At 34.9% G+C, this 66557-nt stretch overlaps 4 protein-coding genes and 1 long non-coding RNA gene across 5 annotated transcripts; 2 read left to right on the top strand and 3 right to left on the bottom strand.

Annotated features, from left to right (window-relative positions):
• The first annotated feature begins 385 nt into the window (after positions 1-385).
• LOC111918745 (probable LRR receptor-like serine/threonine-protein kinase At1g12460) lies at positions 386-3917 on the top strand. Its single transcript, XM_023914366.2, has 3 exons — positions 386-458; positions 603-2216; positions 2291-3917. Exons 2-3 carry the CDS (start codon positions 1030-1032, stop codon positions 3774-3776), a joined length of 2673 nt encoding a protein of 890 aa, XP_023770134.1. The 5' UTR covers positions 386-458; positions 603-1029; the 3' UTR covers positions 3777-3917.
• A 1437-nt stretch (positions 3918-5354) lies between these two features.
• LOC111918735 (uncharacterized) lies at positions 5355-6834 on the top strand. Its single transcript, XM_023914355.3, has 3 exons — positions 5355-5517; positions 6349-6400; positions 6514-6834. The coding sequence occupies exons 1-3, from the start codon at positions 5424-5426 to the stop codon at positions 6671-6673; spliced, it is 306 nt and encodes a 101-aa protein (XP_023770123.1). The 5' UTR covers positions 5355-5423; the 3' UTR covers positions 6674-6834.
• Positions 6835-11620: 4786 nt separating this feature from the next.
• On the bottom strand, positions 11621-13498 carry LOC111918734 (uncharacterized). Its single transcript, XR_002859336.3, has 3 exons — positions 13244-13498; positions 12636-12728; positions 11621-11997 (listed from the first exon to the last, which is right to left on the bottom strand). It is a non-coding gene; the product is annotated as an uncharacterized LOC111918734 (long non-coding RNA).
• A 23701-nt stretch (positions 13499-37199) lies between these two features.
• LOC111918744 (probable aminotransferase ACS12) lies at positions 37200-39730 on the bottom strand. The gene is made up of 4 exons (XM_023914365.3): positions 39103-39730; positions 38812-38937; positions 38471-38631; positions 37200-38269 (listed from the first exon to the last, which is right to left on the bottom strand). The coding sequence occupies exons 1-4, from the start codon at positions 39565-39567 to the stop codon at positions 37432-37434; spliced, it is 1590 nt and encodes a 529-aa protein (XP_023770133.1). The 5' UTR covers positions 39568-39730; the 3' UTR covers positions 37200-37431.
• A 12182-nt stretch (positions 39731-51912) lies between these two features.
• On the bottom strand, positions 51913-52994 carry LOC111918809 (uncharacterized). The gene is made up of 3 exons (XM_052764850.1): positions 52754-52994; positions 52204-52677; positions 51913-52094 (listed from the first exon to the last, which is right to left on the bottom strand). The coding sequence occupies exons 1-3, from the start codon at positions 52992-52994 to the stop codon at positions 51913-51915; spliced, it is 897 nt and encodes a 298-aa protein (XP_052620810.1).
• Between the last annotated feature and the right edge of the window lie 13563 nt (positions 52995-66557).

The following is a 66557-nucleotide window of genomic DNA, read 5'->3' on the forward strand; positions in this document are numbered from 1 at the left end:
AATTTAACTTTTTTGAGAGTTTTTTTTTTCAGAAAAATTGTCAAATATGAGATGTTTTTCAAAAAAATAAATAAACAATTAAAAAAATTTCGAAAAAAATGAAAGAAATACAAACTCCTTTTTAAAGAAAAAAGGTTAATATTTAACATGAAAAAAAACTCTATATATAAAAGATCTTTTATAGCATCAATCATAAAACAAAACTACATTTTGATAAAAAGTTATATGTCAAATTTATATAAAACAAAAATCATTCAACTCTAGTTGTTTCTTGGTAATTTTTATAATAATATATATATTTTTAAAAATTATGAATATATAATTCTTAAATATTGAAAATACATTTTTTGAACATTAAAGTCAAAAATAAAAATAGAAAACTATATTGGGGGGTTGATGGTAATGGCGATATTGTGGTGCTGGCTTGGGTTGGTGGAGGGAATAAATGCGCTGAACAGGTACACACCCTCACTGAAAACAACTTGTACTTGTTAATTCTCATGCCTTTAATTTTAATTAATTTCCATTTCCTTTATTTTTGTAGTAATTTACTTCAATTTAATTAATAAATCTCATTTCCATCTTCATTAATTAATCTAAAGAATCAGAAGATGACCAGAGCATGTGAAAGGCAACCATCTTTTTATAGGAAGCAAACAAGATCACCACCATTTTAGTATATGCTTTAAAGTTTTAAAGATCGTCACCATCGCCGCCACCGCATCACCACCGTGGACCACCACTATCCTTTTCCACCATTAACAACTCACACCAATCTCCCTCCACATTCCCTCTCCTTCAAGATAAAATCTAGGGTTCTTGAATACCCAATTCAATTTCTGCAAAATTGAACCACAAGCTATTAATTCATCACTTGATTCTTTGTTTTTTGACCCACCTACAACCAGAACCTAATTCTTAACGTTCGTCGGAAATGCCATTTCCCCAAATTTGAATCGGAGTCAAAAATGGTTACACAGAGTAGCAGTGTAGTAGCAGTAATCGACATTTGTTCCGGTATTTGAATCAATGAGAGGTTTATTTCAACAATGTTGCTACTTCACCGCCAGTTTTCTTTTGCTAATTGCATTCATGTCGCCGGCGGCTGTCGATCAGGTGGCTGCAGCGGCCTCGGAGAAGGAGATCCTGCTTCAGTTCAAAGGTAACATTACAATCGATCCTTACAATAGTTTGATTTCATGGGATTCTAGTACAGATCAATGTAGAGATTATAGCGGTGTGTTTTGTGATTCTTTTGGGAATGTATATAAGATTGTGTTATGGAACACTAGCTTGGTCGGTGTGTTGTCGCCGGCATTATCGGAGTTGAAATCGTTAAGGATTCTCACCCTCTTCGGAAACGGATTCACCGGAATCATACCACCGGAGTTTCAAGAGCTCACCACTTTATGGAAGATCAATGTCAGCTCCAACGCTTTGTCTGGTTCAATCCCTGAATTTTTAGGGGACTTGCCTAATATTCGGTTTCTCGATTTGTCCAAGAATGGCTTCCAAGGAGAGATTCCATCGTCTTTGTTTAAGCTCTGTGAAAAAACAAAGTTCATTTCACTCTCCCATAACAATCTCTCCGGTACAATTCCGATCATCATCAACAACTGCTTGAATCTCGAAGGATTCGATGTATCATTCAACAGCTTGACTGGCGAATTCCCTTCACGAATTTGTGAAATCCCACCTCTAGCTTACTTGTCTGTAAGAAACAACATGTTGACTGGAAAAATTGAAGATCAAATCGCAAATTGTCAAACGTTAGAGCTTCTAGATCTTGGCAGTAATCTTTTCTCCGGGAATGCCCCTTTCAGTGCTCTAGAATTCGCAAATCTGAGTTATTTCAATGTTTCAAATAACGAATTCGATGGACAGATTCAACCGATTCAAACTTGTAGTGAAAAACTAGAAGTTTTTGATGTTGCTGGAAATGGTTTTGAAGGGGAGATCCCTATGAGCATTGTTTCACAATGCAGTGGGTTGAAGGTTTTAAACATGGCGTACAACAGATTAAACGGTCAAATCCCGGTGGAGATTTCAAATCTAAAAAGAATTTCAGTCATCAAATTGGGGAATAATTCAATAACTGGTGAAATCCCAGAAGAATTCGGCTCCATTGAACTTCTACAAGTTCTCGATCTTCATAACCTCGATCTCAACGGCGGAATCCCGGATTCCTTGAGCAGTTGCAGGTTTCTTCTAGAACTGTAAGTCCACTTACACCTTACGCTTTCTTCTTCACCTCAACAATTTTCAAACCCTAATTTCGTTACATTTACAGAGACGTTTCAGGAAATTCTTTACAGGGACGAATCCCGGAATCATTTTACAACATGTCCAACCTTAGAATCCTCGATCTTCACAAAAACGATCTCAACGGATCCATACCTTCAACCCTAGGAAACCTCTCCAAAATCCAGACATTAGATCTATCCCAAAATTCATTATCCGGGTCAATTCCCTCAACTTTATCAAATCTATCAAACTTGAGTCACTTCAATGTCTCCTACAACAACCTATCGGGTCAGATCCCTGCATTTTCACTCCAAAATTTCAATTCCTCAGTGTTTTCAAACAATCCAGAGCTCTGTGGGCCCCCATTGGATCAATCTTGTACAAGAGATTCAAAAAATTCTGAATCAAAAAGACCAAAACTAAGCGTTTCCACCATTGTTGCCATTGTTGCTGCTTCATTGATCTTGATCGGAGTTATTATAATAATCATCTTGAACATGAAAGCCCGAAGAAGAAGAGGAAGAGAAGATGAAACAATGATCATAGAAAGCACACCATTAGCTTCATCAGATTCCAATTTAATAATCGGAAAATTAGTTCTTTTCAGCAAAACTTTACCATCAAAATATGAAGATTGGGAAGCAGGAACCAAAGCTTTACTCGATAAAAACTGCTTAATCGGTTCCGGAACAATCGGAACCGTTTATCGAGCTGATTTCGACGGTGGGATTTCAATCGCGGTAAAAAAGATCAAATCTTTAGGAAGAATCAAGAGCCAAGATGAATTTGAACAAGAAATCGGACGGCTAGGATCGCTTCGACACCCAAATCTCGTGTCTTTCCAAGGATACTATTGGTCATCCACCATGCAATTAATCTTATCCGATTTCGCCCCAAACGGGAACCTCTACGACAACCTCCACGGAATCGGAATCAGTCATTCCGGGAGTAGCTCCGGAATCGGAAACCCGGAATTGAATTGGCCACGGAGGTTTAACATCGCATTAGGAGTAGCAAGGGCGTTGTCGTACATTCACCACGACTGTAAACCTCAAATCCTTCACCTCAATTTGAAATCCCACAACATTTTGTTAGATCAAAATTACGACCCGAAACTTGCAGATTACGGGTTAGTCAAGTTTTTACCGTTGCTTGATAATTACGGTTTGACCGGGTTTCACAATGTGGTGGGGTATGTGGCACCGGAATTGGCTCAAAGTATGAGATTGAGTGATAAATGTGATGTTTATAGTTTTGGTGTGATTTTGTTGGAGGTGGTGACAGGGCGGAAACCGGTGGAGGGGGTGGGGGGGAATGAGGTGGTGGTTTTGTGTGAATATGTGAGGGGTTTGATTGAAAGGGGGAGAGCTTCGGATTGTTTTGATAGGAGTTTGAATGGGTTTGTGGAGAATGAGTTGATTCAAGTGATGAAATTGGGATTGATGTGTACGTCGGAATCGGCATTGAGGAGACCGAGTATGGCGGAGGTTGTTCAGGTTCTCGAGAGTGTGAGGTCGGAATCGGAGGGATAGGAGTGGAATTAGAATTTTGAAGATGGAATATTTTTAGTTTGTGATTAAGATTATTGATTGTTTGTTGTAATTTGGGTTCAATAAGATTTTATTCATTAATCAATATCAATTAGATTGGCTTGTGTAGCCATTTCTCTAAAAGCTATTTCAAAAAAAAGAAGCAAAATTAAGAGAAATCCCACAATGTGGAGTTGTGGAGTGCGAAATTGGAAATAAAATGTGAAATACTCAAACTGTGTAGTTTTGAGTTTTGACCGATTCTCAGTGAGTTGTGAAACGGGTTATATGAATCAACTCGTATAATTCTCAGTTTCCTTCGATTCAGATATGGTTAGTGGCGAAATTTTTGCCCGTTTGTGTTTGTTTTCTATTTGATGTAAGAATCTAGAATCATTTTTTCATTCAACCAATTATAGCATTGTACGATTAATATATAAAAAAACAAAAATATTTTATAACAGATGACCCTATAAAAAAAGAAAAAATAAACTTAAACTACTATTAAATTTTACCAAATATTCCTATTAAAAAAATCTTATAACTTGAAAAAATATTTTATATTTTGTTGATATTAAATTTTGTAAATAGACTCTCATCTAACTTCGTTTACTATAAATATTAATGTTACCCAATTACGCTTTCAGCTTAATCTTATGCAACTGTTAGTATAACATTATAGCATATACCAAAGCGTTATACCATATTACCATTACACCTCTTTCAATCCTTACATAGTTACATTGAACATAATGGGTTCCATGAAGCATGTATGTATAGGATCGTGTTCCACTTCCACATAAAGTTTTAATCCTTTTATTATTTGCAATATATTTACACATATATCACAGATCATAGTCAATCTTTAACGCAACCGAGCCATAATATGCATAATATGACTAATGAAAAAGAAGAGGCTTTGGTTGTCTAAATGGATTCTAATAAGTGGTATTGGAGGACTAATTTAGGCAACCCAAATGATTACATTTTAGGAAATAATAAAAGTTATCAGGATGCAAGAAAGAAAGAGTGGGAAAATGACGAAAATAGCCCCATATTAAGCTTGAAATCGAAAAAAATCCACAATGATGACATGATAAATTAGGTCATCCACAATGCATTGAATTTTATAGAGTTCAATGGATTGCCACATCATTTTTCTACATTCCATGCAACTCAATTAATTTTTTTCTACAATGCATTCAACTCTACAAAATTCAATAGAAAGTTACAAAAGCTAATTTATAGTATGTATTTAAGATTAAAAACTTTCCTTTTTCCCATTGAAGAGTTCAATGGCCATTGAGCTCCAAATCCATTGAATGCCAAAGTGGCATCTCCCTATGGTAGAGTTTCACCATTAAATGACAACTAGACTTGCCACCTCATTTAACTCTCCCATTAAACTCACCATTGTGGATGCTCTTAGGACAGATCCACATAAGTATTGATTATCAATACAACAGAAAAAAAAAAAATCAATTATAGCAATGCACTTTGAAAAATGAAAACTCTTAATTCAAAAGTCAATTTATGTAAAACACTTTTATTTGTTCAAAACTTCACTCGATCCCTATAAAAGAGGATGGGTAGATAGTCCATGCCTTACGGGTGCTCCATTTAAAACGATCGATCGTACTTTAAGCTTCAATGGCGTCTTCTTCACCGCCGGCTTCTCCCTCCGGTAATAGGCAACTTCTTCCGGTTTCCGACGGACAGTCCTCTCTATCCAACGTCGTCTACGGTAAGCACAATTGTATACTGATCATTGGTAATTACTTTCGAAATCAACGAATATTCCAAGTCGAATTCGAATTAATTTGCGTTGAATTGAAACTCAATTCGTTAGGGAATTACATGATCATTGTTTTGATTTAGTATGAATACAGCATTTTTTAGAATATATACAGCGTAATAGCCTGAGAATGTCCTGCCGTTATAAGTATGTTTTAAGAAAATAAAAAAGGATTGTATAATTTGTGAGTGCGATTTCAATTGCGATGTCAATGATATGATTGAATTGTTGTCTGAGTTAGATACGTAGAGATATTACAGTGGAGATTCTTAGAGAGTGCTTTGCTGTGCTAGGTTTTTAAGGCATTGGATTATCACAAATATGTGCATTACTCACTTGGAAAAGCAATTCCTGCAATTGGTGTCAGATCTCTATGTTTGAAACTGGGATTAAGTTGCAGACAATACAATATTTCAGTCTCAAATTCATTTGTTTTTGATTAATATGGTAGCAACGTAGATCCAGATCTGATCAATGATATCTATCTTTTTCTCCACTCTGGATGCAGTGTTTGTTTGCACACCATTAGTGTCCTGCATACTACATTTAGTAGAACTTATTGTAGTATTTTGCTGCTGATTTTTCTCTAGCCTCCTGCTTTTCATGAACTCATAACTCAACCGATTGAAATTCAGAATGTGATATGATGTCAATGCCAAATTGATTTAGTTAAACCAACCATCCTGTTATTAGAAAACTGTAGATTCTGTTGACTTTCTTGAATCTTAATTTGAATGTTACTGTTTGAATCTCATCTAATAACTTGATCATTATCTGCAGAGCTTTCACAGCAAGTACAAGCTGCAATGGAGAATATGCTTAAGATGATTACGTGAGTAAACAAACTTATAATGGTCTATAATATAGTATTCACTTCACTCAAAGATTGTGAAAAAGCTTTTTGCTTAGAATGTTGTCCTATTTCTTTTCTACTTTTGTACACAGTGAAATTGACCAAAGCTCAAGTGGAATAATAGAAGAAATAGAGAAATGCAAATACTCTGCTTTTGAGAGGAAAAAAAGTTTAGAGGAAGGCAAAGAGCGTTTCCAGAAAGCAGCTTTCTCTGTTCTAGACATGCTGAACAACAACACAGAGAGTAACTAAAAACCTAAAACTTTCACACTTGGGTTGCTAAGACTTGAAGAACCAAGTGTGTTACTAATGCATGTGATGATCTGTTTAAGATGGTTTGTTTAAGTTACAGTTGTTGCTATCTTCCTCTTATCATATTTTGAACGAGATTATAGAGTTTGTTGTTCTGTTGAGCACAAGGAACACCACAAGAGAAGAAAAAAAAAAAAAAAAAGACATATTCATCATAGGAAATCGTAACATATTACATATATATAAGTCTAAGAATTAATGATACTTTTAATCGATTATATATAAGAGATTTTTTAGAATGTTTATGTAAGAAACAAGTTTATTAAACAATTTAAATGAAAGGATTGTTCAAGTAAAAAACCTAAAAAAAACAATTTTGATATATTCTAGTTTTATGGCAAAAGGTTGAAAACTACGTTAGACAATAATAGACATGCACAAACGTGGAAATTATTACTACGTATCATATTATTTGTTTTATTAAGAGGTATAATGTGTGTTGCACTCTGCAAGAAACAAAATTATTTGTTTTTGAAAGTCGTAAGTTATTAAAAAAAATTGAAGTTTAAATAAAGTGAAACTTTTAACTTAAAAAGACTTTTCTGATAATTCTAGTTTTAAAATACTGGAATTTAATCCATACATCCATCATAACAATTTTTTTTTTTAAAAAAAAAAACATTCGTTCCATATTTTACATTAACTGATTAGCAATTCATCTCTCGTAAATAAACCATATATTCTTGGTCAATTAGTTACACTACCATGTGCTTCAACCTCGTCTTCATAATCATCACACGCATAAGGTTATTTTGAAGCAACACATCGAGTTGATCTTATTGAGTAAAGAACTCATCGTTCAAACATCAAACCCTCTTTCCTTATGAAATTATTAAGCGCATGAGATGCAATGATAATGTTTGTTTGTGTGACCAACATAAATGGAGCCATCCTCTTTGATATAATGAATCATGCTTTCAAGGCTATGGTTGTTCGTTATTTGAATAAAACCGAATTATCCAATTAGATAATTTGGATTGGACTATTTGGTTCGGGTATTCACATTTTTGGATTAGTTTTCTACAAAACCGAATTACTAATTTGAATTTCATATTGGTTTTAGTTTATAAAATAAGAACCGAATAACAATTTAATATTTATTTATTTTTAATATATATCTACAAATATTTATTATTATTTTTTATTTTTGTCAAATAGATTCAAAAAGTTTCACCTAATAAAAAACCTTAATATGTATTTTCTCTAAAAAAATATCTATAAAATATTAAACTTTAATTTTTTTTAGTAGTTGTTTATAAACATTAAACCACAACTATGCTATTTTTTTTCTTTTATAAAGTTGGATAATATTTTAATTATATGTGGTTTTAAAAATATTCTGATTTTTGAAAACCAATTTATATAAACTGATCCAATTGAATTGTAATTTGATTGGATCGGATTAGATTAGATTTGAATTTAGTTGGACTATTTGGATATATGTTTTAAAAATCAAAATCAATTTGGATTTATTTGATTGAATTTGATCGAACCGATCCATTCAAACGAACACCCCTATTCAAGACACCAAAAGCACGTTCAATGACATTTTAAAGTTTTGCATGTGTATGGTAAAAAAAATCTTTATTGTTCAATGCACGTCGATGAAAATCTCCAAAAAAAAACACCTCACATTACAATAACGACATCACAAAGTTAATATTTATATGTAAGAGTCAAATAATTAAATGTTTAAAATAACGTCATATATATATATATATATATATATATATATATATATATATATATATATATATATATATATATATATATATATATATATATATAACCATAAACATACTTGGTGGTGGAAACAAGAATGATCCATATATTAACTAATGTTTCTGATAATATTTATTTACTATATTCTTAGTTTTGCCAATGTGGGACTAGGCCATTTGGTAGAGGTGAAAACTTCTTAGATTGGAGGTCATGCATTCAAACTCATGCATAGACGTATTAATTAACTTGGTGAATTTAACTTCTAATTACTAACCAGTCGTTCAAAAAAACTAATCATGTGCAACGATTTTCCTACCGGCCACAATAAGGGTAAAAGTTATATTTAGGTCTCAAATTGCCAATACATTTTGATAACAATCACATTTTTCCTTCATTTAGGTAAATTTTGTTTGTTAGCGGGAATAATAACATGTATCAAAGTTCCATCAAGTGCACCAACTGCCCCGTCAAAAACCCATTGTAGCATCTTATTATTTCTGGAATGTTTAGATGCGGATTTAAAAGAAGTTGGTACTATCATATCTTTTGTGAAGATCATCATTCTATCCAAAACTCCATAAAAAAATTGCCCATTATTGTTTCTCACAGTCAACGATATGCAACATCAAGCGTAAATTTCAATACTCAAAGGCAAAAAATCATATTTTTTTTTTAAAGTCTTGGATAGAATGATGATTTTGCAAAAGATATGATAGTATCAATTTCTTTTAATCTAAACTCAAACATTTCGAATCATAATAAGAGGCTACAATGAGTTTTAATTGAGCGGTCGGTGCACTTGATGTAACTTTGATATATGTTATTGATAGCTAAAGGAAGGAAAAAAAGATGATTCTTATCTAAATGTGTTAGCAATTTATGATGTCAACAAGATTTTTATGTTTACTGCTACTAAGAATAAGTAGCACATGATAAATATTTTCTTTTTGAGCCGTTAACTTTTTTATAGATAGACTATTTTGGATAGCTATTTCTTTTTCTTGTGATTTTCCTTTTTAAAATTTTAAAATATTTGTAATTTCGTTTCTTATAAGTTTTTGGTCCATAAATATTTAAGTATTCTAATAAAAAATAATAATAATGCTAAATATCTTATAAGTTTTAACATAATTTTAATAGATTTTTAATTATTATAAATAATTATTGTATTCTAACTTAATAATATATAATTCAATTATAAAATATTAACTTTTAGTATTAAATACATGTATAAATCTATCGGTAACCTTTGTTGTATAAAAATAATTGTTATGTACTATAAGTTGTACTAAGATGCTTATATATTTTTACCGCCAACACAATTTTTTGGGTATATAATATATTAAAAAGCAATATACATAAAAACTAGTATATTTTTGTTCTTTTTTTTTATGGGTTTAACTGCTATATTTTATCTTGGATAATTAAAGCCGCTTCATTTTTAAAGAAAAATCAATTGCACCCTCTCTGGTTTGGTTTACGCCTTTACGGGTATAGCAGGTGTTAAAAATTGGATGGTTTGTCATTAACCTACATGACATTATATCTACTTCCTAATTTAACTTTCTGATTTGACTTCTCATTACCTAGATTGATGGGTTTGAGCCATAAGAACTTTCCTATGTACACATGCAAACCTTAATGTTTGGATCTAGGTTTTTCTAATTGAACATGCAATGTATCCAAGACTTATATTGATAGATCTAGTGTAAACTTTCAATTCATAACATATGAAATAAGATTTAAAGGAATACCTTGAGTTGCTTGCTTGAATCTTCTTGTCTTTGGAGCTTAGAGTTGCAATTGTCACTCCTCTAATGGCTTACAAACACCAACTAGCAAGAGGATGATAATGGAGAGAGAGAGGAGGGTGAGAAAATCGGCCCTAGGGTTTCTTGCTTTGCATGAATGCCGATTTCCTCCACCCTATGGGTCTATGTATACTATGAGCTACTAGGGTTACATCTTAAACCCTAATTGAATAACTTAGGCCCTAAGCAATCCAATAATCCCTATAGACTAGGCCTTGGACGATTTCTAGGTTTCTCCAAACCCTAAAATCGTCCACCCTCACATCCATAAAGATTCATAGCCCAAAATACAACTATCACACATTTGACAGTTTATGCCCCTTTATTCAATTAACCTCTTTAAGTCACCAAATTAATTCCTAATTAATTTATGACTTATATTAATCAAATAACAATATTATTATTCCTTATATTATTATTATCATAATATATTAATAATATTTCTTCTCTCGTTATAAATCATCTTGTCAAGTTGCTATGGTGAAGGCAACCCAAAAGGACCATGCTTAACCGAGTCAAATACTTGCCAAATATAGTTACAGCCTTAGACACTATTTCAACAGTCTCCCACTTGGATAAGTCCGGTAACTATATACACAAGCACAATCCGATTAGCAATCGTAGCTTTCAAAGACGCTGTCAAACTCTGATCTTATCAGTCTTGTCCTTTAGATAAGGGATCGTACAGTCCTCTGTTCAGATATCATGCAGACACAATCATAGTCCAGCATTTAGTTTCTCGATCTCAGATTTATTCGACATAGAACTTAATCGAACACATCAATTTAGTTCTGACCGGGCCCGACACATAAGTCAAATCAAATCATCGAGCGGCCGAGATATCGCTTTTACCCTCTTAGGATAAAAGTAACAGATAAACTTCGACTTATATGCATTTACTTATTCGCCAATGTACAACCAATTAACAAATAACAAACCATATATCTAGGTTTTAAGACCATATGATATTATCATCTTGCGATCACTTACAATATACATATATACCTTAAAGTGATTCCAGCAAACGCGGGTTTGTTCCAATGCTCAAAACTAGTTCATAAGCACTCATGAACGCTGCAGCAAACCTTTGCTATACCATGACAATCTTCTTTCATATCTACTTCCAACATATGAACGATTGTGGACCATTCGAATAATTTGATTATTCTTAATAACTCAATTATTCAGGAAGTCAAAACATGCAAAGTGAAACAATAGTTAAACAATTAACATAAGACAGTAACTTTACTTATAAATAATACTCATTTATTTAATCATCAAATGTCAATTATATTTATCTATTACAAGTTTCTAAAACAATATAATCTAAACTAATATCATCCTTCAGCCCAATACTCCTAGCATGCTGCAAGTGCTTAACCCTACTCAGTCCCTTCGTAAGCGGATCTGCTGGGTTATCTTTTGATGATATCCTGTGACATCCTCAAAATCACGGCCAGAAAAGACCGGTTTGTTTATGCTTTGTTTAAAAATCAGAGTAACATTTTAAATAAAAGCATTGCGGAATTTGTCCCAAAACAAAATATGATAAAGATTTATCAAAAGCATTTCCATAGAAATGTATTTCATTAAAAGACTCGGGATGTCATGTTCGTACAGATCAAAAGCATAAACAGTACAATATAAGCCTTACTACATTATTTCATATCTACAGGCCTATATCCGTAATCTCTCGTCCAAAACATCACATCTATGCTCATGCGCCACTACCTGTAATACAAGAAACTGAGTGGATCAGGATTGGGAGCCTGGTGAGCACATAGGGTTTTCAACCCACAATAAATAAGTTTATTAACTTCATTAAATTAAACAAACCCGATTACCCGTTCCTGTTATCCTCACATTAAGTCCCTAAGCATCTATCATAAGGGACCTATCATAAGGATTATCATCGGGACGGACACTACTGCTAAGGGGATTCCTCAGCAACAAATGTCCTTAAGGCAACCATGCGGGGGATGGAGTACATCTGGTGAGCACACAGTTCAAATAAACACACAGTTCAAATAAACACCTATAAGTTGCGAGCCTGCTAGTGTTCCACTGGACTATCTAGAATAGTCCGTGGTTGTCATCTATACTCCGCTAGATGACTAGATCATCAATAACATCTATAACGAGGCCTCTCATTATTTTATTTCGTCACACAGCAACTATTACATCTACCCATGTTTTACCCAACACATTTTGTAGATATAAAATACATATACAGTTTAAATCATTGAAAATATGTATAAAACGATCATCCAGCATAGATAGCAAGTATTCAGATAATATGCATACATAGTACGTAATTTATATAAAATACTTCATATCTATGTGTAAGCTGAAAGTAACTATGCACTCACTTTAACGTTCGATAGATGAATAACGTTCTGGAATGGATGCGAGAAGGTCGAGTAGTTTTCCGTGAATACGAATCTCCGAGAAAATTTAGTTTCCTAAGGAAATATTAATATAATTAATATTTGGAGGGTAGTTTGGTAATTAACCAAGGTATAGTGTCCGTTATGTTAATTAAATAATTTAGTTGGACTAAATTATAAATATAATTTCCAAATGAGAGACCAATATGGAACATATACATCCTAGTTTAGGTGTTTAGGACTAAATTTGTAAATAATTTCCATAGCAGGGGGTTTAAAATTAATTTTGTAATGAAGTTTGAATAGTGGAGGCATGATTTGTAATCCATTTAAAAAAAGAGGGGTCAATCTCATAAATTCAAAAAAGGTCATGGGTGTTATTTAAATAAAACAAATCAAAGTTTGCTCAGTACATCTCTTTCATTCATACATCGTGAGTTACAGATATTTGAATGGAAGGTAATCACTTCCTCCTGTTTCTTCTTCGATTAAGCACAACAAAGCAAAATAAATAAATAAACTAGTTCTTGGGCATTTGCTAACGAATGTAGCATACAAAAATAAATAAATTGTGATGGTGGAGTACTCACAAAGCAGCGGCAACAGGGGGTGGTGGAATGGTGGTTTATGGTGACGATCTTCAAAGTGATATAGAGGGAGATAGAGATCAAGATTGAGAGAGAGAAGCTAAAGATTGAGGTGTGATTTTTTTGGAGATGATATGAAGCTCTATTTATAGTGTAAGGGGATACACTAATGGAAGAGAAGCCCCATGCTTCAATCACCATGCTTGTACTTGATTGGGGAAGCTTGCACTCAAGATAAAAAAAGAAAGGAATGGAGAGGGTTGCTGTCACGTGGGCAAAGAATGAGCTGGAAATAGGTGCTCATAATTAGTGGGTCCCACAAGGTAGTTTAATCCTTTAACTTGTCTAAAACACTTATAAATTGATGAATCGAGATCCCGATGTTGGATTGCATTTTCAAAAATTTCTTATGAAAGAGGGTAATTCAACGATTCCAGAAACCCGAACGTATTAATTTTTGGAGTTACGGAATTCCAGGAAATCGTACTTAAAGTTTTGCGTCTAAACGGCTCGCGGTGTCCGTTTCGCGACTTTTGTAAATATTTTTGTTAAAAATATTTCGAGTGTGAAATTAAATAATAGATTATAACCAGAGTCCAAAAATGTTATCGGAAATCCCGTCGGCAAAGCGTAAGTATCTCAAAGGATCGATTCGGTTTTACGCGATTAAAGAAAATCAGTGTTTTACTGTCTGATTTTCTTAAAACGGTCGTATCTTTTGCATACAAACTCCGTTTTCGACGTTCTTTATATCCACGCGTAGGCGGGAACGTTCACTTGAGCATTAGATTAAACCCACGCTCACTTGGATCACTCCATGAATTATATCACGAGTGATTGGTGAGACGATAACATCTTATATTCTTGAAACCGAGATGTGTGAGTTGTATCTTGCAAATCGGTTGCACATTGATAATATGTAAACGCACTAGTAACTTGGTGTTATAAAACATATTGTTGTGTGTGATTCGGTGAGTGAGTGCAAGCAAACATTGTATCAAAGTTTATCCGTTCCTTTTATCCAAGGTAGGATAAAAGCGATATCTTTGGGCCCCTCGATGATTTAGTGATGACAAACGTAAATGCTCGGCCGGGCTAGGGCTAATTTGATTTGTTCAATTAGTCAGTCGTCATAAATCGGGAATCGAGAGATATTACAAAGAGAATGATTAGAAATCATATCTCATACGATATCTAGAATGGAGGAATATATGATCCCTTATCTAAGGACACGCGTATCTGATAGGATCAGAGTTGACAACGGCTTTGGAAAGCTACGATTGCAGATCAGGATCTGAAGTCATACGCAGAATAGTTGTTAGACTTATCCAAGTGGGAGACTGTTGGATTAGTGTCTAAGTCCATAACTATTTTGGTATGTACTTGACCCGATGGTGCATGGTCCTTTTGGGTTGTCTTCACCAAAGCAACTTGATTGGAGAAATAAACAGAGAGAGAGAGGTTATTATGATTTATTAATATGTTATAAGAATAATATATTAAAGGAGAAATCATATTTGTTTAATTAATATTGGTCAATAATTAATTAAGAATTAATTTTGTGATCAAATGTAATTAATTAAACTAGAGGGGCTGAATTATAATTATGTGATAGTTACAAAATAAGGTAAGGATTATCTTATTAATAGGTTTGACGAATTTAAGGTGATAAGGTCTTAGAATTCGACTAGGATAAGGGGTTTCAAGACTTATCTTATGGTTACTTGGTGGGCAAGCAACTAGATAAGGATAAGGACTAAAACCCTAATCTCTACACCTATATAAAGACCCCAAGGCTCATGAATTCGTCCATCCCTTCCCAAGAGGTCCTAGAGACGAATTCTTATACCTATCCTCTCTCTTTATACCTTCTCCATTTGCTCATGGTGTTTGTAAGCCATTAGAGGAGTGACACTTGTGACTCTAAGCCTCCAAAGTCAATTCAAGGAGGAATTGGGATTGTTATTGCTACATAACAATCAAGGTAATATCTTAAACCTAATTATATGTTAATATTGATTCCCATATGCTCGAATTAGGGTTTATAGCCTTGGATAACTTGCATGTACAATAGATAAACCTAGATCCAAGCATTAGGGTTTGTATGAGCACATAGGATGTCTTATGACCAAAACCCATCAGTGGTATCAGAGACTTGATTGGTTTCTATTGTATTGATGCTTGATATGTTTGAAAATTTTGATTTTTGGTGTTCTGCTTGAAGGACTCGGCGAGTCCCACTGTGGACTCGGCGAGTTGCCCTTACTCGGCGAGTTCCAGAGGGTGACTCGGCGAGTCGGTGCGTCAGACAGAGATATATTCGGGATTTCTTGCTGTTTTTGATTATGGATAGTTACCTTATCATATTAGATCAATATTAATCCGATTTTATGATATATTTGACTATATTCTTGATCTAATTGAATATATTTATCAATTAATAAGATAATTGTTTCCTTATGTGATAATTAATTAATTATTTTGACTTAATTGGTAAATTGTTTTGCAAGAAATCATTAAATAAATCAAATATGGATAATTATGTGAATAATTGTTAATTTAGATTATTTGTTATTTGATCCTTGTTGTTATGAAAAGTTTCATATTTTCCCCTTAGGTTTTATAGTTTAAATTTGAACCCAAAAGTTTTGTTGTTTTGAAATTTAAATAGTTAAAACCCTAATGTTTTGAAAAAGGTTTCAAAACTTGCCCTCAAGTTTTGGAATTTAAATCTTGATTAAATGGTTTAATTTTGATGTATATTTAAATCCTAAACCCTAATGTTTTGAAATGTTTCAAAACTTGCCCTCAAGTTTTGGAATTTAAAAGTTGATTAAAAGTTTAATTAGGAATGTTGAATTCTAAAACTCTAGTATAGTTTTGAAAAAGTTCATATCACACCCTTATGGTTTTATTAAGGTGTATAATTTAAAGAGGTTTAATAAATCCATAAAAGCTTAGGTTAACAATTTAATTGAATTAAAAGTATAATTGTTAAATTAAACCACCTAGTATTTTGAAAGTATAACATACACCCTATACTATATATAACATTAAAAGTCTAACACTATATATATATATGTATGAGTAAAAGTCAGTCTTACCGTTAGTAGGCCTCATTCACGAAGCTGGTCTATAAGGGGTGTTTAAGGAAATTGCCTATAAAATGGCGATTGAATGGGTATCCATTCTTACCCACCGCACGCTTGACTAGTGGAGGGTCGTTAGCCGAACGGGTAGGATAGGACGAAACCTTCCATTATAAGTATAATGAATTATTAAAGTAACTAACTGTTTTCATAAAATTCCCAATCTTAGTTACTTAGGCAAAAGTGAATTGATGCAATTCCATGAAATTACACTTTGTGCCCTTGCGAAGACGTTAGTGGAGCGTGTGTGGTTAACCGGCACACTAAATGGTTCTAAGCAAAGGTAGCAAAGGGTGACTCAATGTTTGTCATAGTTCGGTGGAGCGTGTGTGGTTTACCGGCATATCGAATAGGTGACTGTAACATGTGAGGGCACCATGTAAGTTTGCATGGTTATTCACACCCGCTTTGTGATCCTCGGCATCCCAGTCACAAACAAGAGGGGAATATCGAGATTTAAACATGCCATTGAAAGTTCAATGAATCTCAAAGGATTTAGGTGTTTTCATAGATTTAAAACTTAAATTTCTTTTTCGTTTTTCGTGGTGGAAATTAGTGAATCGTCATTCACTTACATTCAAATATTCTTCAATTAGGGTTACGGCATCCCTCTCCCGAGTTGTAGAATATTGTGTTGGGTCCTAGCCTTAGTATCTCATTTGGGTGATTTACTAAGGACTCAATCAATCAATTAACTTGAATTTGTTTTTCTCCCGTTTTGTATATGTCAAAGTTCGACAACTATGGTCTTCCCAAATCCCGTGGAACAAGCATTCCACATGAAGATGGTATTCCACAATTCAATCGAGGAACGAGAAATCATGCTTCACTTCCTCCTCCTCCTCCTATTGTTCTCCCCAACCCACAAGATCGAAGAATTGAAAGGTTCAATATCACTAAGACCCTATTGGAAATGAAACATGAAGATGGTAAACCCGTGTGTGCCCACGTTCTAGGAATGAAATCACACATTGATAGGTTGATAATGTTGGGTGTGTCATTCCCAGATGAGTTGGTTGTAAATTGGGTTTTGCAGTCACTTCCTAAATCATATAATGAGTTCAAAAGAAAGTATTATATGATGGATCATGACGACAACCTCATTGACCTAACTTACATGCTCATTGCTGCTGAATCAGAAATGATTTGGCGAAACAATGAAGCGTATTTGTTGGAAAAATCAACCGACCATGCTTCCGAGGACGTTCTAGGAGAACCGACCTGCGTTTGCTGCCAAAAGAAAGGGCGTTGGATACAAGTCTGCCCAAAGAGCCTGAAGAGTCCAGAAGATGGGAAAGTCAAAGAGTATGGCTGCGCTTCAGGTAAAATCGACTATCTAACTCCATTAAGTTCCTATTCATTAATTCTTAATACATAATGTAATAAGATTGCATTTGAATGTTTTACAGGATCGGTGAAAAGAAAGGAAGCTTGGTGAAAGAGCAAGATGAATCTAATCACAAGGAATGGATCTTGATCGCATGGACTTGAAGATTAGATTTTGAGCTTAGATAGTTATGATAGAGTTGTTAGAAATTTATTTCTTTTGAAATACATAGTTTTCAATGGATTTTGCATTGTAAGGACAAATGTTTTCCGCTGCTTTTATAAATAAAATAAATTTTCGTTTGACTTATTTATTTATTTGTTTATTTCCTTACAATGAAATCATTATGAAAATTGGTGTTTGCATATTTCTACAACAAATGGATATGATTCTTATTTATGATCTTTATGGAAAAGTCGATAAATTTACCAAATAGGGAGAGTTTCTCATCGCCCAAGTTTCAATTGGACAGAAATTTGGAATCATGGAACTTGGTTACACGATGAATGAGAAATTTCATATTTGGAAATTAGACTAATTCATTGACAAAGTGTCAAGTGACGGACTTGGAGATCGAATACACAAAGTTGCGTGTTGATCAAGTCCACCATAAGAGTAACAAAGATATTCGTCATGATTTACTAAAGGTTTAGTAAATATGATTATACTTACAAGATTAAGTGTAATTTTGAATTGATTAAAGGGTTTAGATCAATAGCAGAACGAATAAGAAGAATCAAGTAGGAAGAAAGATAAAGGTTTCTCCATTCTAAGAAGATGGGAGAGTACCTTTTATGCTTTATGATAGGTCTTAATGATTAAGAACTATATCTCAATTGATCAGTGAGTCTTAGTACAATTGTATGTCTAAGAAGAGGAATCAAGAATTGAAGAAATGGTTAAATCAAGAAGTCAATCATACTTCGTTCCATAACAAGTCTTAAAGTTAAGATTGTGACAATGAGTGAAAAGTATTAAAGGTTTATAACATTCATCAAATGTGGAAAGTTGTGATGTCTTGGATAAGACAAAGACCAACTAGGACCAATTTATGAAGTATTTTGATATGAGCTACACTAACTCTTGGATAATTGTTTGTCAAGAAATGGTTATTGACAAGAGAATCTTATATGTCAAGGAGTAAGTGGGAGTCTTAATGGTCTTAAAAGGTTTCAAGAACAAATCAAATAAACCTTATCGATCAACACTAGCACACGAGTTGAGGTTTACAACCTATCGCGTTGACATTATTTTGTTTCTGTGCCAATCCAATCGAGTTAATTATGCATGTGAGTTCTATGAGTTCTCATTTTGAACGCATAAAAGGCAAAGCACCTTAATCAATGAAAGGTACATTGATAGGAAAAGGTGAGCTGCTTAACTACTTGGAAGACGTGGTGGGCAGCTGTGCTACCATAAGGCAATAAATCAAGATTAAGAAAGTTCGGTCCATATGAGTTTGAATTTGTCGTAAACTTTGGTTTTAACAAATTCACATGGATAGGAACACATACACCGCTCAAATCTAAGTGTCATAAGATTTCCTCCTTCATGAAAATGATTGTGAGGAAATGCTTTCACTAAGAAAGATTTTAAGAAGATAGTGATTGTAAAATTGCATTCTCAAATTCGATTATGGTTACGGTATCCCTTTCCATGATTTGAATTGTGAGGTTTGGCAATTAGTCTTAATTGTTTAGACACACATATGAACTATCTAAGGCAAAGGTGTATAAGTTCAAGAAGCCTTGATAAAAGATTATCAAAGCACTAAGTATTAGAAACATGAACTTAAGAAATTCAATAAGCATTGTTTTTCTGAAAGTTAAGATGAATACATGTCGAAGCTAGTGGGAGCATAAGTGTTATGTTTTATAATAATCATCATGATAGTGGGAGCATAAATGTTATGATTGTATGATTATTAAGGAAAGTATTTCAAGGTTAGCAATATTAATTATAGAAAACAAGAGTCATACTTTGCAAAGTTGTAAGAGTTGAAAGGTTGTTTTGCTATAATTAAGGGAGAGAATATTATGCTTCATTTCAAATCTAAAGGCTTAGGTTGTGGAATGTTAATAGATTTAGTCAAAGGTATATAGTGTGTTCTTAAAATTTCGATTATGATTACGGCATTCCTCTTCACAATTCGAATTTTGAGAACATAGCAAATAAAACATTATGCGTCGTGTCTCATACGCTTCGGGTATTGGATCGATTGCAAATGCTTTGATATTTGACCATTCTAAAATTTTCTAAATGTCGAGCGCATTTAGAGGGAAAAGGGACTAGAATTGGTTTTGACTAAAACAATTAAACAACTATCAAAGGACAATCCAAAGTTCGACGAGGATTGGTCGCTTGTGAGTAGTTGGAAGTATAGTATTGGAAAATATGGAAATGTTTCCATATTGGATGGACAATATCAACATTATCATGAATAGAAAAGATTCTATTAAGAATGAGTTGTCATATGGAAAATATGGAAGCGTGTCCATGTTAGGAATTGAATATTGAAAATCTATGACTAGATTAGAAACTTTTATGCAAAAGGATGTTCAAAGAAATGTACTTTGAGTGAGAGACATCATATCTAAGGAATTGTCTTGTAACAATCTCCGATAGAGGACTTTGTAATATCATTGGCAATAGTCTTTGTGACTTTGGTGCAGTGACATTACGAAAGGATCATTGCATAAAATGTTAGAATCTAGCATAATCTATAAGAAGCAAGAATTTGATATTCTTTCACTTATGGAAAAAGGATTTGGAGTTGTGAAATGAGAATGATTAGGAATGTGCTCAATTTGGTCTATTTCACAAAGTAAGAACCATAGGTAAACATTATGTGCATGTTAGGAGCATGGGACAAGTGTAATAATTCAAGTAAGAAGTTGATTAACCGAAACAACAAATAATGAGTAATCGATATGGTGATAAATAAAAGGTGTTTTATTTATGCTCAAAGGGTTGAGGCCATATGGGATTAGTATTATTCTTGTGTTTCACTTTGCATGTTTTGACTTCCTGAATAATTTAATTGGTTAAGAACAGTCAAATTATTCGAACGGGCCACAGTCGTTCATATGTTGGAAGTAGGTATGAATGAAGACTGTCGTGAATTGGTGTGTGGATTGTCTAAAGAGTAATAGACAAAAGCAAATGTTTGTTGCAACGTTCATGAGTGCTTATGAATGTGATTTGAGCATTGGATTAAACCCACGCTCACTTGGATCACTCCATGAATTATATCACGAGTGATTGGTGAGACGATAACATCTTATATTCTTGAAACCGAGATGTGTGAGTTGTATCTTGCAAATCGGTTGCACATTGATAATATGTAAACGCACTAGTAACTTGGTGTTATAAAACATATTGTTGTGTGTGATTCGGTGAGTGAGTGCAAGCAAGTATTGTATCAAATTTTATCCGTTCCTTTTATCCAAGGTAGAATAAAAGCGATATCTTTGGGCCCCTCGATGATTTAGTGATGACAAATGTAAATGCTCGGCCAGGCTAGGGCTAATTTGATTTGTTCAATTAGTCAGTCGTCATAAATCGGGAATCGAGAGATAGTACAAAGAGAATGATTATAAATCATATCTCATACGATATCTAGAATGGAGGAATATATGATCCCTTATCTAAGGACACGCGTATCTGATAGGATCAGAGTTGACAGCGGCTTTGGAAAGCTACGATTGTAGATCAGGATCTAAAGTCATACGCAGAATAGTTGTTAGACTTATCCAAGCGGGAGACTGTTCGATTAGTGTCTAAGTCCATAACTATTTTGGTATGTACTTGACCCGATGGTGCATGGTTCTTTTGGGTTGCCTTCACCAAAGCAACTTGATTGGAGAAATAAATAGAGAGAGAGAGAGGTTATTATAATTTATTAATATGTTATAAGAATAATATATTAAAGGAGAAATCATATTTGTTTAGTTAATATTGGTTAATAATTATGTAACACCGTGATTTCCAAAAAACATAATTTTCATTTAAATAATCAATTTAATATTAAAAACACTTGTTTAAAATCTTATTCACATTCGAATTACAAAACATAGTTTCATTTTCATTATAATAGAAGACCAGGATCCTCCAAAACACAACTCTTTCTTCGGTGTGTACAATCAAACCGTTGCCTTCCCGCGTTACTGTAAGAACCTGAAACAACATAACATAAACAACGTAAGCACGAAGCTTAGTGAGTTCCCCAATATACCTTACGCACATACGCCTTCCGGCCCGGACCTTTCGGTCCACATAACATTGCCTTCCGGCCCGGATCTTTCGATCCACATAACATTGCCTTCCGGCCCGGATCTTTCGATCCACATAACATTGCCTTCCGGCCCGGACCTTTCGGTCCACAATATATATCGCCTTCCGGCCCATACACATATATAACACATAATACAGATACTCTAACACATAAAGCACATATATCATATATCATACCTGACCTTTCTGTCACATAATACTTTGCCTTCCGGCCCATATATAAGCATGTATATCACGCGTAGCAGCTAACTTTCCATTTATAGCATATAAACATAACACATAACATACTTGACCTTCCGGTCACACAATCAAACCCTTCCGGGTGAGGTATAGTGAGAAGACTCACCTCGTAGACACTGGAAGATAGCAACTCCTAAAATCCCTTGCACTTGATCCTCCGAGCTACAAGCTCCCTGTATCATCATATATCCCTTATTAATACTTCTATCTTCCACGTTAACTGGCCCTAAGAAATCACCCCAGTCAACTATGGTCAACAGTCCATTGACAGCTCGACTGGACTCGGCGAGTTCCCTGGCGACTCGGCGAGTCTGGTCGTCCTTCAATCCTCTAAGATTCCCCTTCTACTCGTCGAGTATCCTCTTTGACTCGACGAGTCACTCCTGGAAGAATCGCGGGGCCACCCCAACTCCACTCGCCGAGTCCGAAGAACAACTCGGCGAGTCCCAGTGAATCTTCAAGCTACTCGCCGAGTCTGATCATCCGACTCGGCGAGTTCACGCCATGCAGTCGATCAAACTGCTTCCTGAGATACATATTTTCCCGAATATACAAACATAGGACCTTCTGGACCTCTAAGGGGTACTAATACAGGGTTATAAACGTTGGATAGCAACACAACAATCCATCTAATCCCAAATGGGTTTCATAAACCCTAAATTCGTGTACACATCAAAATAACAGAAATGGTCCGAAACATAACCTGAAAACGTACTCTCTGTGTCCCCAAACCTCAGAACTCGACCCCCTTGCTCTTCCTTTGGCCACAATCCTTCCTCTTCTTGCACCACAATTCCTTCAAAGTCAATAATGGCCTTCAAGTTTGCTCTAGATGCCACAGTCGTTTAGGGTTCTCCACAATCGGCCAAAAGACGTGAAATGACGACATAACAACCCTTATATACGACCCAATACGAAACGGCTAGGGTTTCCGCTGAACAGCGTCGACTCGCCGAGTCCATACCTGGACTCGTCGAGTCCAGTCGCGAACCCGCGACCAAGTCTGCGGTCCTACTCGGCGAGTCTGGCTCTAACTCGTCGAGTCTCCCCTTTAAAACACCCCCAAAATGCAACTTAACAATACTTGAGATTTTGGGCTGTTACAATTCTCCCCCACTAGAATTAGACTTCGCCCTCGAAGTCTCACCCTGAAAATAGTTCTGGATGCTGCTCCCGCATCACACGTTTCGGCTTCCCTAGACACTACCGATCTCTCCCGAGACCGCTACTGAACCAATACCAGAGGTACCTCCTTGTTCCTCAGAACCCTGATCTTCCGATCTCCGACGGTCCCTGGCCCCTCGACGTAACACAGGCTCGCATCCACCTAATCGTTCTCTAGTAGAACCACTGCTGACTCATCCGCTATACACCTCTTCAACTGCGACACATGCCAGTGTCATGGATCCGTCCCAATTCCGTTGACAGCTCCAAACGATAGGCCACCCTTCCTACCTTCGCACCTTCACGAAAAGACCCGACATACCGGGGCCCCCCATTTACCCCTCTTCCTACATCGAAGCACCCCATCAGAAATACGAAGTCGCTGACCTGAATCACATGCTCGTAACGGCGTCTGCCTGCATAACTTTCCTGTTAACTCTAGACGATCACTAACTCTCTTTAACCTGCTGAGTCTGCTTTGTCAACTAAAGTACGAACTCTGAACTGCTCATCACTCTCTGCAATCGGAAATTACCCACGATGCACTCTGCTCCAAATCTCAACGATCACTCAACCCATAAGGGTTAGGAAACCCTGAACCACCGGATCCCCGATCCAAAGCCCACTTTGCCCATTCTGGACCGACTGAGAGATCCGTTCTCCCTCTCAGATCAACTCTCACAAGTTCCCTCTTGCCATCACATACACATACTGAACTAGTCCCAACACCCGCAGGTGGAAAGACCCGATACACTGATGATATTCTCGAACATCTCCCAAGATGAACCACCACATCCACCCTACACTCTGATCAGATTCACACTGAGAATTTAAAATTTTCTCTCTCCATGCATCCCTTCTGAGCCTCAACAGACATCCCAACCGGATGGGTTCCTACTCCACTGCCGCGAACACGATGCTCAAAACCATACTCGAAATACTCTAACCATAACTCTGCTCTGCAGCTTTCACTTTCGTGAACTTGCACCCCCTTCGGAGTTACATACCCTCCTCTTTTCCTTTTCCACGGAACTCTCTTGAACATATTGCCACTCCAACCGGTGCCACGGTGCTCGCCCCAAGCGACACCACCCTTTTTGCGTAACTGCTATTCACATACTCTGGTTCTCATTGCAGGGGCTCTCAATCCCACGCACTCTCTCCACTCATCAAAATCACTGCCTCCGCTAAACAAGATCAATAACCCGGGGCCAGACCTTCCACTGCAATCACACTGCAACATACGCGATCCGCAAATCCCGAGCTAATCCAGCAATACCAACAGAGTCTCCAGTATGACTGGACCGACTCTCATAACACATACTAGCCACTCGAGGCTATATCTCTGTGGGTCCGTACACCCAAACTCTGCGAACCCTCAGGTTCTAACTCTGGGAACCTTCCGGTTCCAGCTCTAGAAACATGCACAACATAATCCCGTGGGATTAATGCAGTACAACCCATCACGTACCTCAAACGTACCAATACTCTGATCGCAAAATTCCGATTACTTACTCAAGCTTGATCCCGGCCTTCTCTCAGGCCTCCAAAATTGAATGCCCTAGGTCTGTATCCCGCCCCGCATACCCGACACTCGCTCTCATCGGCCTATACTCTGCGCTGACAAACACTGCTGAATCCCGGCAGCTAAGCACCCTCACATACTCATCGATCTCCCGGAGAATTTTCTAATTCTCCCCCACTAAAGCACTGACTAACTGCCACCGATCGTCATTAACGACCTTTCAGAACCATCCTGCACAAAGAGAACATTTACCCACTGACTGCTTCCCACAAGCGTAAGCAACCCTCAGCAAAACACATCTCCTCCCTGATCAATCCGCTCAAAAGAATCCGATCTTTCAATTATCCACTCCACAACTGCAGATGCTACCCGTCATTCAACCCAGTGCCGCATCTCCACTATCAACCCTCACGAACGATGACCAACGGAATTCCCAAGCAATAACCCATAACCAAACCCACAACCTGCCAAAGGTTGAATATCGCATCGGAACCGCACAAGGCTACCGGTACCAAAACACCAAACTATAATCATACTAAACCATCAGGGAACAACGAATGCCAAGCGAAAACCTGAAGCACCAATTCATAACCATGCCAAACCCGCGAAACAACGAATACCGCATCGAAATCCACACCAGACACCAGCACAAACAATACGCCACAATCAACGCAAGCTACTTAAGACATCAAGAGAGCATCATACCCGCAGCTGCCTCCGGCACTGCTCCGTCTCTCTCTGCCGCAAGCCGATAAGCACGACCCTGAGCTCTTGGGCTCTGCTCCATCCTGTCCTCCTCCTGAACTCCTCAAGGTGGCCGATGCTAGAGCCTGCACCGGTCCTGCAGGAAACTGAGGACGGTTGACCCTCAAATGTCCAACCTACCGACACTGATAACAAATCCTGAAATCCCGAATTGGCACTGACTGCCGACAATCCCGTGCACCATGCCCCTCCTTTCCGCACTTGCGGTATGCACCACTGGGCCAACAAGCTCCGGTGCCATCTCTCTCACACTTCCCACAAGTGTGACCGCTCCGATCCCCCATTCTAACGTCTACGGTCATGGACCGTTTCGGCGCCGACTGCGACTGCATCGGGGCCTGCCTCATCTCACGCTACTGCAACTCAACCTCTAACTCACGCCACATGGCGGCCTCCTGCGATACCAACACGGTCTCGCGTCTCTGCGCAGACACGAACTGTCTGATACCCCCCCCCCCTCTTGAGCATACTCGGATTTCGGGACATCTGAGCCTGCTCCGAAGCGAACTCAGGGCAAAACATCGCCCTCTCAATAAACATCCCGGTGCTCTCAATCACCGACTCCAAATCCTGCCTCAGCTTAAAGAACTTCCGAGCCAATTTCTCCTTTTCATCCCGCGGAACATAGCGAGTACTGAACATCCCTCTGAATTGATCCCATGAAACCGCAGCCCTCTGCGCATCGGAAAATGACCTCGTGGTCAATCTCCACCAATCCTTCGCCCCGAGCCTCAACAGGTTCAGAGCACACCCCACCCTCTGATCAGCAGGGCATAAACTCGTGGAGAAACACCCCTCCATGTCTGATAACCATCTCATAGCAACAATCGAGTCCTGAACTCCATCGAATGTGGGAGGCTTCGCATAATAGAAGTCCCGATACTGAAAACCCCGACTAGCCCCTTTCTTTGCCGTTGCTACAGCCGCTGTAACCGCCGCGGCAGCCGTCTCTGCGAAAGCCGCATATCGCTCGTCAAACTACTTCAATCATAGTGGTCCTGATCGACACCAACAATTCTGGCGACTCAGCCCGCAACAATGCAGCAACCTCATCACGCCGGATCTCGCGAATCCTCGCATCCCGCTCGCTCGTGCTCGTCCGATCGATAACCGGATAACAAGATAGCCACAAGCATCATCCACTACGAACCATGGTACTCATCCCATGACATCCCTCCTCAACATGCTTCGGTGTATGGTACCTGAACCATAGCACCACTCCTCAATCTGCCCCAATGTATAGCACTCGAATCACAACATCTATCTCAACTGTTCCGATGTATGGTGCCCTGACCATAACATCACTCTGTATCCGCTCCGATGTATGGTATTCGAACCATAACATCACTCCTCAATCTGTTCCTTAGGACCTTCAGAATGCCCCCTGTGTCAAGTATGGGTCCTCTGCTTTCAGTAGTACGGGCCCATACTACCTGCCACATCTACCCATACTTTCCACACGGACCATCCCAGAGTTCCTAAGTAGCTGAGAAACCTGCTCTTTCACCCATCTCATCGCGCGTGCTCGCTTTCCAGCAAAATCCTCTACTCTACCAGCGCACTCACTTGGCTAGGTTTACTCCCTAGTCCCTTCCGCTGTCCTCCCACTTCTTTGCTATCAGCTGCTGAAGAGCTCCTAATGATGCCAGCCCTCTACCTCCTGAGTATCGTCATACTCACTTAGTAGCTGACTCCCATCATCGACAACTCCACAAAGCACAAAGCAAGCAGCATTCGAGCATTGAAGCATACATAGGACTTCCCATCTGTGGTAGCTCCACCTTCTCGGCTCATCCTCGGAAGTACCTCTGTACTCCGTAGCTTTACCCCTTGTGCGTCCTAACTAGATGCTCTCACTCATCACATACACACAAAAGCATAACGCACATATAACAGCAAACCCTAGACTAAGGCATCACAAATCAGGCCACTCTAGTCCTAAGATATGAAATACCTAGTCTGTCTCTAGCATGCAATAATGTCTCATAAAGTGCATAATAGATACTTCATAATACAAAAGTAAGAGTATTTTGGGAAATCACCGTTTGGCTCTGGCTGATTGTACACACTGCTCTTTCTTGCTTTCTCTTTGAACTCTTATTCACTTTTAGAAAACCATTTATTTGGAAAACTTTTCTTACTTCCTCAGTTTGAGTCCAGATTTACCCGTAGGCGCGTCCGAATCCCTCAAACCAAGGCTCTGATACCAATTTGTAACACCGTGATTTCCAAAAAACAAAATTTTCATTTAAATAATCAATTTAATATTAAAAACACTTGTTTAAAATCTTATTCACATTCGAATTACAAAACATAGTTTCATTTTCATTATAATAGAAGACCAGGATCCTCCAAAACACAACTCTTTCTTCGGTGTGTACAATCAAACCGTTGCCTTCCCGCGTTACTGTAAGAACCTGAAACAACATAACATAAACAACGTAAGCACGAAGCTTAGTGAGTTCCCCAATATACCTTACGCACATACGCCTTCCGGCCCGGACCTTTCGGTCCACATAACATTGCCTTCCGGCCCGGATCTTTCGATCCACATAACATTGCCTTCCGGCCCGGATCTTTCGATCCACATAACATTGCCTTCCGGCCCGGATCTTTCGATCCACATAACATTGCCTTCCGGCCCGGACCTTTCGGTCCACAATATATATCGCCTTCCGGCCCATACACATATATAACACATAATACAGATACTCTAACACATAAAGCACATATATCATATATCATACCTGACCTTTCTGTCACATAATACTTTGCCTTCCGGCCCATATATAAGCATGTATATCACGCGTAGCAGCTAACTTTCCATTTATAGCATATAAACATAACACATAACATACTTGACCTTCCGGTCACACAATCAAACCCTTCCGGGTGAGGTATAGTGAGAAGACTCACCTCGTAGACACTGGAAGATAGCAACTCCTAAAATCCCTTGCACTTGATCCTCCGAGCTACAAGCTCCCTGTATCATCATATATCCCTTATTAATACTTCTATCTTCCACGTTAACTGGCCCTAAGAAATCACCCCAGTCAACTATGGTCAACAGTCCATTGACAGCTCGACTGGACTCGGCGAGTTCCCTGGCGACTCGGCGAGTCTGGTCGTCCTTCAATCCTCTAAGATTCCCCTTCTACTCGTCGAGTATCCTCTTTGACTCGACGAGTCACTCCTGGAAGAATCGCGGGGCCACCCCGACTCCACTCGCCGAGTCCGAAGAACAACTCGGCGAGTCCCAGTGAATCTTCAAGCTACTCGCCGAGTCTGATCATCCGACTCGGCGAGTTCACGCCATGCAGTCGATCAAACTGCTTCCTGAGATACATATTTTCCCGAATATACAAACATAGGACCTTCTGGACCTCTAAGGGGTACTAATACAGGGTTATAAACGTTGGATAGCAACACAACAATCCATCTAATCCCAAATGGGTTTCATAAACCCTAAATTCGTGTACACATCAAAATAACAGAAATGGTCTGAAACATAACCTGAAAACGTACTCTCTGTGTCCCCAAACCTCAGAACTCGACCCCCTTGCTCTTCCTTTGGCCACAATCCTTCCTCTTCTTGCACCACAATTCCTTCAAAGTCAATAATGGCCTTCAAGTTTGCTCTAGATGCCACAGTCGTTTAGGGTTCTCCACAATCGGCCAAAAGACGTGAAATGACGACATAACAACCCTTATATACGACCCAATACGAAACGGCTAGGGTTTCCGCTGAACAGCGTCGACTCGCCGAGTCCATACCTGGACTCGTCGAGTCCAGTCGCGAACCCGCGACCAAGTCTGTGGTCCTACTCGGCGAGTCTGGCTCTAACTCGTCGAGTCTCCCCTTTAAAACACCCCCAAAATGCAACTTAACAATACTTGAGATTTTGGGCTGTTACAAATTAATTAAGAATTAATTTTGTGATCAAATGTAATTAATTAAACTAGAGGGGCTGAATTGTAATTATGTGATAGTTACAAAATAAGGTAAGGATTATCTTATTAATAGGTTGGACGAACCATGCAAATTTACACGGTGCCTTCATTGTTACAATCACCTATTCGATGTGCCGGTAAACCACACACGCTCCACCGAACTATGATAAACAATGAATCACCCTTTGCCACCTTTGCTTAGAACCAATTAGTGTGCCGGTAAACCACACACGCTCCACTAACTTCTTAGCAAGGGTGCAAAGTGTAATTTCATGGGTTTGCATCAATTCACTTTTCCTAAAGTAACTAGGATTGGGAATTTGAAAAACATGTAGTTACTTTGTATTTTAATTTTATACTTATAATGAGGAGATAGGGTTGCCCTATCCTACCCGTTCGGCTAACGACCCTCCACCGATCAAGCAAGCGGTGGGTGTGAGTGTACACCCATTAAGCGTCATTTTATAGGCAGCAACCTTATACCCACCTTATAGACCGGCTTCATGAATGAGGACTACTAACGGTAAGACTAGCATTTTAATTATATATATATATATATATATATATATATATATATATATATATATATATATATATATACACACACACACACACTAGATTATGACCCGCGTTAAACGCGGAAAACGCATAAAGAAAATATAATTGTATATATATATTGCAAAATAATTATAAAATAATCAAGGTTATTGGTATTATTGAAATGTGTAGAAAATATACTGAAGTTGGTAAATATATATAGTCGTTGAAGGACCTCTTCATAGACAATATTTTTTGTTTTATTAGTTGAACGATATTGCTCGTCAAAAAGTACATTCAAACCTTTTTTACTTATGACATCGGAAACAACTATATATAGCTAACCATGCGTGAAAACGGGTCTACGCAAGTATAATCCAACATTCACAATGTACTTTCAAAATACATTGTTATTTCATGGTTATATTGCAAAAGAGAATTGTTTATTTCAAAAAATAGCAACGTATTTATGTTTATTCGAAAGGAACCACATAAACCCCCCACAATATTAAATATAAAGAAACTCTAACAAATAAATATAAAAGCAATTATGTTTGATCGATTTAGATATTGCCCGTGACTCATTGAAAATGTCAAAATACATAATTGGCACACAACTTACCTGTTATTATTAGACAAATTAAACAATTTAAACACATGATGATGTCCTTTTTATTTTATGATAATGATAAAATACTGGAAAAATGAATGCTTACTTCAAGACGTATGCGGACATTTGAGTAAGGTCGATGGTCTTAAATGTTGAGTATTTATATCTTTTACATATAGCTATTAAATGGTTATTCAAGACGAATTAAAAGTTCATTTCTATTTCTTATCGATTTAGAAGTATATTTCGACCATTTTTGCATCTGATAAAAAACATATAAGTTCTTTTAGTATTACTACAATCCTACTTTCATATAAAATTATTTTTTTTTTCACATGAGAGCAAACTCGGTGTTTTTCTAGCATTATTATCATTCTATATTATACGTTCTTGATAGTTTTGAAAAGTTCGTTGCAATTTCTCATTTCTTTTTGAAATCGTTGTTATTTCTTGTTGCTTTTAGAAATAAGTTCTAGACTACTTTTTTGTATCAGACCAAATTTGAAGGTTATTTTTGCATTATTTCCATCGTATATGTTTCATTTCATTTTTATTATTTGAATATAATTTTTGTAGTTCAAAAACGATACAAATATAAAAAATATTGACTATAGAGTAACCGACTCTCTATAATGTATAATAAAAAATCAAGACACTATAATCATAATTTATTGATGTTAGTTAAAATGTAATTTATTTGGGGATGATGTTAGTTTTTGGTTATTTATTTGGGAAATATAATATGTATTATACATTACAAGTGCTTATCTATTAAATTTAACATTTGTTACTTTAGAATTTTATTTTGGCTTGACATAGCCATGATCATCCCATATTTAATACCTTGCACATTTACTACCTGCTTACTTACATTCATTAAATCAAGATTTAACCTTTTTTTAAAAAGAAATATAGACAAGAAACTATTGAGTTACTATTAAACTCAATGGATATGCTAAAAGATACATGTGACTTGCCTTTTGTGAGACCAATAATACCAAATTGGACCATTTTTTGCAAAATAATTTAAGAACCGAAGAAAACCTGATTGCCCAAATATATAATATCATTATTTAAGTAATAACATGTTATATGCCGACAAAATTGAAAATTTTAGTCAAAACTCTGTTACATGCCATCAAAGATGAAAAAAGATCCTTTAATGTTAGATGAGGGTATTGATTTAAAAAACCGTTTTTCACTTTTCGTTGAGTGTATTTTTTGTGACAGGAACAATTATTACTCCAAACATAATCTATAAAAATCATCATAGTCAAATCAAAGACCACTTAATCAACAAAATAGAATACTACAGTAGTATATGGTAATCTACTTAGAACATCTTTTTCTAAAAGATCAAGAAATTGACAATTTATTAGAATATTATCACGCTGATAAAAGTCCTAACAAAGTGCAATAGATTGAATGGATAGTTTACAATAATAATTATAATAATAAAATGAAGCCCCTATCAGCGATAGAAAAACCTAAGACAAGACAAAAAAAAAAAACGTAACACTACGAAGTTGCAAACATCAAAAACACATGATGCGAAAAATCTAGAAAAAAAAAACAAAATTTATACCTAGTTGTGAGGTGAGTGTTGAGAACTTGTGTCAGATTCTTTAACACATTTCGTCAAACACCTAAGGTGCATAGCTATTCCTATAATTTGTATAAAATAACATAGTAATTGCAATTTATAGAGGTTGTTAAGGATCGAGTACAAGTTATTAGATTAAGCATTTAACATGAAAAGTTATATATTGTTGTTTTGTTTGATTTAATATGTTAAGCCAAAAAAACCTTATGCGATGTTTTATGAGATTTCAAAAAAAAACATAATTTTCTTAGTCATAGAAAACAATCTTTGAAAGGTTGTATTTACTCTATAGAAACATGTACAAATTAGAATAATTATAATTTAACTTTTTCTAGATTAAATTGTTTATAAAAACTTATCACCTTAATAATGAATAAAAAATAAATTAAAAGACATTTGCAACACGAAAAAGTCACAACGGGTTATTGTTAAAAATGTTATAACAATGTACTTTACACGTACATTCCTAAAAATGGTTTAATATGAAGTTATTATATTCGACAATAAAGTCAGAAACAGTAACCAAGTTGAGATAGTCAAAGAAACAGAAATAGTAACAACAACCAATTTGATCCATTTTTAAATTAAATTACCGATTTTCCTTTCTGATAAACATAGTCCATGCTAAATTAATGATTTAGCCTTTGGATAAAAAAATAGAAGTATCATGCTAAAAAATCATTTTAGTATACGTGTCATATCAATAACCTTTAGTTATGATTTCAATTTAAAGTTAGAAATGTTGTAATTCAACCATCATATTAAGATATTAATTTACATTCAAACACTAAAAAATATCTCTTTATTCCTATTATACCCTTATCCTCCATTTTCTATTCGGTATTACCATATATTTATCTTAACAAATTATTTAAGTTCTATATCAAGATTGCAATCCTTGTAATTCAGCCAACAATTTAAGATATTATATAAAATCAAAAAACAGTAACCAGATTGAGATAAACAAACAAACATAAATAGTGGCGGCTCACGATTTGATCAATATTTAAATTAAATTACCGATTTACACTTCTAAAGAACATTATACATACTAAATTAATGATTTACCCTTCGGATAAAAATATAGATGTATCATGCTAAACGAATACACACAAAAATTGATTGTCATGAATAGGAAAATGGGTAGGGTGCATTTGTCATTCTATCAAAATACTTTGCTATATTATGTTTTAACTGGTTTCCATCAAAGTACATTATTTTTTTTTTCTGGATTAAAGGTACGTAATAACTTTTCCTATTTATTTGAAAAGTTTCATAAAAGTTGTTAATCGATTTCATGTAAGTTGTGACAAAGAAAATCGAAATATATGAATATATATATTTGATACAGGAACAAAAAAATAATAATATATATATATATATAAAAGTGAAAGAAGGTACCGACCTTCTAGTGCACAACAACGAAGGTTTGAAGCAGAGAATGATGATCAAAGTTATAAGCAATAAGAATGATGTTGTAGAAGAAGGTTTGAAAAAAAGGACAATGATTGAAAATAAGTGTGAGCCGTGGATTCAAGGATGAATAGTATATGTATGTAATAATTTGAATTTGATTTTTTGGTATTAACGGCTTCCTAATAAAAAAAATGGATTTTATATTAATGATTTGCTAATATAAATGGATTTATATTAATGGTTGAAATTTAATGCCTTAATTAAAATTGTTTTTAATATGCTTTTAAAGTTGACCATTTTAAAATCTTTATAACTGGAAATTCAAGATTTAAAATATGGAAAGTTTTTATTAGAATTAAATACATTCAATTTCAATGGATTTAAGTTAATTTTGTTTGAAAATTGGAAAACTTTTATTGGAATTAAATACATTCCATTTGGGAAGATGATATCAGCAATTTGATCTAAGGGTGGAAAACATAAGATTGAAATACAATCACTGGCCCAAATTGTTTAAGATGATATCATAAGATTTTTGTTTTAATATATATTAAAGATAACATAATTATTAATATGCTTATTTAATGAGCTTTTTAAAAAGAAAAAAACTAAACATGTTTGAATTTTGAAGTCAAAATCTATAATTAAGGGAGTTAAATTATTAACAATATTAATTAGGGTTAATGATGACATATATTCTCAAAATATGTCATCATTAACCCTAATTAATATTGTTAATAATTTAACTCCCTTAATTATAGATTTTGGCTTCAAAATTCAAACATGTTTAGTTTTTTTCTTTTTAAAAAGCTCATTAAATAAGCATATCAATAATTATGTTATCTTTAATATATATATATATATTAATAATTATGAGATGCTTACTTCATTTTGTAGAGATTTGTGTGAAGCCAAAACAGAGGTCATAATTGGAGACGCAAGGAAAAGGCAACATGCAAATTCTAAGAATACATGGGCAAAAAGGAACCACCTTATGGTGCTACATTCTGTTATGAACACACAAAACATCAATTGAAGCACAACTATTGACATGAGGACGAAGAGGATTAGAGAATTATGGTTTAAGAAAAAAAAATAAAGGAGAAAAATGGGCGGCTATTCATGTTTCCGGCCAGATTTATGGAGAAATTGATACTTCATATATAAATAAAATGATATGTTTCAATTGATAACATAATTGTTGATTTTAAAGATTCTATAATTAAATATAATTATGCTCGAATTGTGAAATATATTTTAGAAAGTATGAATAGATTCTATAATTAAAGATTTTATAATTAAATGTAACTGTGTGTGAAATTTAATTGCTAAATTTAAAGATTCTATAATTAAATGTTTGAATTCTATTTTGAGGAGATGATGTAATCAGTTTGATGTAAGGGTGGAAATCATTAGATTGAGATACAATCAAGGGCCATGATTGTTTTATTGATGAATTAAGAGTTCTCTTTTAATAATATTTATATATATATATATATATATATATATATATATATATATATATATATATATATATATATTAGTCTTGTAATATTATATTAGTATAGGGTTGAATTTTAAACTTTGTAAAATTCTAGGGTTTGAAATTTAAATTGTCCAAATTAAACTTTTAATCACAAAACTAAATTTCAAAACTTGAGGATTAGTTTTAAACTTTTCAAAACATAAGGGATCAAATAACAAATAATTTAAATTAACCATTTAATCTCATAATTATCCATATTTGATTTATTTAAATGTTTCTTGCAAAACAATTCACCAATTTAATTAAAATAATCAATTAATATCATATAAGGAAATTATTATTCAACTAATTAGTAAATATATTTTGTTAGGTCAAGAATATACTCACATATATGTTAAAATTCGAATTTTATTGACCCATAAAGATTAAGGCAAGTTTCCATAAGAAAAACAGCAAGAAATCCCGAAACTAGCTCCATCTGACGCTCGAACTCGCCGAGTACCACAATGGACTCGCCGAGTTGAGGCCTACTCGCCGAGTCCACTATGGAACTCGCCAAGTTCATCGGGCAGATGGACAAAAATCGAATTTTGCAATCAACAAGCAATCAACCAATGCATCAATTCAATAGAAACCAATCAAGGCTCCGATACCACTATGGGTTTGAGCCATAAGAACTTTCCTATGTGCACATGCAAACCCTAATGCTTGGATCTAGATTTCTCTAATTGAACATGCAATGTATCCAAGACTTATATTGATAGATCTAGTGTAAACTTTCAATTCATAACATATAAAATCATATCTAAAGGAATACCTTGAGTTGCTTGCTTGAATCTTCTTGTCTTTGGAGCTTAGAGTTGCAATTGTCACTCCTCTAATGGCTTACAAACACCAACTAGCAAGAGGATGATAATGGAGAGAGAGAGGAGGGTGAGAAAATCGGCCCTAGGGTTTCTTGCTTTGCATGAATGCCGATTTCCTCCACCCTATGGGTCTATGTATACTATGAGCTACTAGGGTTACATCTTAAACCCTAATTGAATAACTTAGGCCCTAAGCAATCCAATAATCCCTATAGACTAGGCCTTGGACGATTTCTAGGTTTCTCCAAACCCTAAAATCGTCCACCCTCACATCCATAAAGATTCATAGCCCAAAATACAACTATCACACATTTGACAGTTTATGCCCCTTTATTCAATTAACCTCTTTAAGTCACCAAATTAATTCCTAATTAATTTATGACTTATATTAATCAAATAACAATATTATTATTCCTTATATTATTATTATCATAATATATTAATAATATTTCTTCTCTTATTATAAATCATTTTGTCAAGTTGCTATGGTGAAGGCAACCCAAAAGGACCATGCTTAACCGGGTCAAATACTTGCTAAATATAGTTACAGCCTTAGACACTATTCCAACATACATGTGTAGAAGCTTCTTCAGCCAACTCTAACCATCCACCATATTACATCATTTTGGTGTTTTAAAGAGCAAGTATACTCTAACCAACCTTCAGATTTAACATCATTTTTGTGTCAGCTCCATTTTAACACCAAATATAAAAGTCAAATGTGAAAGCCTCTAAAACCTACAATTTTAAAGGTTGATTGAAATTTTGAAATTCAACCACCATTTTGGTGCTAAACAATCACCATTTTAGTGTTTATGATTGGTAAAGCTCTTAGAAAGCAATATGCTATTTTATAGAGTATATATGATAAAATGTATATAAATAAAAAGGCATGTTAATTTTAACACCTACTAAACTATAAATAATGGGTCATAGATTCATAGTGGTCTTTCATTGACCAAAATAAAATATAATGATTAAACCCTTAAACTAGACAAAACATAATGGCTTTTATGAATAATTATAATTTATAAAAATATGAATCGCTACTTTTATTACATAAATAAATGAACATTATAAACATCCAAACCCATGAACAAAAACATTTCAAAATGAATATGAACCTTCATAAAAAAAATAAAAAAAAAAAAAAATCCCAAAAAATAATCAAATCTATAATACAATTTGAGGGTGGGAGATCCTTCACAAGTTTCTGTACCAATGGCTTCCTTTCTTTCCTTCATGTGATCAACTCGAACTCACAACACTCTCTTGATTCTTTCCATAACCAATGGAATCTCTTTTTCTTCCAAATTTGTAAAACAAAACCTAAACCACCCTGGTTCTACACAATGACAAGATGATCCAGGGGTAGAATTGACTTTTCCCACATTCAACAACTTTTCCCACAATTCAAGCTCACCTTTTTCACTATAAGGCCGTATAAAACCACTCAAATCCGCCCAACAATAAAACCCTCCACCACTTTTCATACACTCAATTCCCAAACTCTTCAAACCACCCACAAAAAGATCACTCATTTTCTCAACTCTTTCTCTATTAATCTTTATAAACCCTTCAACAAATCTTGAATCATTAAGCATTGAAACAAGCATTCTTTGGTTCAAAGATGACACAGATGAAAATCTCACCAATTTCTTCGATGCCTCCAACACGTTTTTATCAAACGAATAAACAACCCCGACTCGTAAACCAGGGGCAGAAAGGTCTTTTGACAACCCGTAAACAATATGAACTCTGTTTCTATCATACTCTTCAGAATTCACAATTTCAGCCATGCTGACAAATTCTTGATTCTTGTCACCATTTGAGCCTGAAAGTGCCTCGTTGGAGATGATGTGGATGTTTTTTTCAGTTGCAAAGTTTAAAAGATTGTAAAGGGTATCTCGGGTATGAAAAATGCCAGCTGGATTTGAAGGATTTGAAATTATGACACCTTGGATTTTGATGCCACGTTTTTTTGCTTGGTTGTATGCTCGATGAAGGGCAGTTGTATGTAAACTAAAATTGTCTGAACTACGACATGGCACAGGTATAATTTCAACCCCAGTTCTCCATTTTATGTCCCTATCAAGGCTGCAATTTTTTTTTATAAATTCATTACACATTTTGTATAAATATATATATAGCTTTATTATAAAGCATACTTCTTGAAACTTAGATGAGTTCGTATGACATTATGAAGTTCAAAAGATGCATTTTTGACCTCAAAAGTCAACATGTGTGACATTCTTGAAACAATGTACAGAAATCAAGATTTATGGAAGAGGGACTTACTCGGGGAAATATGGAGAGGGGACAAGAAATGCATTTCCAGGGTCAGCAAGGCAAAAAGCAAGCATCTCAAGAGCAGGTGTTGTTCCAGCTGTTAAAACTATCTGTGATGGGTTGAATGACACGTGTCCTTCCATAACTTGAGACATGAATCTTGCAACTGCCTGTTACAAAAAAAGATGAACAAATGAAGCATTTAATTCCATGATTGTAGATTACATAAATTGGCATGTGAAAAGATAACACCTTGCTTCAAGATGGGATTAATATAAAATTAAGTGGCACAATGACCAAAATCAAATCTAATTATAGTAAGAAATAGAAAGAATTTACATGGAAATTACCAGTTTGAGCTCTGATGATCCATGGAATGGATGATAAGTACTGATTTGGTCCATTTGTAACTCTTGGCCAATGATCGAACACTTGGTATGCGTCACTAGCCAGTCTTGAATCAAATCCAGGGATAACTATAAACTCGTAAACCCAATGTGAACTTGATTATTAAAGCAGCAAATACATCAAAATGAACCAATCATTGTCTACTTAATCACAAGATTTCAGATTAATTATCATTACGAATGCACAATTGAGCTCATATTAGCAATAATTGTATAAGATTACGAGAAGCTTACCTTGTTTTCATCCAATCCGAGTTGAATAATCCCCTCTGGATTACTCGACTCATCATACAGATTATCAGAAGCCCTCTTTAATCCAACATAGTACGGAGAATCAGGATGTTTGATGACAGAATTGGCCCTCGTAGAAACCTGAACTTGACCGTTTGCACCACGTGGGGACCAAATCGACCTTACCGAATGAACCCTTTGCAGGCCACCAGGAGGAGGAGGAGGAGTCTCTGGCAGTTGCGGCGGTGGTGAGGGGTTGGGGTCGTCGTCGGAAGGATTTTTGGCCTTTAGATAGAGTTGTAAGAAGTAGAAGAGAGCGCAGGGGATGATTGAGCCTAGAACCAAACCACCTCCGCCTTGAACTACACCTTGTAAGGGTACTATGACCCTCATGTCCGTCGTAACTCCGGTGGCGCCAGTTGTGGTTTCGTGTAGATTATCGACGGAATTTCGGGGTTTTTGTTTCATCGTCCGAGCATGGTTGTGGACGGAGTGTACAAAGGGATTACCGGAGAATGGCAAGGAGTTGGCCAGCCAATTGGGTGGCGTTCTCTCTCTCTCTCTCTCTCTCTCTCTCTCTCTCTCTTGTTTATATGTGTGTGTGTGTGAATTTCGATGAATTTGGCGACTAGGGGGGAAATGAAAAATCAAATAAAAAACTTGTTTTTTTTTTAATATGAATAAAATATTTTATTATAAAATATAGTGACAATCTCACAAAACCATTATATTTTGGGATTTTTACTCAAAAGTCATTATCTAATAATCGTTTTTCGGAAAATCATTTATGTTATTAAAAGTTATTGATTTAGATTGTTTTAACAATAAATAACATTATATTATATAGGTACGAAAAATGGGTTTCTCACCGTTATATTGCTTTAGTCAAATATAGCTTATAAATTGGTTTTTTAAAATATTTCATATAATTTGAGTAATCAATAGATTATTTTTCTAAACTTTATTTTATTATAGGTTACATACAAATTAGAGGCATGCTATCTCTGCTAAGTTTTTTTTAGTGTATAAACCATTAAAAGACTAAGAACTGTGATAATTGTTTTTTTAGCTTTTTCAACGTTAATACCTTTATAAAATAAAATAAAATAATAATAATAATAATAATAATAATAATAATAATAATAATAATAATAATAACAACAAATTCAATTTTAACAAATTGTGAATGGCTATTTAATATATTTTTGATATCACACACATATCAATTGCGGCATACAAAATACAGTGATGGAGTCGCGGTATATAATATAATATATAGTTCTAGACCCTTTTTTATATTTGCAAAGTATTTAGTGTAAAATCCAAGTAATTTTATTGCGAGAAAGTTAAAATCAATGTTTTAAAAATCGGTTTTTTAGTTGAACCGGTACGGTGACCGGTTCCCGGTTTAACCGGTTCAACCGCCGAGTGAACCGGTTTCTATATTTTTCATGTTTTTTTTTTTTCTATTTTCCTACACATACATACATACATATAGAAATTAGGATTTTGATGTTTGTAAGTTCAAACATTAAAAATACACATAAAAATAAGTTTTAGATGAATCTAAATACATTAAAATAACACATAACCATAAGTTTTAGTGTTTACATCAATCCATATACATCAAAAAGAAAATAAAGTATAATACCGAAACGAAATATAGTTTTTGATGAATACAAAAACATCAAAATAATTTATAACTTTTACCATATGTTTTTATTTAGAAAAAACTAAATAGATTTGAAAAAAATCGCCAATGTTTATTATGTAAATGGTTTAACCGGTTCAACCAGTTTATTTTGACCGGTTCAACCGGTTTTTTCTAAAAACCGGCCGGTTCAATCCGGTTCAGAAATCAATATAAAACCGGTGGTAGTTGAACCGCTCCCTCTCCCGGTTCCCGGTCCAACCGGTTCGACCGGCCGGTTCAAACCGGTTTTTAAAACATTGGTTAAAATAATAGTCGCAGTAATTAACAAATATAAGATTATTACGTTTTCATGACTTATTTAAATTGAATATAACCCTCTAATAAATACCTTATATTTTCACCACCGTATTATAAAATAATCAATAATAGTTTCAACGAGTGCCACTATCTTGTCGATTTGTTATTCTTTTCATCTTTTGGTATTACACTGATATTTTATAGAGTTTAGCTATATTAAATTTTGGATGAAAATAATATAACTGATAATTGGATATTAGCTGAATGCAATAAATTAGCAAATTGTAATCGTATATATATTAACTGAATTCAATTGGTAAATGATTGATTGGTTAGGATTTTGGGTTGGCTCATCTTCACCAAGCACTACCAATCACAAATTATTCTAAGTTCCACAGAATCCAAGCAACCTACATACAACCTTCCAAACATGCATGGGTCCTCTCTAATTTTTTTGGAATCTTTCTTGATTTTATGTATATTTGACATTAAATTATTAAGCATTGCAAATCAACGATGGTTTTTTACACATTTATAAAATAAGGTGATTGGTGATTATTAAGAATGAGAAGTAAATATAAAACGATAAGGAAATCAGCAATAGTAACAATAAAGATAACAACCACAACAAATCTGAAAATCTTATTGCAATACTTATTGTTGGTATTTGTTGAGATACTTGATACTTGAAGAAAGAATGAGAAGTGGCATACAAAACATAATCTATTTTAAGGATGAAACTAATTTACTCGTAAATCCATCTTATGCCACATGAAGGATTTGAATCCTCGACCTCAAATCTTCAGAATAAAAAAAGCAACATCTAATACCGTTAGAATCAAAACATTTTGATACTTATACGTAATATATTATAATTCAATTGCTAAATTGTCAGGATTTATTTTACTACACATTTAAAATGTATCTTTACAATATTATAAGAATTATTGGTATTCTTGATTCTTGAAAGTTGTCAAATAGTGACAAATGGATGTTTTACCCTTTCAATGTCAACCACATGCAATCAAAAGGACATCCCCACATCATCAAACTCTAATGTTTTTTGGAGCTCACACTTGTTATCCTATCTTAACATACAATCATTAAACTGCATCATTATCCTATATTTACATACAATCACTAAATTACATCATTATATATAAATATTCAGAAATAACACCAATTTTAAGACATTTTCCAAAGTGATCATATTGTCCAAAAATATAGCGGTTCAAATAGGATTTCAGACTAGTTATGTGTCTCATCAAATTGTATTTACCTATTCAGGAAGACCAATCGTGGGCACTTATTCACAAGAAAATTGGTGATGCCCTCTCGTTAATGCCTTTTTCTTTTAAATGATTCAAGCTCCCAAACTTATGCTCGTGGACAAAAAAAAAATCATCCGTTTCTGGATGTGATTGTAGTAGTATAAAGCTAATTTTCAGTTTCTACTGTAATAAAAAGCATTATTGTGGTTGTCCATATTTTCCAAACAAAGCGCAATATTGTAGATATTTTAAGCGGTATGATGAAGACCTATCTGACAATTAATCTCAGTACGTACAAGGAGAGTTTTAACGAAATACGAAAGCAGTTGACCAAGACAATTGAACAGCATCTTACTGAATCATTGTGTAAACACCAATAGAAGAAAATAACAATAGTTTGGTAAATCTGAATAGTAGAAAAGATGTAAAACTATTAAATAAATGATAAAAATAATTATTAAAAAAAAAAACTATTTGTAACTATAGAAAAGTTATTTTTTTTTCTCTATCGATGTTAAACAAACTCTTTTATATTCTGAAAAGGCCGTAAAAAACTTTAAAATTTCACCATCCGAGGTGTAGTAAATTCTGTTGAGCAAATTTGAACCATTTTAATATGTAAACTTCGAAAAATAAATTGATTATTTTCAGCTATATTTGTGTGGTTACTTTTAACTAATTTATTATTACAATAATAGAAGTTGTGAATATAAGGTCATCCGTTATACCCACCACATACCACATATGTGGTGGGTGCCACATCAGCACCACATTCCACTACCACATACATGGGGTACTTACCACTAAACACACCACTCCACCTCATTTTTTTATTTAAATTTAATTCAAAAATACATTAAAACACCACTCCACCTCATTTTTTTATTTAAATTTAATTCAAAAATACATTAAAAACATTTTTTAATACTATTTTTCCATTAAATTAAAATACCAAATTACATTAAATAAAAACTAAATTAGTTGAAATTAAAAAATAAAATAAAAATAACAATCAAAATAAAAATTACATTAGTTAATTTAAAAAAAAAAATTAAAAAAACATTAAAAAAACTAAAAATTCCAACCATACATAAAATAAACTACCCCCTACTCCTACGTCGGGCTCGAACCGACTCTTTCATTGCTAGAAAAAGTTCCAAGTCTTCGCCCTCAAGGTCGTCCGCTTTCATTTTCAAGATTTCCATATCGGTTTTTGTTTGGAGTGTCTCTTGTGCCTCTTGAAATGATGTTTGTGCTTCGATCATTTTTTGTTCCATCCGAGTCATCATCTCGGCCTTCGTTTCTTGAAGCTGCACATATCGATCAAATTTATCGCCGAACATATCCATAACACTAGAATTCGAAGATGTTGACGCCGCTTTTTTTTGCTTTATTTCTTCCAACGGGCCGAGGAAGAGGTTGGTCGGTTTCAAGATCTATCGGATCGTCGTTGATGTCGATGTGTGTTCGGCCGTCCGATTGTTGAGAAGTTCCATCGGGGTTTCTCGAACGCTTTGAACCGGAAGATTGGGAACTTCCTTCCGTTTGCTCTTTCCATTTTGGGGAGTCTTTCAATTTTAGCCACGGCTTCATATACGGAAAAGCTTTGCGTGTAGGCGTTGTTTTTTCATATTGGTCCATGGCCGCCTTGAAAACATCAAAATCGTTCGAGCCGCTTTTGCGTATGTTTAGGAGATTGTTGTAGATTCCTCCAAAATCGGTGCATTTTAATCGAATATCTCGCCATTTCGACGTAATTTGATCGGCATTTCGAGCTTGACTTTCCATTAACTCGTAAAAAATGGCTCGGACTTTTTCCCAAAAACTTCCGTACGTCTGGCTATCTCCTACAATTGGATCTTCGGAAGCCGCCACCCATGCCTCCGCTAACTTTTCTTCTTCTTCTTTTGTCCATGGGACCCTTTCTTGGTTGGTAGTGGGTCGGGCCGTTTTTTTTCCTTTTTTCTTTTTTGGTTGAGGTGGTGGTGAAGGTTGCGTTTCCGGAACAAAATCCGGCGAAAGTGGTGGTTGTGAGCTTGGTGGTTGTTGTTGTTGTGACGATTGTTGTTGGAGTTGTTGTAGTTGTTGGAATTGTTGAAATTGTTGGTATTGTTGTTGCATTTGTTGTTGTTGGAAAGCCGGAAAAGGTTGATATTGTTGTTGGAAAAGTGGTGTTTGTTGGATAGGGGAACCACTTTGAAGTAGATTGATAAAACCGCCTTGAGGTGACTTCATCGTCGGGAATTGTCGAGGTGTTGTGTCTAACGCAAAAGCGTTATCGGGTTTGCGATTTCGGTAGTTTGGAGGGGTATTTTGGTTGGGATCCATGATTTTTGGTTGTGAAGATGTAGTGTGTAGTTTGTGTATAGAGAAAGAAAAGAATGGTGTAAAAAATAAGGAGTAAAAGTATGGTATTTATAGGTAAATAAATTGTTTTTTTTTATACAATCTAGCCGTTGTTAAACGGCTACACCAAAAAGAGAAACGGTCGAATTCTTTGCGCATCGGATTGGTCGTTTGCATTCGTTGTCCGGGCCACGGAAGGCCACGACCACGACCCACCACGAACCACCGGGGTGGTGTGCACGGCCGTGGTTCGTGGCCAACTAGACCACGGACGACTTCGTGCTATGTACACCGGGTGGTCTAATATGCACAAGTTATCTAACAATAAATGTAATCTAACTAGCATTATAGATCCATTAAGCATAAACGTACTTAAACCTAATTCCAAAATTGTCTAATTAAAGAAAGTGGTCCTCTCCTCGCTACCAAGTAGATTAACATTCAACTATCTAGTACTCTTAAACTAGAAGTTGATGGTCATATGGTATGAGTACAATGTGTGGCGCATGAATTACAAGTAAACAAACCCTTTTTTTTTGCTGAATACTCATATTCATTATTATATCAAAATAAACATTTAAAAACCTGAACTGTTTTACCAATCATATAGGCCAACTTAAAACCTATGTTCTCAAAACATCTAAAAATACATTATTAGAAAATTTGACTATTTTCAATGTGAACAGGTATATTTAAATCTAGATATTGCATCATTATCGGTATTAGTTATGGATATTGATAGTTAGGCACGACTATTCAGTTTCACAAAAAGCTTAGTAAACCTAAACAAGTTGAGTGTGCCTAATATGACTCGAGTTAATGGGTTCAACCAACATAAATAACAATACTTGAATAAGCCTAGCCTACCAAAAATGCTAAGCTTCTTATGTGGTGTTGTATCATAATATCATTTGATCCCTCTAATGTCAAGAAAATCATCAATGAGTTTTGCTATTTTTTTAACAGCTGAATGTTCGTATGTACAAATAACTGAATGTTCGTATGTACAAATAAAAAATGAACTAAAACTAACAAGAAGTTAACAACATATTATAAAACATTCAAAAGGTTTTGGAACCAAGTAATTAAACCCATTGAATATTAGCTAATTATGGTTCCTGTTAGTAAACCACAAAAACAAGTAATAACAATGAACAAAAAATCCCCATTTCACAATGTTATTGTTGAAAACAGTATCCTTCTTGATCAAAGACATATTCGATCGTATCCACCCAAATCATCACGTATAAACATACAATAACTAAGATGTTGACCTTAACAATCTCACACTCACCAAATGAATACAATAAAGGTTCATTATTTAACGAACACAAAGGGCAAAGGGCCGAAGGGACATAAATACCGAGTTAACTAGTGTCAACCAATCTAAGCAAAGGTGCCAAAAAAGATGTTGACATTGTGTGGAACAAGAACGTTTCTATAAGGCTGGTGGGTGTGGGCAACGCCCAAACCCAACGTTTTTGATAAAAAGAAGAAAACGGCGTTAATGGAAAGTGGTGATGGTAACGGGAAGCAACGCACATGTCTTTAACACCTAATAACATGGAAAGGGGGCGGTGTTCTTGGTTGTTATTAGGCGTTATTAGCTCCAATAACGGGAGTGGGCGTTGCCACTCCTAGTAGTCTAAGGGTTTGGCTAAATGGACACTCCATTTTACCATCTAGACACCCTATATAATTTTTAAGGTATTTGTATTGGTTAAAGTTATATTGTTTTTTGAAAAAGATGATTAAAAATAGTTATCTGTTGATTGACTTTTGATAAAGATGTCTATAGAGTATCTAAAGGGTGTCTACCCTTCTATAAAGATGTCCACCTCATTTCTCCACTTTATCCTACAATAAGAACTATTCTATATGATTTATAGTCTCCCTAACTATAAAGACATCACCAATACTCAAATCCAACAACCAAGCATCTTGTTCAGAGACACTTCAAAATTATACATACTTATAAAGTTAGCATTTTTTCTTGAATCTCATGCATTTGAAACCCCCATTCATTTTTCCTTTCACCACATTCATTTGAAACTCTCATGACTTTTCAATTTCTTTATAATAATAAGTATAATTTGATAATTAGGTTAAATAAATATCAAATCTAAAGTGTATTTATATATAAACTAAATTTTAATATTAAAATAATATCTTTAATTCTACTTATAAAGTTATGTTTTTTTAACTTTTAACATATTATACTTAATTTATTAGTTTTAATATATTGTTGGCTGTAAACCATTATCATTTTAAAGGTATAATTTTTGAACAATTTATATAAAATACTTAAATTATTAATTAAAATATAACATTATAAGCTCAACTTAAATATAAATTTTATTTAACTTAAACAACCCAAAGATTATTTTATAAATAGTTAAAAGTGATAAATTGTAGTGTCTTTCTAATAATAATTGTAAGTTGGTTAATAAGGTTAAATAAATATCAAACCTAAAGTGTAATCATAAATAGACTAAATTTCAATTTTAAAATAATATCTTTACTTCTATTTATAAAGTTATTTCTTTATATTATAACATATTTTACTTAATTTATTAGATTTAAAATGTTGTTGCATGTAAACCATTACCAGTTTAAAGTTACAATTTTTGAACAGTTTTGACAGAATACTTAAATTGTTAATTTAAATATAACATTACAGTGTCAACTTAAATATAAATTTCAGTTCCACTAAAAAAACCAAATAATATTTTGTAAATAGTTAAAAGTGATAAATTATAGTGATAAATGCAAAAAACTAAATTGTAATATCAGCTTAACTAAATTATTTCCTAAATATATTTATATAATCGTTAAAAAATTTAAAATAAGTAGCTTAAAATAACTTATAATAACAATAGTTAAAAATAACTCTATATAAATGATTATATTGTTACCTATAAAATCAAAAAATAATGTTTGATGTTTTAAATAATTATAATGATAGAAATTAAAACATTAAGCAAATAAATTTTAAAAAATTAATTAACAATAAAAACAACTATAAATAACATCAAATCATATATTAGATTTAATTTTATTCATGTATAACTCGCGGGTAGAAGTTATTCAAACAATTGAGATTATGAAGTTATAATAAATGTATATATTATCATATGATTCAAAATAATCAATATATTATATCACTTTAGTATATAGAAATTATTATATCAAATTTAACAACAACGTTATTGTTATATTCAATATATATATATATATATATATATATATATATATATATATATATATATATATATATATATATATATATATATATTTGTAAAGACTTCAACTATATAGGTGTTTCTGCGCAACGCGCGGACATTCGCCTAGTCATACATACTTATAAACCTAATATTTTTTCTTGAATCTCATGCATTTGAAACCCCCATTCTTTTTTCCTTTCACCACATTTATTTGAAACTCCCATGACTTTTCAATTTCTTTATAATAATAATTATAATTTGGTAATTAGGTTAAATAAATATCAAATCTAAAGTGTATTCATATATAAACTAAATTTCAATATTAAAATAATATCTTTAATTCTACTTATAAAATTATGCTTTTTAACTTTTAACATATTATACTTAATTTATTAGTTTTAATATATTGTTAGATGTAAACCATTATCATTTTAAAGGTATAATTTTTGAACAATTTGTATAAAATACTTAAATTATTAATTATAATATAACATTATAGGCTCAACTTAAATATAAAATTTAATTAACTTAAACAACCCAAAGATTATTTTATAAATAGTTAAAAGTGATAAATTGTTGTGTATTTCTAATAATGATTATAAGTTGGTTAATAATGTTAAATAAATATCAAACCTAAAGTGTAATCATAAATAGACTAAATTTCAATTTTAAAATAATATCTTTACTTCTATTTATAAAGTTATGTCTTTAAATTTTAACATATTATACTTAATTTATTAGATTTAAAATGTTGTTACATGTAAACCATTATCATTTTAAAGCTGTAATTTTTGAACAGTTTGGACAAAATACTTAAATTGTTAATTTAAATATAACATTACAGTGTCAACTTAAATATAATGTTTAGTTCCACTAAAAAACCAAAAAATATTTTGTAAATAGTTAGAAGTGATAAATAAATGATTATAGTGTCAACTTTTCAATTTCTTTCTAATAATGATTATAAGTTTGTTAATAAGGTTAAATAAATATCAAACCTAAAGTGTAATCATATATAAACTAAATTTCAATATTAAAACAATATAATTTCTTCTACTTGTAAAGTTATGATTTTAACTTTTTAAAATATTATAGTTAGTTTATTAGGTCTAATATGTTATTGTATGTAAACCATTATCACTTTAAAGCTACAACTTTTGAACAATTTATATAAAATACTTAAATTGTTAATTTAAATATTTTTACAGGGTCAACTTAAATATAAATTTTAGATCAACTTAAACAACCTAAAGAATATTTTGTAAATAGTTAAAAGTGATAAATTGCAGTGTCTTTCTAATAGTGATTATAAGTTGGTTAATAAGGTTAAATAAGTATCAAACCTAAATTGTAATCATAAATAAACTAAATTTCAATATTAAAATAATATTTTTACTTCTACTTATAAAGGTAAGTCTTTAACTTTTAACATATTATACTTAATCTATTAGATTTAATATGTTGTTGTATGTAACACATTATCAGTTTAAAGCTACAACTTTTGAACAATTTGGACAAAATACTTAAAATGTTAATTTAAATGTAACATTACATGGTCACTTCAATATAAATTTCAGTTCCACTTAAAAAACTCAAAGGATATTTTGTTTATAGTTAAAGTGATAAATTGTAGTGCTAAATGCAAAAACTAAATTGTAATATCAACTTAACTAAAATATTTCATAAAGATATTTTTGTAATCACTAAAAGTTTTCAAATAGGTAGATTAAAATAACTTACAATAACAAAAGTTAAAATTAACTCTATATAAGTGATTATATTGTTACCTTTAAAATCCTAAAAAAATGTTTGATGTTTTAAATAATTACAATGATAGAAATTAAAACATTAAGCAAATAAATTTAAAAAATAAATTAACAATAACAACAATTATAAAAAACATTACACCATATATTATATTTAATTTTATTCATGAGTCCCCGTGGGTAGAGGTCATTCAAAAGATTTAGATTATGAAGTTTAATAAATATATATATTATCATATAATTCAAAATAATCAATATATTATATCAACTTAGTATATAAATTATTATATTAAATTTAACAACATTATTGTTATACTTAAAAACACATATATTTCTAGAGATCTGCGCAACGCGCGGGCATTCGCCTAGTTAACTAATAAACCCATCATCGCCCCAATTACCAAGCATCTTGCTATTAATTACATCAATATAGCATATCAATTTTGATAAGTTGGTCCTCATTTGGGATTTATCATTCATATATAGATTACTAGGTGTAAAATCTGTGTATTACACGAGTTGATTAAAAAAGAAATTAAATATTAAAGTGTAAACAATAAATATTTTTTAAAATAAAATTTTGAAATAAGAAATAAAGATATGTATTAATTGCAACTTAATATCATATTTATGACTTTTAATACTTTACATATATAAATATATAAATGTTACGTGACTTTTTAATTTTAAATTTGAAAAACCTAAGAATTGACATTTGAATATTATTTTTTCAAAAATATCACAAAATGATAAGTGTCAAAACTCATGAGAGATAACATGTGTCAAAATAAATCTTTATTTATTATAGTTGATATGTTTAATTAGACGGATCAATTGTAAATTGTAATTAAGTTGGTGATCGACCGTTTTGGTGATAATTCTATCTTTTTTAAGTTTAACTCTCATGCTAATTAAATGCATTTATTTCACATAAAATAAAATTTACTTGATGCTTGTTGTTGAGATAATGGCTCTTACTCAAAGTACTTGGGTTCAAGCCAGACAAGTCACAAACCCCATTATTATTAAAAAAAATAATAATAAGTTTATTGGGTTATAGAATATTTGGGTATCTAATTTCAAATCTCAGCAATATATTTTAAATAATTTTAGTCAAATCTTATTACAAAGGTTTTTTTCTCTGTTTTAAATAATACTGACCCTACAACATATCTTAACATCGTAGTATTATTTTCATGAGACGGACCAAAATTTAACTTCACGCCGACACAATTACTGTAATTTGTATTGTGTTTTATTAATGGATCTTAGCCCAGTCCATGCCCATTGGATATAGTTTGGCTTTATGCTATATCAACTCTTCAATGGTCCAATAAAAAGCATCATTTTAGTGTCATTTTTTATGTTTTATTCCTACCAACAAATAACAAACATCACGTGTGGTCCAGAGGGATAGTTTTATATTTGAAATATGGAGATCGACCATTAAAAAACATTTTATTTTAGCGTTTTGTAAGATTGCAATAATGGTTTTAGTTTAAGTAATCGACAATTTTTATAGTTGTAGTTGGCCTAATGCTCTAAACCTATGAAGATATGTTTACCTAGTTACATAAAAATCATATGCTATGACGTTCTATGGTGTATTTAAAAAGCAAGAAATGACTGACTTTTCAACAACAAAAGAACGTCAACAACTATGATAGATACCAGGGGCGGAGCTTGAACTATTGATTTTTTTTTTTTTTTTTGGGGGGGGGGGGGGGGGGGGGGGTATTACAAAACTAAATTTAAGGTTTTTACACGTAAAATAACCATTTTATTCTAGTAATTAAACACCAAAATACCTAAAATTAAGGTTCTTACACATAAAAAAAACAATTTTTTTTCACCAACTAAACACCAAAAATACCTTAAAAGAAGAATTACAACTCAACTCGACGACCTTTAAGGTCTTTAAATTCATCAATTACTGACTTCGTATCAATGTTTTCAACAATTTCTCTTTCAGTGTAAACCACCAAGTTGTTTGCGAGAAAGTCATCTGACATCTTATTGCGAAGGAGGTTCTTGAACATTTTCATTGCTGAAAATCACCTCTCTATTGTTGCGGTAGAAACTGGAAGTATCAAGATTAACCGAACCACTCTATCAAGCAAATAATATGTCTTGCGTTTCTGAGTTTCTACAAGACCCTTGCATAGGTCAGCAATAGTTGATATGCCACTTAGCTTGGGATTCTTTGTCATATCAATATTAAAAATCTCCAATTGATATCGTAATTGAATTCTCTCTTACTCCATAAAATCTTCAGGATAATACTTCTCAACAAGAAGACAAATCTGATCAATGTTAATCACTTTAGGGTGTTCTTTTGAAACTAAAGTAGAACTAAGAATTAACAACTTCATCGCTTGATCGTTGAATCTAATATTCAACTCATGTAATTGTTTGTCCAATGTGGACATAAACAAATCTACTCGATAAAAATGTTCAAAAGTAACATGATTATCGGTTTTTTGAGGCCGGTATCGAGTAGAAGTATATGGAGCTTTCATATTTGGCATCTACTTGATGTTTCTCACAAAATAACTTTACCTGTGCAAATAAAGAATCCCATCCATTGTTCCTAAAATCATTTAGACTCTCCTTTGTTGCTGAAACTAACTCCATGACATTAAGAATATCTTGGGATTTCTTTTGCAGAGCTTGAGAAAGTATATAAGTTTTTCCCATTACTTCTTTCATCAAGTGAAGAATAAACACAAACTCAAATGATTTCAAGTAACAATAAGCTGCATCAGCATCGTCGCGTTGAGAATAAGTAGTAGATACATCATAAATTATTCCCTGGAGAACAACACTGGTACAATCAAACATGCTAAGCAAACTGCAAATGGAACGAAAATGAGAACCCCAACTTGTATCACCAACTCTTTTTAATGTCCCACCTTGATTCAATCCTTTACCTGATTCGATTTCACCAAGTTCCAATAAATGTTCAGTCTCAGTTGCCTTTGCCTTTTGTAACTCATCATAACGCTTACTGGAAGCACCAACTACATTAATTGTAAAAACTAAGTTTGTAAAAAATTGGCATATAGGAATAATTTCCCGTGAAGCAGCCACCAATACTAGTTGTAATCGGACAATCCTTAAGAACAAGTGTCTGTAATCCATTCCATTCCCCTCTCATATTACTAGCACCATCATAACCTTGGCCACGGATTTTACTAACATCAAACTGATAGTGCAAAAGTTGGGTCCACATATTTGTTTTCAAGTTTAATGATAAGGTATCCCTAACATGAACCAAATCCAAGAATCTTTCCCGTATGATCCCTTCTGCATCAAAAAATCTCAAAACTATGGCCATTTTCTCTTTTTTAGACTCATCTCGTGACTCATCAACCATGACACAAAAGTATGAATCCTCGACTTCACTACGAAGATGCTTCCGAAGTTTATTTGCAATAATACTAAGTGTAACACCCCTAATCTAACAGCATCAAGAAAGGAAAGGAAACCATTAGTCAAACAGGTCAACTCTTCAAGTCTATGGATGAATTCGACGAGTCGGAGCGGGTCCCGTGTCGAGGATTTAATGACCGAATCGACGAGTCGGGAGACTGACTCGACGAGTCTGGTCTGGGTTGGGAAGCCTTAATTTCGGGACTCAGCACCCTATTTAAAGAACATTCCAGACCTCCAACCCAGCCTCCATCACCCTCCTCACCTACTCTCGAAACCCTAATCATCGTTGAGATATTTTGAGCTAGTTTCTTGCCTTGTGAGTGATTTGAAGCTTGGAGAAGGAAGGAGATTCATTGTGGTGAAAGGAGGAAGTTATAGATCCAGTGTTGGTGTGGAATTTCAGGCCATTTCAAGGTATGAAGCTTGAACCTTGTCTATTGTTCATCTAGATCCCCTTCTTAGCTTAGATTTTGTCCTTTTTGTGTCATTTCCATGGTTATTTCGGGATACAAGCCTTATGGATGTGATGGACTTCAGATCTGATCATTTCTGAGCCTTAGGAGCTCTGAGTGAGAAGCTTTTTCAGCTATATCTTCATTCTATGTTTTAGACCTCCATTTTAACTTAGATTTGATGTTAAAGCTTCATAGCTCCTTGCATGCACGTAAAGTTGGCAACTTTACGTGTAATGCTAGCCCTAGGAGTCCAGATCTATGGTTGGAAGCAATGGATTGGACTGAAATCGACATAATAGAAATGATGAAGGTGAACTCGGCGAGTCTGTTCTTGGACTCGGCAAGTCGGGTCGAAACCCTAATCTCTTCTAGATGCGAGTCGAGTCAGTGAGTTAAGGCGGTGACTCAGTGGGTTGGTCAGGATCGGGATTAGGTCTCGTAGGTTGAAGGACTCAACGAGTTGCGGGGTGACTCGGCGAGTCAAGTCGCGAATTATGGGGATTTCTGAGTTGTGAACTCGACGAGTCAATAGGCAGACTCGGAGAGTAGGGTCAACCTAGAAGGTTGACTTTGACTAGGACTTTGACTTTGACCAGCGTTGACTTAGTTTGACTTCTAGAGTTCAATTTGGGACTAAGTGTTATATTGATATTAGTAGCTTGGGAGCTAGAGGAGCAGCGGTTCGGGGAGGTTGTTAGTCAGCAGCCAATAGTGTAGCAGTCAAGGGGCATCAGTCAGAACTTCAGTAGTGTGAGGTGAGTTTTCCCTTTGTGTGAATGGGTCTACGGCCACAATTTCGGCCCATGTAGTTATGAGTAGGAAGACTTGGAGTTTAGTCCTAGGCACTGTTCGCTAGTATGATATTCAGGACCAAGGTCCAATGTCGGGCGGGTGCCCAAGGAATGGTTTGCATGATAGAGTATACTCGTTGTCTGTGTGATACTTGTATGTGACTGGTAGGGTGGTAAGCGTGGGCGAGGTCCCGCATCTCACCATTAGCAGAGTATGGATGGGGTTTCATATCTCATTAGTAGTCGAGCAGGGGCAAGGCCCAAGTTAGGAATGGAGTAAATGTGGGCTGGGCCCGTATATCACTATCAACAGGAGTGTGGACGGGGTTCCATGACTCATCAGTAGCAGGACAGGGGCGAGGCCCAAGACCGGCGAGGCCTTAGCATAGAAATGCAGCAGAGTAGTTATGGTTTATGTGTTATGCGATATGTTATATGTATATGATTAGCGGGCGGGTCCCAGAGACAGGCGGGGCCTAAGAGAAACAAATTTGTATTCGAGTGGGGCTCGAAGCCAAGCGGGGCCTGGAGCGGTGGGGTCGTTGTAGCGGGCAAGGCCCGAGGTAGTGGGCGAGGCCCGAAGTAGCTGGCATGGCCCAGTATTTGCAGTATGTGATTATGCAGGGTATGTGGTAGGTTGGGGAACTCACTAAGCTTCGTGCTTACAGTTTTCAGTTTTGGTTTCAGGTACTTCCAGTAGCGGAGGGAAGAGCTCGAGATGATCGCATGGCGCACACCATAGTTAGTCAGCCTGGGATGTTTTACTCTGATAATAAGAACATGTTTTGAATTGATACTCCGAAATTATGTTATGACTTATAATATGGTTTTATAAATATGGTTTTAGTAATGTTTTAAAGGAATTTTTTAGTCATTATTTTTGGGTCGTTACACTAAGAATTCTTTTTGAATATCTCCATAAGTATACTTTGAATTAAAAGGAGTTTTCTCTAATATAACATTTGCAACTTCATCATTATAAGATGCTAAAAGTTTTAGTAATTGAAGAAAATTACCTCGATTTTTGGAATTGGGCGTTTCATTATGTCCTCGTAAAGCACAAGCTTAAAATGTCAACCAACGAACTGTATCAATTGAAGCTTTTAATTGTAAACGGTTCTTTAGCATTTGTGCTTCATTTTGCTTCATTGTGATATTTTCAACGTGTGTTGCTTGATTCATCAAGTTTTCAGCAAACGTAACAACATTTCTATGTTGTGAACAACCTAAGTGCTTCAAGAATGCACAATTTTTCCCATCATTAACTTTTTTCCAATTGTAAAATCCTTTAACAGTAAATGCATCGTAACCATGGCACACACTTGGTTTATCATTAAATACATAACAAATAAAACAATAAGAAGCATGTGTTGTTGGAGAATACTCTAACCAATTAGGTAAAATGTTGAACCAAGAATATTGGAATCTACGAGGATGTTTCTTTGAACCTTTAGCATTATATTCTTGAAGATGTATTTGGAAAGGTCCTAAAGTCATATAAGTTCGTCTTACTTGTTCCCTTAAATTAATCGGATATTCCCACATTTGTTTTCGTTTAGCGGGATCTCTTTCTAGATTTTTAAGATCCACTTTATTAGGATTTGATTGTGTAGCTTCAAAAATATCATTCTCTTGTTTATTTTCATGTTCTTGCGGTTGCGACTCACTTGTTGAAGCTTTGTGACGTTTATTGTGTTGATTTTCATTATGAGGTTCTTCATCATCATTCTTTCTTTTGAAAAAAGAATCAATGGTTTTCATCGTTCCCATAAAATTGTAAGCTTTGTATGATTGTATCTATAAAAATTAAAATTGAAATTATAATCTCATATTTCATAAACCAACAATCCAATTCTGCAAAAAAAGCTTATTTCTACAAATCTTATTTCTGCAAAATTTTACAAAATTCTGAAATCAATTAACCAACAATGCTCCTAAATTATATAGATCTTGTTTATGAGAAATCATTTAACTAAAAATGATCTTAAGTCCTAAGTCCTAACAATCAGAAATATAAATTAATTAAATAATAATTACATGATAAAATAGAATTGAAAACTATCAAGCATGTATGATTTTGATTTATGAGAAAATAGTCAAATAGTTAAACATAATTGAAATTATTCATTGATTCCAGCATGGGCGCAGGGCAGTTAAACACTAAACAGAACTGAGGGATTATGATTTCTGCATTCTGAAGACAGGAAAAAAAAACCTGGTTAAGTGATTACTGGAGTGGACACGATCAATTGATTCCAGTAGCCAGGGGGTGCACAACCCAATTTTTTAATGTATATGGCTTAATATAGATAAAAAATCATGGGCTATTTACACTTCTATTAAAAAAATCAGGGGGGGGGGGGGGGGGGGCTAGCACCCCTCCTGGCCCTTTATAACCTTCACCCATGATTAGTAGTAGTAGTTAGTTTTTATTTCCAATATTGGGTGAATGAATAGAACAATTAATTGATTAGGCGTAGTTTTGTGTGGACTTTGATGGTATTCTACGGAAATATTTTCTAGTAAAACATCTATTTATGTTAATGTCTTTAATCATGAGTTTAGATTTGTGAATGTTTAATTAGGTGGTTAATTTCTTGATTATGTAATAGATTTTCAAATTAACAAGCAACAAATGGTTCTTGTGATTGTTTTCCTTTCACACGATCACGAAAGTATTTTTCCAACATGGTAATGAAAGCATTTTGACTCCTTTTGGATTTGGTAACTTTTAAATATTAATGCTAGTTAATTTTCATTAATTACATGTTACATTGAAATGATGACTTTAAATAAGAAAATGTGTTATTAGCTTTTATAACCATTGTATTAACTAAGAAAAGTCTAGGTAATCTCAAACTTTTTAGATTGCTATAGCCAAATTAGAATTCATCAAACTTATTGCACCACAAAATTATAATGATTAGTCAAGTAATTGAACTTGCGATTTATCCCGATATTGGAATGTTTTGTTTTATAGCTTTTTCTATTTTGTTATTTTAGTTTTTTTTATAAATTTGTTTTTATCGCATTTCATATTTCAAGAAAAAAAACCCTATCGTTATATACTTTTATTTTATAGAAGCTAAATGCACAAAATTGAATTGGAGCCAATCTTTGTGGTTCGATCCTATTACCGCTACTACAATTTGTTGTTGTATGTCGCCATATTTAGTTTTTTTTTATTTGGTGGTCTCGACAACCATCACCTGATAACCTCGGACAATCGAAATTCTTGTGGCCCTTTTGATTGCAATGAAAGCAAATAAGAACCCAATCCCATAGGACAATCTCGACTAATATAACAAGTCTTGCCGCACCTGTAGCAACCCGAACCCACTGATCTACAAACTCCATTTTGCGATTTACCGCACTTGCCCCAGCGGTCCCGAACCTGCTAGCCTCTAGATCGCAAATCAAAAGTCTTAGTCCTCTTCGTTGGGCCCTCAACTACTTGAACCCGAGCTGGCTTCTGCTTCGCTCGAAGCTCCAACTCAATCTCCTGCTCCCAGACTCTATCAATCATGTTCTCTAAATTCCTTCATCCTAAAATGCTGACAAACTCCCCGATGTCATCCCTCAATATATCATAATATCTCGTCTTCTTCATCTCCTCGTCCATAACATATTACAGAAGCAACAAAGCTCTCTCCCTGAACTTGGTGGTGATCTCCACCACAGTCGCCGTCGTCTGGCGATGTCTTGAAACTCTCTCGCCAACTGCTACACCTCGATAGCGGGTGCAAACTCCGCCCTAAATCTAGTAAAAAAATCAGGCCAGGTCATAGCCTCCACGACCTATGCTCCCAATGCATGACCAACCTTCTCCCACCAGTCGCGAGCTCAATTCCTCATAAAGGAAGATGCAAACCTCACCCTTGATACCTCACGACAAAAGCTCGTCTGTTGAGTGCTCCGCATGTCTGCACTCCACCGCCTGTTGGCTATAAGGTCTTTATTCATGAAGAACTTTGGGGTTCCATAAGCCTTGAACTCCCGAAATATGAAAGTTCGTCCCCAGAACTGTGTAACACCCCAAAATATGAAGGTAAAAATTTCATTTTTAAAACAACTAAAACACCCACTAATCATTTAATTAAACACTTAAAGATATTTTACAGTAAAAAAACACATTTATTAGAGTACAATCCCAAAATCTCAAGGTTGCGGAAAATATGGGTGTAAGCGTTGTGATCAAGCTGGGACCTCCCCTTTCGAACCAGAAGTACCTGAAACCATAAACATAGAGCTTAGTGAGTTCCCTAAAATACCACATACAACACATCAAAAATAAACAAGTATAGGTTAACAACAACCCTAGGGACTATCGGCAGTCTCAGTGGGCTATCAGCAACCCTTGAGACTATTAGTATTCCAGTCACACATAAAAAAACATAACGCAATAATAATAGCCAGATTCAGTTGGTCGCCACAGATACAACTATTCTACCACAGAGGCTCATACAAACATGCAAGAGTCATAAAGACAGCTAGCATCCTACATACACAACTTAGTGAGTCGTCATTGGTGCCTTCGACTCACGAGCACCAGAAGAAGACTCACCTCGACAGCTGAACCCACAAATAAATCTCTGTCCACAGATCCGTTAAAATCTCCACGTTATCAACATAGATAACATTCAATTAACATTTGGGTTCCAATCCAAATCGAACAATCCATATATTAGGTAAAAAGGCCATTTGACCCGTCACCTAGTTTGGTCCATGACTAAGGCCCAAACTCACAATCAAAAAAATCCCACAAACCAAATAATCATCCATAGCCCACTTATGGCCCAATTTTACAAATTGGGCCCAAACCCTTACGTGGGCCTTACCTTAAATCCCAATAATTTTTCCCTAGTCCAAAACACGTGTTCTCAGATGGCCCAACAATGCCCCAAGAAGCGAAACCCAAACGATAGCCCAAACATGCGAGGCCCAACAGACCGAGTACGCGGGGCGTACTCAGCACGTACGCGCATCGTACTTGCTTGGAGGCTTGTACGCTAAGCGTACCTGCTTATAAAGTGGGGTTGGTTTTCTGCATAGGATTATGGATTCGTCTTCTTCGGGTTGGGATAGGTTTGGTTTCCTAGGAAGGTCGTTGTATGCTTAAGGTTGTGATTGTGTCCTTCGGGCTGTCGGGATTGTCGGGAATGGTAAAGAATGATTTTGAGGACGAAATCGAATTTAAGTGGGGGAGAGTTGTAACGCTCGGTTTCGAATCAGTTCATTATTTGGGACCGTGGCCCGATCATCAGTTATCATAAGTCTTAGGGCCTTCGGGAAGAAATGTTTAGACCCATTTAGATGTGGGTGATGTTGGTTATGTGATCAAAGGGTTTGGTTTGCACTTTAGAGCCCAAGGGTATCGATAAAGGCGTTGGTTCGGGCCTTTTATGAATTTTGGATTTTAGTTCGGTTGGTTTTTAGGCTAAATAAAGTTGATAGAAGTGTAGGGCTTCTTGTTACATTTTCGTGGATATAAAGAACGTCAAAAACGGATAAGGGATGCAAAGTTATGACCATTTGAAGTTATAAGGGTTTTGGGCCAAAACGGGTATGCATGGCGTACCAGGTAGGAATGCATGGCGTTCAAGAAGGAAATTAGACACGAGCCAACTTGGTAACGTCAGGCGTTCGTTAGGCTGCTTCAAAAGTTCGTTTTTAGGGTTTGGCCCCTTTGTAAGCATCATTATGGACCCAAACCTATTCCATTCTTCAGCCTCCATCTTCTCTAACCCTAAGAACGAAACCCTAGCCTCCATTTGAGTGATTCTTGAGCTTCAAAGTGATTTATGTGTGTTTTTGGTGCTTGAGGAAGAAGAAGAAACATCTTTAAGAGTCATTGCTTGACTTGGAGCTTTTGGATCCAAGCTTTGTGCACCTATATCTATCTTCTGGAGGTATAAAGTCTCAACCTTGACAACTTTTTCATGTAGATCTAGCTAAGTGGTATTTTTCTATGGTTTTGGTCCCTTTGAGGTGGTTCTTGTGAGTAGAGGTTACTCCAGAACCTTTGAGCTTCATATTTGGTCCTTATTGAGGTTATGTAGTCCTAAAGTGTAGATCTTTATGGGTATAAACCTTTCATGCATGATTTGGTAGTCATTTGATGAAGTTTGGGACTTAGGGTTTTGATTTGGGTCCCATTGAGTTATGCCAAGTCATAAAGTTGGAAACTTCATGACTTAAGAAGTCCCTTGAAATCAGATCTAGAAGTTTGGATTGAGGTCTTAAGATATTAAGAAGTTTTAAGACATTTTAGGAGTTATTTTGACATTTTGTAGTTCATCTTTGGTGTTTGGGATTCATTAAGCCATGCAAAGGCTTAAACCCTTCAACTTTATGGATCAAGTCACTTATATTTAGCTATTCTGAGGTTTTGGACGTTTGGCTTAATGGATTAAGTCATTGGGATGACTTTTGGGTAGCCGCCAAGAACGTCGTGCATACCACCGGGGAACGTCGTGCGTACCACCGGGGAACGATGTGCGTTCTGCCTATGATGCTCATTTTTGGACCAGCGACGTATGTCGTGCTTACAAGCCTTGTATGTCGTGCGTACGTCTGATTAGATGGGAATTGGGCTTTTAGACTTGGACTCTCTAGGAGTGGGCTTCAATTGGGCTGGATTGTTTCGTTGGGCTATGAATTAGTTGTTTGGGCTCTGGTTGGGCCTTAGAACTTTGAGTGGGCCTTAGGTATAGATTGGGCCTTGAGTTATGTTGTTGGGCCATCAGTGAGCCTTGGGCTAAGTTTGGGTTGGGCCCATTAAGGAAAGGGTAAAATGGTCTTTTACCCTAGGAGTCAAGACTTATGAGTTGAGGCCACGGTTAATGAATTATGACATAATTATTAATTGGGATTTATTTATTGTTAGTGTGGGATTTCCAGTTCGACAACCGAGTGTTATCTGATTTGCAGCGGATCGAGGTGAGTCTTCTCACTATATCCATAGGTTGAAGGCACCAATGCCGACCCATTGCTTGTTATGTGGAATGTTAGTTGTCTTTGTGATACTTGCATGAAAGACCATGGGGGAGGTCATGTAACTTGGATTAAAGACCATAGGGGAGCCCATAATATGCCAGGCAAAGACCATGGGGGAGCCCAAAGTAAATATATGTATGTTGCATGATAATTTGTGGTTGTATGGTGTATGGTATTTTGAGAAACTCACTAATTTTTGTGCTTACGGTTTTCAGGTTGTGTTTTAGGTACTCCGGTTTTCAATTGGAAAAGTTCGGGATGATTGCAGAGCACACACCACATGTTTCCGCATTTTGTGAATTACTCTGATTTGATGATGTTTTGTTAAATCTTGGTTTTATGGGAAATATATGTATTAACGATTTACTAATCTAAAAAAAAATATTTTATATCATGATTTTCGGGATGTTACAATGGGAAACAGGTCGTTCCTTTGGAGGGTCAAAGACCACGGGGTCAAGGTGTTTGGCCGAGAAACATGTTAGCTTGGTACAAAATGAATGTGACTGGTGTTATTTCAATGTCCTCTCTACATAGAAAAGTTAATGTGTGACAACCCCAAATCTAATTCCGTTACAAACCCCATTTTCACTAACGGAACGTGTCGCTATACGTTATTTATGTAATATTTGGAACCGTCAAAATCCGAATATCTAAGTCTATGCATGACTTAATATTATCATAAGTAATATAATTCATATGTGTTAACCCCGTTTAACCTAATAGAGTTGTTTTACCTTTTCAACCACTTCACCCGGGTAAAAAGTTTTAACCCAGTTAACTTTAAACATCGGGTAGCCGTGTATCGGGTGCGATTCCCGAGACATATGCAATGGGTGTGCACAACATTTGAACACTCATTTGCTACACACCCACTCTCTCTACTTTCTCTCTCTAGACTCGAAATCGGCCCCGATTCCGCTAATTTCCGACTTCCAAACGTAAGTACTCATCCCCTAACTTATTCTAGACATGCTTCATTGAAATTGAGGGCCAAAAATCATAGGAATCAAGGTTCAAAGAGGAGTTTACGGCCTAAGAAGCTCCTTAGGCCGTAAACCCCCAAAACCAAGCCAAAGACCAAGTTTTTCCTTCTTGTATGTTAGTATACTAATTAAGGCTTATAACTAGAAGGGTTTGGACCTTAAAACACAAGAAAATGATGCTTAAAAAGGAGTTTACGGCCCAAGCATGTGCTTAGGCCGTAAACACCTCAAACACCCCACAAATCCATGTTTAAGGCTCCAAAAGCACTTCTAGGATGTTTGGTAAATTAGACTTGACTCCAAGGAACACTTAAAGGCATTAAACAACATCATTTGAACACAAAAAGAGGAGTTTACGGCCAAGGCTAAGCTTGGGCCGTAAACACCCAAATTTTTGTGTCAAACAAGTCCCTAAACTACCCTAATGCATGAAAGGAATTTATCTAAGGCCTTTGGAAGTGTGTTGTACCATTAAACACCTCATTTTGACACCAAATGAAGAGTTTACGGCCAAGAATGTTCTTGGGCCGTAAACTCCCCAAAAATTGATGCCAAATTGTTCCAAACTCACTATAGGGCCTTCTAGGATTTTTCTAAGCCATTTGGGACCATGTTGTACAAGTAAAACCTTCATCTTGAAGGACTTATAGGAGTTTACGGCCCAAGAACAAGTCTTGGCCGTAAGCTCCCCAAAAATATCACAAATGAAGATGTTTAATCCTTCCCTCTTGGTCCAAAACACACACCACTAAATCAAGGAAGTGAGATAAGGCCCTAAACACACATTTTGGAGTGTCACAAGAGTTTACGGCCAAGCCTAGGGGGCTTACGGCCGTAAACTCCCAATGGGTGGCTTTTAGGCCATAAACTCTAAAAGAGTGAACTCATGGACCCTCCCGTAAATCATTCATGGCCTTGTACCACTCCCGGGAACCCTTTATAGGCCTTAAAACCCCGAAAACGACACTAGAATGTCCAAATACTATAATGAGAAGCATAAGATGATTAACTTCTTGTAAAATACATATTTCATATGACATTAGGGTCCTAAAAGGTGCTCAAGTGGTTATTTGGTACCAAACGCTCAATCGACACCATTACCCGATTTACCCGATCCACCCGATTTCCGCGATTTCAGGTGAGTTCATACCCCTTTAATGAACCTTTCAAGTGTTTTACATGTTTTAGGGGGAAGATACAAGTTGCTTATAAATGTTTATGCAAAGTTTTACAGAACGATTTCCGAGTTTCAAGGATTAATCACATGTGATTCACTACTCTTAGTTCAAATCACATGTGATTTGTCCCTATGCCTTAAAAACGGGTTTTACCCTTTTCAAACTATTTTTAAACAGTGAATCAGAATTTAAATGTTCTCTTGGAAAAATACTTTTATTTAATCAATTTGCTTATAAAATGTAACCACTCTGATATATTTATATAAATAAGACTTGGAGGACTTAGGACCGATATCTCGCCTTATTTCCTGTTCTTGTTTGATTGTGGGCTTAAGGTAGTAGTTATCCGTCCGACTGTCGTTGATTTCTTACTTATATAAAATCTGTATATCAGTATGGGATACGAATATTACTGCTTTCACTTAATGCTAAAGTCACTAACGTGCTAAGAAACATCCCCACTAAGATAACCATATTAGGTATGGTTAGGGTCGCTACCGCTACTACTCGCTAAAGTTATCACTATCTACACTATAATACTTACTATTACTAGACGATACACTAGTAAGAGAATACACTATGATCAATACTAAAAGATTACTACACTATAACCATAGAGTAAACACTAAACAAACAATAATACACTAACCCGCTACGAGATACTCTATTCGCTATTCACTACGCCCGGAGTGTTCCAGCAGGAGACGACTCTACATGTATAGATCTATACGGGGCAGACGCTATTACATCCCGACTGTTAACTCAGTCCGTGCCGTACAGGCCCAGGGATGCCACTACTTCACTACACTGTGCATGACCGGGAAGGTCATGGGATCCACTATTATCCACACTATTGGTAATATACAAGGAATACCCTACAACTACACTAAAATACTATACTAAATGTTAAACCACATCCCGAAGTAAGTAAGTATCTATCACTAAAGGAAGCTCGCACCTCTATCATGAATCACGGGCTTAACTTATCCTATCACATTTGTCATTTGGAGATTTGCCAAAGTATTTTTACAATAAATTGTTTTCAAAGAGATAAAGAATGCATACTTTTCACATATGGTCACTTACAATGTATTTCTTGGAAAATAGGGGATTTTCTAAGTTCTACTACTTATGAACATGACACATTTTTAACACTAATGCTTTGTATACAAAAACTCACACTAAACTCTTATGAACTCACCGGCTTTATGCTGATAATCGTTTTCAAAATAACTTGTATCTTCAGGTCAAAGATAGACAGGTTCAGACGCAGCATTTTGGAGAAGATGGAGCACACAAGACCCATCTCGTATTTTTGAATTACTTTTGGGTGATTGTTAAACATTACTACACACGCTTGTAATTAAATTCACTATATAATACTATGGTTGTATGTTTCTTGTTTCTACTATTATGCAATTGTGATGATACTGTTCACTACGTCATCCACCTCGAAACGTATTCCGCCGTTATTGGTTTTGGGGTGTGACATAATGGCATTGATGTGCTCTTTTGGAAAGACATGTGGATCGGTAATGTTCTGTTATGTATTCGGTTTCCGATGCTTTATGGGTTAAAAATAATAAAGTTTGTACCCTATAAGATAGATGGGTTAATAATCGAGGAAGATGGAAGTGGCGTAGGAACCCTAATAAGGTACGAAGTTTGACCAATTTAATATCCTTATGAATATGTTAGTTGAAGTTAATCTTGAGGATGGAATGGACTCTTGGAGTAAGGGCATTAGTATAGAAGATAATTTTATTATTAAAGAGACAAACAAAATGAAGATTTGATGTTATCGGATAATGGAAAAGAAACGACATTGAATAAGTTCATCCCTCGAAAGGTAAATATTTTCTTTTGGCGCTTTTGTTTAGTCCGACTTCCAAATCGCCGAATTTGACTACTAAAGGTATTGTGATAAATAGTGTTTTGTCCCCTTTTTGTAGCATGCAAAAGGAATCGTTGCCTCATCTTTTTGTTGAGTGTCATATGTTAGAAATTGGGGTATAGTAAGGCTTGGAATTCTGAGAATTGTGTAAAACACTTTCAGATTAAAGCATTTGGGTGGTACTCTCAATATTCTTTATTGGATAAGACTCAGAGAGACAAGAATTTAGAATGCTTTGATGATAATTTCGTCTGTACCAGAAAATGAGACCAAAAACCGAATTTATGATCTTTGTCTGAAAACTGTCATATGACAGTTTCAAACTGTCATAAACTGTAAAAGCTGACATAAAACAGAAGTTTGGATAAGGGTCAAATAATGGTCAATTCTCTAAAAATACGATTTTCTAATGCAATTTTTATATAGCAACATACCCTATATAAAAAAAATTTCCGCGTGACCTGGCCGCTCGACCCCATCCAGGGGTTCTACCCCTTGGACCCCGCTCCAAGGGGCGCTGCCCCCGGACCCCGCTCCAAGGGGCGCTGCCCCCGGACCCCCGTTCGTTTGGGGGCTTCGCCCCTAAATGACAGTGTACTTTGAAAACTTGATCAAACTTAAACAAGTGTGTAATCCACACCTTCCTTACTTGTTTAATATTTACCAAGACCACCTTTGGTCAACAAAAAAATCCGTTACACTTAAATAATATTGATGACAACAAATCACCAACATCATATTGCTAATAGAACTTGGAACGTGATTTCAAGTTGGTTAAACATGGATTTGCCTTCATATTTGAGCCCTTTGGATTTGGTTACATGCCTGGATTCGTTTCAAGTTTTAAGGATAAAGAAAGTTTTAAGGATAAAGAAATATGTGATTGATGCTATCATCAGGTCATGGATGATTTGGAAGTATAGAAACTTGTTGTATTTAAAGAGTCCATGAGGAGAAAATAACTTATCTTTGATTTAATTGTTGATATGTTTTTTGTGGTTTTTCAGAATTTTATTATGTGGGTATCTTGGCTCCAAAACCCTCTTTTAACTTTTTGTTTTTTTTGGTATATATGAATCTTTTAGCTGTTCAAAAAAATCTTTGTTAGTCACACTCTTTTACAACTATTCCTCTTTGATAGATGCTTAATTTTTTTTATTTTTTT

This window comes from Lactuca sativa, chromosome 6 (genome assembly GCF_002870075.4).
Source record: "Lactuca sativa cultivar Salinas chromosome 6, Lsat_Salinas_v11, whole genome shotgun sequence".
Lineage (NCBI taxonomy): Eukaryota > Viridiplantae > Streptophyta > Magnoliopsida > Asterales > Asteraceae > Lactuca > Lactuca sativa.

Excerpts from the sequence above, each read along its gene's own strand:
- LOC111918745 (XM_023914366.2), top strand. The coding sequence starts at position 1,030 with ATGAGAGGTTTATTTCAACAATGTTGCTACTTCACCGCCAGTTTTCTT. Across the intron at positions 2,217-2,290 it reads TGCAGGTTTCTTCTAGAACT|AGACGTTTCAGGAAATTCTT; the intron begins GTAAGTCCACTT and ends TTACATTTACAG.
- LOC111918735 (XM_023914355.3), top strand. The coding sequence starts at position 5,424 with ATGGCGTCTTCTTCACCGCCGGCTTCTCCCTCCGGTAATAGGCAACTT. Across the intron at positions 5,518-6,348 it reads TCTATCCAACGTCGTCTACG|AGCTTTCACAGCAAGTACAA; the intron begins GTAAGCACAATT and ends CATTATCTGCAG. Across the intron at positions 6,401-6,513 it reads AATATGCTTAAGATGATTAC|TGAAATTGACCAAAGCTCAA; the intron begins GTGAGTAAACAA and ends TTTTGTACACAG.
- LOC111918744 (XM_023914365.3), bottom strand. The coding sequence starts at position 39,567 with ATGAAACAAAAACCCCGAAATTCCGTCGATAATCTACACGAAACCACA. Across the intron at positions 38,938-39,102 it reads TCGGATTGGATGAAAACAAG|TTATCCCTGGATTTGATTCA; the intron begins GTAAGCTTCTCG and ends ACGAGTTTATAG. Across the intron at positions 38,632-38,811 it reads GATCATCAGAGCTCAAACTG|GCAGTTGCAAGATTCATGTC; the intron begins GTAATTTCCATG and ends TTTTTGTAACAG.
- LOC111918809 (XM_052764850.1), bottom strand. The coding sequence starts at position 52,994 with ATGGCCATAGTTTTGAGATTTTTTGATGCAGAAGGGATCATACGGGAA. Across the intron at positions 52,678-52,753 it reads GGATTGTCCGATTACAACTA|TTGGTGCTTCCAGTAAGCGT; the intron begins GTATTGGTGGCT and ends CAATTAATGTAG. Across the intron at positions 52,095-52,203 it reads TGCACAGGTAAAGTTATTTT|ATTTGTTTATGTCCACATTG; the intron begins GTGAGAAACATC and ends TTTATCGAGTAG.